This window comes from Nerophis lumbriciformis, linkage group LG20 (genome assembly GCF_033978685.3).
Source record: "Nerophis lumbriciformis linkage group LG20, RoL_Nlum_v2.1, whole genome shotgun sequence".
NCBI lineage: Eukaryota > Metazoa > Chordata > Actinopteri > Syngnathiformes > Syngnathidae > Nerophis > Nerophis lumbriciformis.
In genome coordinates this window covers 13,375,034-13,447,122 of record NC_084567.2, presented here as the reverse complement: position 1 = coordinate 13,447,122, position 72,089 = coordinate 13,375,034, and the positions used below count along the sequence as shown (strand labels likewise).

The 72,089-nt window shown below is 38.0% G+C and overlaps 2 protein-coding genes across 4 annotated transcripts; both read right to left on the bottom strand.

Annotated features, from left to right (window-relative positions):
• Positions 1-2,699: 2,699 nt before the first annotated feature.
• Positions 2,700-31,649, bottom strand: pias2 (protein inhibitor of activated STAT, 2). Of its 3 annotated transcripts, none has more exons than XM_061980472.1 (15): positions 31,581-31,642; positions 31,385-31,459; positions 28,257-28,420; positions 22,675-22,762; positions 21,650-21,700; positions 19,712-19,802; positions 13,329-13,463; positions 13,158-13,263; positions 11,586-11,659; positions 11,288-11,448; positions 8,969-9,102; positions 6,487-6,706; positions 6,299-6,429; positions 6,155-6,225; positions 2,700-2,991 (listed from the first exon to the last, which is right to left on the bottom strand). In XM_061980472.1, the coding sequence occupies exons 3-15, from the start codon at positions 28,366-28,368 to the stop codon at positions 2,773-2,775; spliced, it is 1,593 nt and encodes a 530-aa protein (XP_061836456.1). In that variant the 5' UTR covers positions 28,369-28,420; positions 31,385-31,459; positions 31,581-31,642; the 3' UTR covers positions 2,700-2,772. The 3 variants fall into 3 exon arrangements, with proteins under 3 accessions (XP_061836456.1, XP_061836458.1, XP_061836457.1); XM_061980474.1 differs by having other exon boundaries at positions 6,188-6,225; XM_061980473.1 differs by lacking the exon at positions 31,385-31,459 and having other exon boundaries at positions 31,581-31,649.
• A 5,412-nt stretch (positions 31,650-37,061) lies between these two features.
• On the bottom strand, positions 37,062-71,651 carry ube2l3b (ubiquitin-conjugating enzyme E2L 3b). Its single transcript, XM_061980471.2, has 4 exons — positions 71,580-71,651; positions 54,851-54,946; positions 50,495-50,681; positions 37,062-37,973 (listed from the first exon to the last, which is right to left on the bottom strand). Exons 1-4 carry the CDS (start codon positions 71,604-71,606, stop codon positions 37,819-37,821), a joined length of 465 nt encoding a protein of 154 aa, XP_061836455.1. The 5' UTR covers positions 71,607-71,651; the 3' UTR covers positions 37,062-37,818.
• Positions 71,652-72,089: the final 438 nt, after the last annotated feature.

The window sequence follows — 72,089 nt, the reverse complement described above, 5'->3', positions numbered from 1 at the left end:
AGCTCCATTTTTGTTTCATCTGACATCACATGGACAAAGAGAAGACCTTCTGGAGGAAAGTTCTGTGGTCAGATGAAACAAAAATGGAGATGTTTGGGCCACAATACCCAGCAATATGTTTGGAGTAAAAGGTGAGGCCTTTAATCCCAGGAACACCATGCCAACCATCAAGCATGGTGGTGGTAGTATTATGCTCTGGGCCTGTTTTGCTGCCAATGAAACTGGTGCTTTACAGAGAGTAAATGGGACAATGAAAAAGGAGGATTACCTCCAAATTCTTCAGGACAACGTAAAGTCATCAGCCCGGAGGTTGGGTCTTGAGCGCAGTTGGGTGTTCCAACAGGAAAATGACCCCAAACACACGTCAAAAAGTGGTAAAGGAATGGCTAAATCAGGCTAGAATTAAGGTTTAAGAATGGCATTCCCACGTGTGGACAATGCTGAAGAAACAAGTCCATGTCAGAAAACCAACAAATTTAGCTGAACTGCACCAATTTTGTCAAGAGGAGTGGTCAAAAATTCAAGCAGAAGCTTGTGGATGGCTACCAAAAGCGCCTTATTGCAGTGAAACTTGCCAAGGGACATGTAAACAAATATTAACAGTGCTGTATGTATACTTTTGACCCAGCAAATTCGCTCAAATTTTCAGTAGACCCATAATAAATTCATTAAAAAAAAAAACTTCACGAATGTTTTTTGTGACCAACATGTATGTGAACTCAAATCACTCCATCACAAAAAAATAAAAACTATTGGAAACTCAAGACAGCCATGACATTATGTTCTTTACAAGTGTATGTAAACTTTTGACCACGACTGTATGTCCTATTTATTATTGGATTGTACTGCTTTTATATGTATACATTTGTGTTTTTACTGAAATTGAATGACGTGTGAGAAAATAAGTAATACAATCGGGAAAAAAGTCTGAATAATTGACACTAAAAGTAAAATGTTTATTTCAAAATATGCATATGCTCATGGTTTTTGCTTCATTTAAAAAAGCATTAAAGACTAAAAGTATATTTAGTTGTATCACTGTACCCAAAATGTCCACCTTAAATTACTGCAATATCTTCTATAACATACATTAAAAAGCATGAATATATTACAGCTTTTATTTTGAAAGAGAAGTTAGTGTTTGCAGCAGATATGAATGTAGGACAATTTCCAGTACTAATACAAAAAAAAAAAAAATCATAACTATTATATTGTTGACCCAAATATAAGAACAATATTTTTCATGACAAAATAATTGTGTTTACAACTACAGTGCAATATTTCATTATCACTTTTACAGCTGTGTCCAAGTGTGTGAGTGACCGGAAGAAAAGCTCAGACTCCTGCAGGAATAATCTACATTGGCATTTGAAATTTCACGAGGACATTGTAAGTCATTTAGGACTTTCATTATGTACATAAAATGAAGGATTATTGCCGTCCCTAAAGTGTGTTATTATACTCCTATTTCAGAGGAGGTACATTCATAATGGAGGATGTCAAACACGTAAGCATGACATATAAAAGCTATTTTCTATGTGGAGAAAATCAAACGGTAGATGCATTTATGCATGCAGACGTGAGTATTCATCAATACAATCCATCATCATTCATAAGGAATATGGCCGAGAGCAAGGATTGACTGTTTTATGCTGAGACCAGGAAGAACAAGTTGACATAATAATGTATCAAAATCCCTTGTACAGTATTTGTTCAAAGTACACTTGGCAGTAGTACAAATGTTGCAATACAACATTCAAAATAACTTTTAGCACTATTTAGCAAATATTTGAGTTTGTCCAAAAATATTGGGACGGTGAGTTTACCTTTTTATTTTTTTAACTGTACACTGAAAACATTTGTCATCAAAATATGATTTTATTTCCAGAAATGTGGATGTGATACACATGACTTGTAAGATCATGTCTGATATGATTCATTATGAACTCATTAAAACCAACTCGACATGAATCAGAACTACTGTCAAGTTATTAAAACTACTCCCATTAAAAATGATAGGAAGTTATTTTTATTCTCATTAAAATTGACAGGAAGTTATTTTTATTCTCATTAAAATTGACAGGAAGTTATTTTTATTCTCATTAAGATTGACAGGAAGTTATATATTCGTATATATGTTATATTTTATATTGCTATATTTAGTCTATTTATTAAAATTGACAGGAAGTTATTTTTATTCTCATTAAAATTGACAGGAAGTTTTAATTATTCTCATTAAAATTGACAGGAAGTTTTAATTATTCTCATTAAAATTGATAGGAAGTTATTTTTATTCCCATTAAAATTGATAGGAAGTTATTTTTATTCTCATTCAAATTGATAGAAAGTTATAATAATTCTCATTAGAATTGACAGGAAGTTTTAATTATTCTCATTAAAATTGATAGGAAGTTATTACAATTATTTTCATTATAATTTATAGGAAGTTCTATTAACTTCCGTCATCCAAACTTTACGCTATTATTTTGTTGGGGTTGTACTTCCTGCGCCTTCAACAAATGCTAATTTTGCACAGCGTGTGCTCAAGAGAACTGAGGCAGTGCTGCAAGAGAGGTGGTTCAGACATGATTTAGTGATTGAAGCTGTACACGGACTACTCTACGTGTGTCTTTAGTAAATGATGGCATCAAAGATTAAAAAATATATCTTCTCACTGTTGCTCCGATAAGATGATGGAAAAAAAAAAAAAAAAGCTTTAGAAAAAGTTTGGTTTCAAAAAGAGTCCCCAGAAAAGAACGTTTGAGTAAAAAGTCAGTCTAGTGAAATAATGTCAGATATGCTGTTGTCAGCACTTTGTGTCACCGTGACAACGTGGGAGGAGTCATGGGAGGAGTCATGAATGGAGGCGGGGGTGCGAGCGCTGGCGTCGTAACGACTGCTGGAGGCCACCAGAGCGGCGCTGGTGCTGGGAGAAGACACGCTCTGCAAACTGCTGCTCAGGTTTTCTAGAAACATCTGTGGCCTGTAATGCTAACAACACATTTATTCATATTATTATTAATAGTATTCATAATATATTCATCACTGTCATTCTAATCTGTGGTCTGTAATGCTAACAACACATTTATTTATATTATTATTAATAGTATTCATAATATATTCATCACTGTCATTCCAATTTGTTAAGTTCAACCTTAAACATGAATAATGAGTACGATGTCAAGAGATGAGAAGGTCTGGTACAGGATGTGTCATGTGACCAAGACTCGCCTGTACAGGATGTGTCATGTGACCAAGACTCGCCTGTACAGGATGAGGTCATGTGACCAAGACTCGCCTGTACAGGGTGTGTCATGTGACCAAGACTCGCCTGTACAAGGTGTGTCAAGTGACCAAGACTCACCAGTCAAGGATGTGTCATGTGACCTGTACAGGGTGCGTCATGCGACCAAGACTCACCCGTACAGGGCGAGTCATGTGACCAAGACTCACCCGTACAGGGCGAGTCATGTGACCAAGACTCACCCGTACAGGGCGTGTCATGTGACCAAGAGTCACCTGTACAGGGCGTGTCATGTGACCAAGAGTCACCCGTACAGGGCGAGTCATGTGACCAAGACTCACCCGTACAGGGCGAGTCATGTGACCAAGACTCACCCGTACAGGGCGTGTCATGTGACCAAGAGTCACCCGTACAAGGCGAGTCATGTGACCAAAAGTCACCCGTACAGGGCGTGTCATGTGACCAAAAGTCTCCCGTCCAGAGCGAGTCATATGACCAAGAGTCACCCGTACAGGGCGAGTCATGTGACCAAGACTCACCCGTACAGGGCGAGTCATGTGACCAAGACTCACCCGTACAGGGCGTGTCATGTGACCAAGAGTCACCTGTACAGGGCGTGTCATGTGACCAAGAGTCACCCGTAAGGGCGTGTCATGTGACCAAGAGTCACCCGTACAGGGCGAGTCATGTGACCAAGAGTCACCCGTACAGGGTGTGTCATGTGACCAAGACTCACCCGTACAGGGCGAGTCACGTGAACAAGACTCGCCTGTACAAGATGTGTCATGTGACCAAGACTCACCTGTACAGGGTGTGTCATGTGACCAAGACTCACCTGTACAGGGTATGTCATGTGACCAAGACTCACCCGTACAGGGCGAGTCATGTGACCAAGACTCACCCGTACTGGGCGAGTCATGTGACCAAGACTCACCCGTACAGGGCGTGTCATGTGACCAAGAGTCACCCGCACAGGGCGAGTCATGTGACCAAGAGTAACCCGTCCAGGGCGTGTCATGTGACCAAGAGTCACCCGTATAGGGCGAGTCATGTGATCAAAAGTCACCCGTACAGGGCGAGTCATGTGACCATAAGTCACCCGTAAGGGCGTGTCGTGTGACCAAGAGTCACCCGTACAGGGCGAGTCATGTGACCAAGAGTCACCCGTACAGGGTGTGTCATGTGACCAAGACTCACCCGTACAGGGCGAGTCACGTGACCAAGACTCACCCGAACAAGATGTGTCATGGGACCAAGACTCACCTGTACAGGGTGTGTCATGTGACCAAGACTCACCTGTACAGGATGTGTCACGTGACCAAGAGTCACCCGTCCAGGGCGTGTCATGTGACCAAGAGTCACCCGTACAGGGCGAGTCATGTGATCAAAAGGCACCCGTACAGGGCGAGTCATGTGATCAAAAGTCACCCGTAAGGGCGTGTCATGTGACCAAGAGTCACCCGTACAGGGCGAGTCATGTGACCAAGAGTCACCCGTACAGGGCGAGTCATGTGACCAAGAGTCACCCGTACAGGGTGTGTCATGTGACCAAGACTCACCCGTACAGGGCGAGTCACGTGACCAAGACTCACCCGTACAGGGCGAGTCACGTGACCAAGACTCACCCGTACAAGATGTGTCATGTGACCAAGACTCACCCGTACAGGGCGAGTCACGTGACCAAGACTCACCCGAACAAGATGTGTCATGGGACCAAGACTCACCTGTACAGGGTGTGTCATGTGACCAAGACTCACCTGTACAGGATGTGTCACGTGACCAAGAGTCACCCGTCCAGGGCGTGTCATGTGACCAAGAGTCACCCGTACAGGGCGAGTCATGTGATCAAAAGGCACCCGTACAGGGCGAGTCATGTGATCAAAAGTCACCCGTAAGGGCGTGTCATGTGACCAAGAGTCACCCGTACAGGGCGAGTCATGTGACCAAGAGTCACCCGTACAGGGCGAGTCATGTGACCAAGAGTCACCCGTACAGGGTGTGTCATGTGACCAAGACTCACCCGTACAGGGCGAGTCACGTGACCAAGACTCACCCGTACAGGGCGAGTCACGTGACCAAGACTCACCCGTACAAGATGTGTCATGTGACCAAGACTCACCTGTACAGGGTGTGTCATGTGACCAAGACTCACCTGTACAGGATGTGTCATGTGACCAAGACTCACCAGTCAAGGATGTGTTATGTGACCAAGACTCACCCGTACAGGGCGAGTCATGTGACCAAGAGTCACTCGTACAGGGAGAGTCATGTGACCAAAAGTCACCCGTAAGGGCGTGTCATGTGACCAAGACTCACCCGTACAAGATGTGTCATGTGACCAAGACTCACCCGTACAAGATGTGTCATGTGACCAAAACTCACCCGTACAGGGCGAGTCACGTGATCAAGACTCACCCGTACAAGATGTGTCATGTGACCAAGACTCACTCGTATAAGATGTGTCATGTGACCAAGACTCACCTGTACAAGATGTGTCATGTGACCAAGACTCACCCGTACAAGATGTGTGATGTGACCAAGACTCACCCGTACAAGATGTGTCATGTGACCAAGACTCACCTGTACAAGATGTGTCATGTGACCAAAACTCACCCGTACAGGGCGAGTCACGTGATCAAGACTCACCCGTACAAGATGTGTCATGTGACCAAGACTCACTCGTATAAGATGTGTCATGTGACCAAGACTCAACTGTACAAGATGTGTCATGTGACCAAGACTCACCCGTACAAGATGTGTGATGTGACCAAGACTCACCCGTACAAGATGTGTGATGTGACCAAGACTCACCCGTACAAGGTGTGTCATGTGACCAAGACTCACCCGTACAGGGTGAGTCATGTGACCAAGACTCACCCGTACAAGATGTGTCATGTGACCAAGACTCACCTGTACAGGGTGAGTCATGTGACCAAGACTCACCTGGGGATCAGCTTGAAGTAGAGAAAATAAATCCAGACCTAGAAGAGAGAAGTGTGAGATGATGATCAGTATAAGGGAGAAAAAAGGAGTAGTTGGAGTGTGATGACTGACTCTGCATGTCAGTGGGTATGGTGGCCATGGTGGATGGGTGGAAGGGGACTGCATAGTCAGCCAGAGTGGGGGGCAGGTAGGAGGTGTCCAGGTTGTGAAGACGCATGGTGGAAGGTTGGTACGTCAGCACTCTGGTGAGAGAGGACAACATCACTAACTACAAACATCATGGTCTACTCCTCACTCACCCCTTGGTATGCATGTCCTCGTGTTTAGAGATGTACACACAGCGTTTCTTCAAAGGAGGATCTAAGCTTTTCTCCTCCTCCTCTTCCTCCTCATCGTCGTCGTCGTCGTCGTCGTCCGAGGAGGAGGAGGAGCTATCCAGAGTCAGATCGATGACATCGGCCTTCTTGCTGGGAACGGACTCAGCACCGTGTGGGGGCGGCAAAGACTGGCGACAAGGAGCTGAAGACATAACCAACACCATCATGCTCATCCAACAAGTGCTTGGTGTGCCACACATCTTATTGTTGCTATTGTTGATGTCAACTGGAGATATAAACATGTCTACTAGAGATATAAACAATAACTTCATGTCACAGTAAACCCATAAAATCCACCAAAACATTTAGTCTTGCTTAAGAACTTTAGCTTCTTGCTACCATCGGCTTCTTGCTACCATTGGCTTCTTGCTAGCATTGTTTTTTTGCTAGCATTGGCTTGTTGCTAGCATCGGCCTGTTGCTAGCATCGGCCTGTTGCTAGCATCGGCCTGTTGCTAGCATCGGCCTGTTGCTAGCATCGGCCTGTTGCTAGCATCGGCCTGTTGCTAGCATCGGCTTGTTGCGAGCATCGGCTTGTTGCGAGCATCAGCTTATTGCTAGCATCAGCTTATTGCGAGCATCAGCTTATTGCTAGCATCAGCTTATTGCGAGCATCAGCTTATTGCTAGCATCAGCTTATTTTGCGAGCATCAGCTTATTGCGAGCATTAACTTGTTGCTAGCATTGACGTGTTGCTAGCATTGACGTGTTGTTAGCATTGCATTGTTGCTAGCATTGCATTGTTGCTAGCATTGGCTTGCTGCTAGCTCTGGCTTCTTGCTAGTATCGGCTTCTTGCTAGCATCGGCTTCTTGTTAGCATCGGCTTCTTGTTAGCATCGGCTTGTTGCTAGCATCGGCTTGTTGCTAGCATCGGCTTGTTGCTAGCATCGGCTTGTTGCTAGCATTGGCTTGCTGCTAGCTCTGGCTTGTTGCTAGTATCGGCTTCTTGCTAGCATCGGCTTCTTGTTAGCATCGGCTTGTTGCTAGCATTGGCTTGTTGCTAGCATTGGCTTGTTGCTAGCATTGGCTTATTACGAGCATTAACTTATTGCGAGCATTAACTTATTGCGAGCATTAACTTGTTGCTAGCATCGGCTTGTTGCTAGCATCAGCTTATTGCTAGCATCAGCTTATTGCGAGCATTAACTTATTGCGAGCATTAACTTGTTGCTAGCATTGACGTGTTGCTAGCATTGCATTGTTGCTAGCATTGGCTTGCTGCTAGCTCTGGCTTGTTGCTAGTATCGGCTTCTTGCTAGCATCGGCTTCTTGTTAGCATCGTTTTTTTGCTAGCATTGGCTTGTTGTTAGCATTGGCTTGTTGCTAGCATTGGCTTATTGCGAGCATTAACTTATTGAGAGCATTAACTTATTGCTAGCATTGGCTTTTTGCTAGCATTGGCTTGTTGCTAGCATCGGCTTATTGCTAGCATCGGCTTATTGCAAGCATTAGCTTATCGCCAACATTAGTTTATTGCAAGCATTAGCTTATCGCTAACATTAGTTTATTGCAAGCATCACTTATGGTTAGAGACCGACATAACTTTGTTTTCCATGCATGGGAAATAATTAAGTGAGTGTGAAGGACAGTGCTGAAAAGAAGAAGTGGATGATATTGAATGAAGTACATTATCACACGGTACCACACCGTATCACATCACGCTTCAAATATCTCAGCTTCAAAATATTGCAGATTTTTATTTATCTAATTCCAAAGGCATGCTTTGTTGTCAAATGTTAAGGTGGTATTATTAAATAAGTGTATTATTGTTTTGTTGTCAAATGTTAAGGTGGTATTATTAAATAAGTGTATTATTGTTTTGTTGTCAAATGTTAAGGTGGTATTATTAAATAAGTGTATTATTGTTTTGTTGTCAAATGTTAAGGTGGTATTATTAAATAGGTGTATAATAGTTTGGTTGTCAAATGTTAAGGTGGTATATTAAATAGGTGTATAATTGTTTGGTTGTCAAATGTTAAGGTGGTATTATTAAATAGGTGTATAATTGTGTTGTTTTGTTGGTTCCCCCCTATAATGTGTAGAAACTCCAGTTCCTACAGTTTGTGGTCACAGGATTGCTGTGTTGGTGTGTTGGCTCTAGGAACCAACACAAGTCTGGGAAAAAAAGCCTTCATTTGCTGCTCCATGTTCATGGAATGAAATACAAAAGGATCTGCGGTTACCTGAACTCATCCCTTTGGGAGAATTTCAGGCCATGTAAAAAGATGTAGAAGCTATTGGGCATTGTAATTGTTTGAATTGTTTACCTTTTTAACCGCTCCGGTTTTAGGTTGTTCTAGGTATTATGAAACCTGTTTTTGCTGCCCTCTTGTAAAAGAGTTTCATCTCAATGAGTTTTGACCTTGTCAAATCAAGGAAGAGGGCAATGAAATCATGTACTCACATTCCACTTTGGCAAGTGACTGAGAGGAGACTTTCACCGCCTCCTTCTTCGGCCTCATGGGACACCAGGTACCGTCTTCTTGGAACTTGATTTCATCCACATCAGAACAGTCATTCAGGATCTCCAGGAATAAACTACACAAACACAACCCCCACTTTATTACTTCAAAACAACTTAGGCGTTTGCTCTTTTGTCACCTGAATGTTGAATAATGGAGTTAAAAGCCACCAATGCATCAAATTATATGCTTGAAAGCATCTGAATGATGTTTTTTTTTTTTTTTTTTTTACAGGGGGCCATTTGTGACATCACAGATTGACGGTCGTACTTTCTAAGCTATCTGCCGGCCTCCTCGCCCTGTGCTGGCTGCAATATTCGCCTCTAAACTCCGACAAATAAGAGGGCACCATTGCAACATTCCTACCATGAATCTCAGACCATAAGCCGCTACTTACCTTCTTCTAAAGACGGCTAATTTACGGATTTGTTTCCGCTGCCGGCCATAATTCAAATACCGGTAGTTAAAAAAACAAACAAACAAAAAAAACAAGCAAATATTGTTTATGTAATGCCGCCATCTTTTGAACGATTTCGCTAACGGCAGGTGCCGCAATGTCCTTCCATTTAGTGCTTTTAACCGGAAGTCGAAGTGCCGTTGAGTCTTCTTGTCGCCCATAACGTTTCTACTCGTATGGACTTGAAACATTTGTGTGATGTCTGCAGGAGTGTTTTTGCACATGCTATCGTAATGTAATGAAGTTAGCGTCATTAGCATGAGCTAATATAATAACCGGTTTACGAGTGTCTGTGTTAGTATTATTAACTTAGAACGGCATTCTTTTTGTATTGTTTCACTTTCACAAATTCCACTGTAAAATCACCAAAACGTCACCGTGGAGTTATTGCGTCTGTTGAGCTGATTGGAGAGCTAGCTTGCGCAGCTGGTGGGTCCATGACCATGACTTCTCTTTTGTTTGATCAGCCGTTTTACTGCCGTGTTACAGACACCGTTTGGAAACAATTAATGTTAATAAACATTTACAGAATATTAATGCGTAAACTTATTTCACAATGTATGGATCTGTGATTTATAGTCCGGTGCGGCTAATCCATGGATTTTTTTTCTTCTTCTAAAATGTAGTGGGTGTGGCTTATATACCGGTCCGCTCTTTAGTCCGGACAATACGGTAATTGGTTTGATGAAACAAAAAAAGAAGGTAGGATAAAGTATTATTTTCATATAATTGTGGCATAAAGGTGCATCGCAATCATCATGAAGATGTTTGATGAAGGTGCATCACAATCATGAAGATGTTTGATGAAGGTGCATCACAATCATGAAGATAGGTACAGAACAATCAAATTCCGGAGGGCCCGCCTCAGGAAAAGCCTGATCCCTGCAGCTATAGCCACCCTTAACAGCAGGCCCGTCAGCCTGTCTGACAAGCCTGTAAATGTGTGTTAGTCATGTATGATGTCTTTTTGTTATTTTTTTGTGTGTGATGTGTAATGTCTAGTGTTTAAATGTACGACAGTGACAATGAATTTCCCCAAGGGGACCAATAAATCTAATCTAAGATGTTTGATGAAGGTGCATCACAATCATGAAGATGTTTGATGAAGGTGCATCACAATCATCATGAAGATGTTTGATGAAGGTGCATCACAATCATGAAGATGTTTGATGAAGGTGCATCACAATCATGAAGATGTTTGATGAAGGTGCATCACAATCATGAAGATGTTATATGAAGGTGCATCACAATCATGAAGATGTTTGATGAAGGTGCATCACAATCATGAAGATGTTTGATGAAGGTGCATCACAATCATGAAGATGTTTGATGAAGGTGCATCACAATCATGAAGATGTTTGATGAAGGTGCATCACAATCATGAAGATGTTTGATGAAGGTGCATCACAATCATGAAGATGTTTGATGAAGGTGCATCACAATCATGAAGATGTTTGATGAAGGTGCATCACAAACATGAAGATGTTATATGAAGGTGCATCACAATCATGAAGATGTTTGTTGAAGGTGCATCACAATCATGAAGATGTTTGATGAAGGTGCATCACAATCATGAAGATGTTTGATGAAGGTGCATCACAATCATGAAGATGTTTGATGAAGGTGCATCACAAACATGAAGATGTTATATGAAGGTGCATCACAATCATGAAGATGTTTGTTGAAGGTGCATCACAATCATGAAGATGTTTGATGAAGGTGCATCACAATCATGAAGATGTTTGATGAAGGTGCATCACAATCATGTAGATGTTGCTTCTGGAGGGCAGGCAGGTCCACTCACCCGTCAATGATGAGACTCTCATATGCGGCCTTCTTGTCACACACAGGACAGATCCAGGTAGGTTTCTTTTCATTCATCTGCAGGTAGAGGGCAGCGTCGAAGCACTGAAGGTGCGAGCAAGTCACTGCCCGGCATGGAACCGTCAGTCGCATCTTCCCCAACTGAAGAGAAGTCACATGTGACCAAGACAGAAAAGACAACATGCAGACTCACAAGGAGGACAACTGGTAGAAACTAACATTGGAGTGACAGCTGCTCTTTCCTTGCATTTCAGCAAAATGTACATCAAAGTAATTACCGGGCACATGAGGGACACTCTCAGACTTGTTGTTGCCACCTCACTGTCTGGGTCTGCAGTCAGCTTCTCCTTAACTGCAACACACACATCATCATGTATCACACATCATGTATCACACATCATCATGTATCACACATGTATCACACGTGTCACACATCATCGTGTGTCACACATGTATCATACATGTATCACACATCATCATGTATCACACATGCATCACACATCATCGTGTATCACACATTATCGTGTATCACACATTATCATGTATCACACATCATCATGTATCACACTTGTATCACACTTGTATCACACGTGTCACACATGTATCACACATCATCGTGTATCACACAGCATCATGTATCACACATCATCGTGTATCACACATTATCATGTATCACACAATCATGTATCACACATCATCATGTATCACACGTGTCACACATCATCGTGTATCACACATGTATCACACAGCATCATGTATCACACATCATCGTGTATCACACGTTATCATGTAACACACATTATCATGTATCACAAATCATCATGTATCACACATCATCACACAATATATTGTATCACGCATTATCATGTATCACACATTATCATGTATCACACATCATCATGTATCACATGTATCACACATCATCATGTATCACACGTGTCACACATCATCGTGTGTCACACATGTATCATACATGTATCACACATCATCATGTATCACACATGCATCACACATCGTGTATCACACATTATCATGTATCACACATCATGTATCACACATCATCATGTATCACACTTGTATCACACGTGTCACACATGTATCACACATCATCGTGTATCACACATGTATCACACAGCATCATGTATCACACATCATCTTGTATCACACATTATCATGTATCACACAATCATGTATCACACATCATCATGTATCACACTTGCATCACACGTGTCACACATCATCATGTATCACACATCATCGTGTATCACACATGTATCACACAGCATCATGTATCACACATCATTGTGTATCACACATTATCATGTATCACACATTATCATGTATCACAAATCATCATGTATCACACATCATCATGTATCACACATTATCATGTATCACACATTATCATGTATCACACATGTATCACACATCATCACGTATCACACATCATCATGTATCACATGTATCACACATCATCATGTATCAGAAGAGTGTGCTTAACTGATAGGAGAGCTAGTTTGACTTCTGTTTTGTTTGATCAGCTGTTTGGAAAGAATGGAGGTATGTAAATAAACATTTACAGAATATTTCTGTGTAAATAACTCATTTCACAACGTACATATCTGCGACTTATAAATGGAAAATATTTTGTCTTTAAAAATTGAGTGGGTGTGGCTTGCATAGTCCATAAAATGGGGTATTTCCAACTTAGAATGCACTAAAAGTGTTCTGACTGTGAATGGCACATGCAAGTCCAAAGAAGTGCAGTTCCTCTGAAGTCCCAAAGAAAGACCATCAATCGCTGCTCTGTCAACCTCCTCTTTTCTTTGACTTTGTGTGAATGTTCTTACTCAGTGCTCTGGAGTGGTCCGGGTTTCTGATGCCCTTCATCCTCAGCCTCTGCAGGAGCAGCGGGGACGTGAGCTGCCTCACCAGGTAGACGGACATGGAGTAGGTCTGCAAACAGCAGGGGGTGATGATTATTAGCGATCATCAATCACTGGCCGGGGAGACCTCGTTACCTTTCCAATTTCAGGCGCCCATGTCACTGCGATCTGATTGGGTACCGCAGAGGACAGTCGCACCAATGAGGTAATGTTTAGCGGCCTGCCGGGTCTCTTCTGTTCCACTCCATTCTTGGGGGGCGGGGCAAAACCCTAACAAACAAATCGATAAATGTTCAGTGCATGCTGTCATCATGTATCGGCTTCTTTGTATCATTCTTTTTCCTTCTTCAACTGCATCAGCAGATACAGTGTATGCACATATGATACCAGTAGGGATGCCAAAACATTCATCGCAATTCTTATTTGTAACGAATCTTAATTTATTCAAAAAATTGTTTTTTATTTTTTACATGTACTGTCCGGCCACTCAGAAAATCATATTGTTGATGTTGATCAGACCTGGGCAAGATTTTCAATCCGGCCCACCATACGTTCTACATAATTTTTTTAGACCTTTAACATCAAAAGTGTATTTGCCATTATGATGTGCAGTGCTGTTTTAAAATGAACTATAGAAAGTATTTCGATTGTTGAAATCTGCGCTTTTGAGTGTTATAGGAGTTATTACGGTAATCTACGTCAGTGGTTCTCAACCTTTTTTCAGTGATGTACCCCCTGTGAATTTTTTTAAAATTCAAGTACCCCCTAATCAGAGCAAAGCATTTTTGGTTGAAAAAAAGAGATAACGAAGTAAAATACAGCACTATGTCATCAGTTAAACTGTATAACAGTGCAACATATTGCTCATTTGTAGTGGTCTTTCTTGAACTATTTGGGAAAAAAGATAGGTTTTTATTTACTTTTATAAAGGATTTTTGAATTGTTGCTATTTTTAGAATATTTAGAAAAAAATCTCACGTACCCCTTGGCATACCTTCAAGTACCCCCAGGGGAACGCGTACCCCCATTTGAGAACCACTGATCTACGTCACAGCAGCTCAGACGTGGAACAAAGCAGAGTGGGTGACGTTTGTTTTCAGAGCAGCCAGCCGCCAAACGCGTGTGTCAGAAACAGATGCGGAAGCAGATTTTTACAACAGAGTTCTGCGTAAAAGTGATAATTTATCATATTGTAGGTGTTTATTACCCTTTGCATTCATATTTTGCTGTTTTGTTACATTTTTGTTGTGTTTTGCTTGATTGTAAAAGATGTCTATGGAGGAGCTGGTCTGACAAGTAAAAGATGTTCATATGTTGTTAATATTCAGTGTTTTATTGTTCATAGTTAATATTGTAAATCCCACTTTCTTTATTTTCATGTACATTTTGGGTGTCCCATTAGGTAAAAAAACTTTAAAATTCCATTCGGTTTTTTGAGGTGGTCTGTCATAACTTTTTTAGAAATGTTAGAATAATTATGTATATATTATCACACAACTCTTATGCTTAAGGGCCATTGCTATAGTTATTATCAATTGTGCTGAAGTTCTACTTTTCTATTTGTGCAAAAGGACAGCTGGCAATCCAAAAGATTGCCAGTCGTCTCGTATCAGTGTTGTGTCCAGACTCGGCCTGCTGACTGCCAAGGGTGAACATCGAGTACCGTGACGCAGACAAAGCAGAGACAGGGCGATATCACGAGTGTCAGCACATTTGCATTTCATTAATAGTCATATGTTGTGTCTAACTGGGGCTGTTGAGATTAACCCCTTCCCTCAGCGACAGCCTCAGTGATGTAACCAGGGACCTCCCAAATAAATAGAGGAAGCACGTGGGCAGGATTTTAGAGCGTAGTTTGGATCTATAACTAGAGTACAGCCCAATAACGTCTCTCCTCATTGAGCAAAATTTAACTCTGTCTCTGCATGATTCCTTGCTTCTTGTCTGTTTAATAGATGTCATCTGTGTTTGAACCTGACAAGAACTCTATCGATCATTGTCACTTTTGGTTTGGTGTTCCTGAAAATAAAAGCAGATTTTTACAGCTAAATCATTTATACACACATAGGCCCCCCAGACACATTTTTTCTCTCAATGTGGCCCCCGAGTCACAATATTTGCCCAGCTCTGATGTAGATAATCTATATCTGCTGTACACATTTAGTTTGCCTTATTTGTTTTTGACTTTATTAAATGGTTTGGGAAGCATTTTATGAAACCAAACCACTTTTCTTTCAAGTAAAATAGACATTTATGAGCACTGTTTGTTTATTTTATGGAGGAATGTAGTTCATCATGGAACTGGCACCCAGTGTTAATAAAAAAGTGTAGATTTTAAATCCAAAATTGATTTCAATCGAGAATAGATTATGAATCGAATCGTTAGCCCTAAGAATCGAATCAAATCGTGTGGTGCCCAAAGATTAACAGCCCTACTACTTAGTGTTGAATAATGAATAGTGAAGTAGATCGTGTATCACACATCATCGTTTATCACACATGTATCACACATCATCATGTATCACACATGTATCACACACCATCATGTATCACACACCGTCATGTATCACACACCATTATGTATCACACACCGTTATGTATCACGCATCATGTATCACACACCGTCATGTATCACACATCGTCATGTGTAACATATGTATCACACATGTATCACCCATCATGAATTACACATCATGTATCCCACATCATGTATCACACATCATCGTTTATCACACATGTATCACACATCATCATGTATCACACACCATCATGTATCACACACCGTCATGTATCGCACATCATCATGAATCACACATCATCATGTATCACACATCATCATGTATAACATATGTATCACACATCATGTATCACACATCATGTATTACACATGTATCACACATCATCATGTATCACACATCATGTGTCACACATTTATGTATCACACATCTATCATGTATCACACATCATCATGTATCACACACCGTCATGCATCACACATCATCATGAATCACACATCATCATGTATCACACACCGTCATGTATCACACATCATGTATAACATATGTATCACACATCATCATGTATCATACATGTAGCACACACCATCATGTATCACACACCATCATGTATCACACACCGTTATGTATCACACATCATCATGAATCACACATCATGTATCACACACCATCATGTATCACACATCATCATGTATAACATATGTATCACACATCATGTATCACCCATCATGTATTACACATCATGTATCACATATCATGAATTACACATCATCATGTATCACACATCATCATGTACAACATATGTATCACACATCATCATGTATCACACATCATGTATTACACATGTATCACACATCATCATGTATCACACACGTATCACACGTGTCACACATTTATGTATCACAGATCTATCATGTATCACACATCATCAGTGTTGGGTTAGTTACTGAAAAACAGTAACTAGTTACAGTTACTAGTTACTTTATTTCAAAAGTAACTCAGTTACTAACTCAGTTACTTACACCAAAAAGTAATGCGTTACTGTGAAAAGTAACTATTTAGTTACTTCTTCTACTTTTCTTTTTTTAAAGCTCCCATTAATGCCCTTTTAGCCTTCATTTTAGTACTGTTATTGCACTGGAGAATAATACAATCTGTTGATCAACTTGACATACATTTGCATCACTGAACTCTGCTAAGCAATGTGCTCTACATACAACACACAAAGACAAAGATATGTTTCAAAGGGCCAATTTATTTCAGGCCAGAACAAATTGACAAAACTATTTTAAATAGCTGCAACATAACATACATAAGTAACAAACAGCATAATAACACTAACACTAACACTAACCACGTTAAACCCAGATTCCGAACTAATAAAGGTCTTAACTCGTTCTCTTTCTATGCCACTTCAATATGGAATGCACTCCCAACAGGTGTAAAAGAAAGGGCATCTCTATCCTCCTTCAAAACCGCACTAAAAGAACATCTCCAGGCAACTACAACCCTAAACTAACACCCTCCCTTCCACATAATACCTCTTCGGATTGTAAATAATCAAATGTAGACACTTTTTCTTATACTTTCTGATCTCTCTCTCTATGTCCACTACTTGCTGTACATATCCTACCAAGTCAGTCCAATGTCCATTTCTCTGATGATGCAATTGTTGATGACTGAAGTGTTGATACCAACCAAACCTAACCCCCCCCCCTCCATATCCCACACCCCGGATTGTAAATAATGTAAATAATTCAATGTATATACCCTGATGATTATCTTGTGTGATGACTGTATTATGATGTTAGTATATATTTGATAGTATATATCTGTATCTGGACCCCGACTTAAACAAGTTAAAAAACTTATTTGGGTGTTACCATTTAGTGGTCAATTGTACGGAATATGTACTGTACTGTGCAATCTACTAATAAAAGTTTCAATCAATCAATCAATCAATCAATCAACAACATAGCTGTAAAGCTGGCTTCACCTAAGGAAGGCACACGTGACATACACAGAGCCTAACCAGGCAGATTTGAATTGTTGTTTTGGGCAGTAGACGGGATCTTTGATCCAAGACACAACTTACATTTAACTAAAATGTTCTTTTCTTTGTGCTCGACAAAAGAAAAGAAGTGAGAATATCTCATACTTGCCAACCCTCCCGAATTTCACTGCCTCTCCCTGGGACAACCATTCTCCAAATTTCTGCCGATTTCCAGCCGGACTTAAGGCACGCCCCTCCCGGTCTGTGCGGATCTGAGTGGGGACAGCCTGTCGTCACGTCCGCTTGGCCAACCAAAAAGTAACCACAGAACACTATACCGTATAGGCGTATAGTGTTCTGTGGTTACTTTTTTGTTGGCCAACGGTTGTATCATCATGTATCACACACCATCATGTATCACACACCGTCATGTATCACACATCATCATGAATCACACATCATCATGTATCACACATCATGTATAACATATGTATCACACATCATGTATTACACATGTATCACACATCATCATGTATCATGTGTCACACATTTATGTATCACACATCGTTTATCACACATGTATCACACACCATCATGTATCACACACCGTCATGTATCACACATCATCATGTATCACACACCGTCATGTATCACACATCATCATGTATAACATATGTATCACACATCATGTATCACACATCTATCATGTATCACACATCTGTCATGTATCACACACGTATCACACATTTATGTATCACACATCTATCATGTATCACACATGTATCATACATAATCATGTACATGTACACTATACATCTCTTCTGACGAACTTTCTAAACTTCCATTTTCTGCCAGGAAATCCAGTTTGTGTCCTTCTTTCCTGGCGTCTTACTGATCCTGTTTTGTTTCGTGTCACTACTCCGTATGCAACACTCGCAGTGTGGGCTCATCGAAGGAGCGCCACGAGTTTGATGTTCCGTCATTCAGTCAAATGACAACGTGACAGAGATGGACGGACACGAAGGCAACAGAAAAGATATCTCTGACAAACATGTAAACTTTGTGTAAATATCGCCACAAACAGATGATGATAGAAGTGAAGAAGGTGAGGCAGCACCTCACACATTCTCATACTTTCTGTAACATCCAAGAAGAAATTATGTCAGCCATATTGAAAAATGTCTCAACTATAATATGTGAAGGAGCCCACAATTGTTTTATTTAAATGTTGACAATATTTCAGGAGGAAACCTTATGATGTATTAAATCCATAAAGTGTTATAAAATGGAGTAGATGAGTTATTGTGATGTAAAAAAATTTTCCCAGATAAAATGTTGATGGTCCTCTTAGACCAGGGGTCGGCAACCTTTACCAGTCAAAGAGCCATTTTGACCAGTTTCACAAATTATAGAAAACAACGGGAGACGCAATTTTTTTTTGAAATTTTAAATGAAATAACACTGCATTCAATTTTTTTTTTGCTTTGTGCTATGTATAAACCAGGGGTCTCAGACACGCTGCACACACCTTTAAGTGGAATTTGAAAGCTGGTGCGGCACGCAGGTTTTAAATGAATGGCGCTTGTCAACGTCATACGTGCCGTGATGGTACCGCATATAGCACCCACTACAGCCAGCGTGCCTGATCAGCCACACGTTGTATGGGGCTTCCGCTTGCTCACGAAGGTGACAGCAAGGCATACTTGCTCAACAACCACACAGGTCACACTGACGGTGGCGGTATAAAAAAAACAAACTTTAACACTCTTACTAATAATGCGCCACACTGTGAACCCACACCAAACAAGAATGACAAACAAATTTCGGGAGAACATCTGCACCGTAACACAACATAAACACAACAGGACAAATACCCAGAATCCCATGCAGCCCTAACTCTTCCGGGATACATTATACACCCCACCCCCACCAAACCTCGCCCACCTCAACCGACGCACATTTATAAAGTTCACTAAATATAACAAAATATTGCACTTGTATAATCTTACCGGCAGGGGAAACAGTTTGCCATTGACTTTTATACAAAGAGCGTTTGGATAGTTGTCTTCTTGAGGGCAGCTGGTTTCTGACAAACAAAACCTACCAAGACACAAACCACACATTATTAATAATAATATTATTAAGCATGGCCATAAATGTAAGAAACAAACCACACATTATATTATTAATAATAATATTATTATGAATGGCCACAAATATAAGAAACAAACCACACATTACATTTTTAATAATGTGGTAATATGTAATAACTATTTTACAGTTATGGTTGTGTTATGATGTAATAATAACTACTGTACAATCAATCAATCAAGCTTTATTACAGACTCCCACGTCCAAGTAGACATACAATCACATACAGTACATAAAACAAACAAAATACAGTAAAAAAAAAAAAAAAAAAAAGGCATTATCACATAATATTAAAAAAAAACAGTGCTTGTGCATATTCAGTAAAAGGCATCTCATAAATAAATAAAAGCAGCAAAAAATAAATAAAATAAAATAAATATATATATCTATATATACTTTAAAAAATGTGTCTACACATTCTATAAAAGGCACAGATACCAGCGTTTCCATATATACGATTGGTACCTAATAGAACTACCGTACACCTAGGATTGGTTATCCATATAATAAGATTATTCTTGGACCCCTGCAGTCTACATATACAATTAAACATCCGTTTTCTCAGGGTGGCGTGGAAGGTGTTTATCCCTGAATTACAAAAAAGCTTGCTGGCACTTCTGTACAGTTATTGTTGTACTATGAGGATATAATAATAACTACTGTACAGGTATGGTTGTGTTATGATTATGTAATAACTACTGTACAGTTATTGTTGTACTATAATGATGTAATAACTACTGTACAGTTATTGTTGTACTATGATGATGTAATCATAACTACTCTACAGTTGTTATGATAATGTAATAACTACTGTACAGTTATTGTTGTACTATGATGATGTAATAATAACTACTGTAGTTATTGCTCTGTTATGATGTAATAACTACTGTACAGCTATGGTTGTACTATGATGATATAATAACTACTGTACAGTTAATATTGTACTATGATGATGTAATAACTACTGTACAGTTATTTTTGTACTATGATGATGTAATAACTACTGTGCACTTATGGTTTTACTATGATGATGTAATAACTACTGTACAGTTATGGTTTTACTATGATGATGTAATAACTACTGTACAGTTATGGTTTTACTATGATGATGTAATAATAACTACTGTTCAGTTATGGCTGTACAGTTAGTGTTAAGATGTAATAACTACTGTACAAGTATTGTTGTATTATGATGTAATAACTACTGCAGTTATGTTGTACTATGATGTAATAACTACTGTACAGTTATTGTTGTACTATGATGATGTAATAATAACTACTGTACAGTTATGCTTGTGCTATGATGATGTAATAACTACTGTACAGTTAATGTGTTATGATGATGTAATAACTACTGTACAGTTATGTTGTGCTATGATGATGTAATAACTACTGTACAGTTAATGTGTTATGATGATGTAATAACTACTGAACAGTTATTGTTGTATTATGATGTAATAACTACAGTAGTTATCTTGTACTATGATGTAATAACTACTGTACAGGTATTGTACTATGATGAAGTAATAACTACTGTACAGTTATTATGTTATGATGTAATAACTACTTTACAGTTATTGTTGTGTTATGATGATGTAATAACTACTGTACAGTTATGGTTAAACTATGATATAATAACTTTAGTTATTGTTGTGTTATGATGATGTAATAACTACTGTACAGTTATTGTTGTACTACGACGATGTAATGACAACTTTAGTTTTTGTTGTCTTATGATGATGTAATAACTACTGTACAGTTATTGTGCAGACAATGCAAATGTTGAATATCCTCACCTCAGTTGAATTTGAACCATATAATCTCTTCTGCCACCTGGAAGGAAGTCCCTGCAAACACAAATCAATATTTTCTTTCTTTGAGCTTGTATTACACTTGTCATATTATTAATTCATATAACTGCCATACAGTCATCATGTAACACCTGGCATATTCATTCATATAACATGTCATTATTCATAACGTGTGTCTAAGAGGAGCATCCACATCTGCATTTCAAAATATAGAAAATCTCCTTGGAAAATTGGTATTTCTCTACATCACAATAACTCACCATCAACTCAATTTTACACCATTTTATTACACTTTATGGATTTAATATATTTCCTCCTGAGGAACCTTGAAATATTGTGAAAAAAATAATAAGTATATATATATATATATATATATATATATATATAGCCTATAAATATATATGTATACACATTATATTATTATAATGGACATATAATTAATACAATTGGATATTAAGAGTGTGTTTAAGTTCGACTTCTACCTTGTTTACTTCTGTGCAACCTCCTTAAGGTTTTGTTAACAATTACAAATATCAAGCAGCTAAATGCTAAAGTGTGGAGAGTGTTTTGCATTTTCCCATCATTCTTTGTAATGTACTGTGTGTAATTTAGAATTGTGTATGGTGTTTGGACATTTCTATAATATCCAGGTTCAGTGACCATTTCTGTTGACATTTTGTGTTGTTTGGATTTTTTTTTTTGCACCATGACTAGGGAAGGTTGTTTGCAATGGGTCATATAAGGAAATTATCCGCATGGTCCCAATCAAGACATAATTAGAGTTAATTGACCTGAAAAAATCATGTTTTCCACGAGATGGCAACAGAAGAGCAGCTTCTCAGACATCAGACTTTTAAAATGAATGCAATCTCCCAGCGGGTAAGATTCCTTATTAATGTCATGACATCTTGCGGGACAATTCGAAGTTGGGCCGTAGTTTGGACACCCCTGATCTTGGCGAAAATGTCAAATCTTAGTGGATGTGTAGGTGGGAGAAAACATACTCTCACCTCGATATGCAGACTTCTCGGACTTGCTGTGGCGTCAAAGCAAAGATGAAATACTTTTCCTGGTGGTATCTCTGTGCAGTACTTGCTCCTAAACAACACATGTAGGAGAATAAAAAACACTTGTTTTGAAAAGTGATTGTTGATCATTTCATCTTTGCACAAACACATGGCAGGCAATATTAGTCATTTGAGTTGGAATGTTGGCACACAAGAATAAGAGTATTGACAGTCGTTGTTCAATACTTGGTCGATAGAATGTGTACCTGAGTATTGACAGTCTTTGTTCAACACTTGGTCGATAGAATGTGTACCAGAGTATTGACAGCTTTTGTTCAATACTTAGTTGAGTTGATGGAATGTGTACCTGAGTATTGACAGTCTTTGTTCAATACCGAGTCGATAAGAGTGTGTACCTAAATATTGACAGCCTTTGTTCAATACTTGGTCGATAGAATGTGTACCGGAGTATTGACAGTCTTTGTTCAATACTTGGTCGATATAATGTGTACCGGAGTATTGACAGTCTTTGTTCAATACTTGGTCGATATAATGTGTACCGGAGTATTGACAGTCTTTGTTTAATACTTGGTCGACAGAACGAGTATCTGAGTATTGAGAGTCTTTGTTCAATACTTGGTCGATAGAATGTGTACCGGAGTTTTGACAGTCTTTGTTCAATACTTAGTTGAGTTGATGGAATGTGTACCAGAGTATTGACAGTCTTTGTTCAATACTTAGTTGAGTTGATGGAATGTGTACCAGAGTATTGACAGTCTTTGTTCAATACTTAGTCGATGCACCTTTGGCAGCAAGTCCAGAACTTAAGTTTTTTAACATGCCACAAGCTTGGCACACCTATCTTTGGACACTTTCAAATAGATTGTACGGTAAACCGGTACTAATATAGTATCGCAATACCAATGAATCATATTCAATACTATACCGCCTCTAAAAAGTACAGGTTCCCCTCCCCCGCCCTTTTTTAACGGGCATGACGGCGCGTCGTCACGTCATGACATGATATTGCTGGTTTTAAGGCTGAAACGACGACGTCGACGTCATCGGTTACGTAAATACGTCGACGCCGTTTTTGTGCGTCGGCGCGTCGCATATTTACGTCACACTACTTTACTGTCATGGCGGAGCGCAAAGCAGACGATGCGAGCGAGGGGAAAAAAGCACGCCAAAAGTCGTCAAAAGTGTGGGAGTATTTCAATAAACGGCCTAATAATGTTGTTGTATGCACACTGTGTCGAGCGGAAATGGCCTATCATAGCAGCACAACGGCTATGAACGAACATTTGAAAAGAAAACCCCCGACAGCGTTCTTGCCATCACCATCAACAAGTCAATCGTCCGCGTGCGTATACGTTGTCATTATTACACAAAAACATGAATGTGTCATTTGTATCTGCGTTGTAAATTCATAAACTAAAGCACCATTTCGCTCTGAGAGGCGCGTTTGGCGTGCCTGTTCAGTGTTTACAAAGACGCGCTCCTCTTTAACGCTGTGGAGAGGCGGCGGCGGCGAGCGAGCGGCGAGGCAGGGCGCGCCGGGAGCGACGCCGCAATCGTGCCCAGGTGCGCGATCCGCGCAGTTGGAAGAGAAAAGACTTTGTGTAAAATTAAAAGATTGTAAACCTGGCAAAGCCGTCTGGCGTTCAGTCTGTCGGTCCTGAAAGAACCCCACGGCACAAGACGTGTCACAAACGCTAACGTTAATTAGTTGTGCAAATACCTTTTACAACATTAACAGTTACATATACTATGTACAAACGAACAATTAACTTTCACTTTAATCATACTATCATTGTTGTGTTATTAAGCAAAATAAGCAATACTTTTACTTTTGTTGAAATGTTTACACTGTACACTTTTTTGTATTGGATGTTTAGCTTTATTTTTGCACATTTTAGCAAATAAGCAATACTTTTACTTTTGTTGAAATGTTTACACTTGTTACAGAATATTTCCGTTTTGCACTTTTTTGTATTGGATGTTTATCTTTATTTTTGCACATTTTAAAGCAAAATAAGCAATACTTTTACTTTTGAAATGCTTATACTATTCCAGAATATTAAGATTTGCACTGGATGTTTACTTTTATATTTGCACATTAAAAAGCAAATAAGCTACTTTTAATTTTGTTAAATGTTAAAAGTTTTAAATGTTTACATTGTTACAGAATATTTTGTCATGTTGTTGTCAATGTTGACTGAGTGGCCATACTTTTTTTTTTGTAAATAAAAGCCATGCCTTTTGAAAAAACTGGCCTACATTTATTTTTTCCTCTTCATTTTAAATTAAAAAAAAAAATCGGTAAAAGGAAAAATAATCTATAGATTAATCGAAAAAATAATCTATAGATTAACCGAAAAAATAATCTATAGATTAATCGATAGAAAAATAATCGTTAGCTGCAGCCCTAGCTGGTTTTACGAGCAGAGGAGCATGTTCGGTAGCACACACACGGAGTACTTACAAGCAGACACAGTGTGTAGACAGAAAAGGGAAAATGGACGCATTTTGGTCTAAAAACTAAAGACAAAGGTGAAGTTATAACACAAACGCCCTCAGGAAGAGGTGCTTTAAGACATGGCTAGCTAGCTAGCGGCTAACATCCATCATCCGCAGTCTGCAATGTTTTAGCTACTTCTAAATCACTGATCCTCGCCTCCATGGCGACAAATAAAGTAAGTTTCTTACGAGGAATGGAGGACGAGGAATGGCTAAACATGCTTCACTACACACCGTAGCTCACCGGCGTCACAATTTAAACAAATGCCATGGGTGTTTCTACACCTGACATCCACTGTAATGATACCAAGAACAATTGCGTATCTACTCGATACTATGATTACATCGATATTTTTTTATCATCTTAAAATCTTTTTTCCTTTTTTTAAAATTCATATTATGTTTACAAACTCAGGAAGTACGTACGTCCCTGGACACATGAAGACTTTGAATATGACCAATGTATGATCCTGTAACTACTTGGTATCCGATCGATACCTAAATTTGTGGTATCATTCAAAACTAATGTAAAGTATCAAACAACAGAAGAATAAGTGATTATTACACTTTTACAGAAGTGTAGATAGTACCGTATTTTACGCACTATAAGGCGCACCTAAAAACCTCAAATTTTGTCAAAAGCTGACAGTGCGCCTTATAATCCGGTGCGCTTTATATATGGACCAATATTGAGCCACAACAGGTTTCGCAACTACGGGGTGCATAATGTAACCCCAGCCTCTACTGTAGCGTCTATTCTATGCGCCTTATGATGCGGTGCGCCTTGTATATGAACAAAGTTTTAAAATAGGCCATTCATTGAAGGTGCGCCTTATAGTGCGGAAAATACGGTAATCAGATATTAACAGTAAATGAACACGTGGATGAATAATCCATTTTCTACCACTTGTCCTCAATAATGTTGACAAAATAAAACAATGATAAATGACACAATATGTTACTGCATACGTCAGCAGACTAATTAGGAGCCCTTGTTTGTTTACTTACTACTAAAAGACAAGTTGTCCAGTATGTTCACTATTTTATTTAAGGACAGAATTGCAATGAAAAACACATGTTGAATGTACCATAATTTTTTTTGTTAAAATAAAGCCAATAATGACATTTTTTGTGGTCCTTTTTATTTAGAAAAGTATCTAAAAGTATTGAAATACATTTTAGTACCGATACTAATATATTGGTATTGGGACAACCCTACTTTCAACCATTCCTCTTTGCAGCACCTCTGCAGCTCCATCTGGTTGGATGGGAAGCCTTGATTTAAAAAAAAAACAACAAAAAAAACCAATGATAGCTGTATCATTTGTCCTAAATTATAACAACGTTCCTGTAACGCCTCGATTAGGAAGTGGTAATAATATTAGAGGTATTATTGTTACTTTGTGACAAATGTTCACTCCCTAATCGACACTTTTTTAGATACTTATTGCATCTGCAGTTTTGTCCCTAATACTTTCCCCAGGTTTCCAAATTTACCAACTGACAATTTCAGATGTGCTTCTGACATCACTTCCCACTTTCAAAAGAATCGACGACACGTATTTAACATCACATTGTTACTTACGCCCTGGGTCTCTGAAGTCAATGAAGTCACTTTGAGAGGAGGATTTAGGGGAGACCCTGTCTGAGGAGAGCTGGACAGAGATTTGAGGTAGAGTCCGTAAGTCCTCCTACATGGTACTTATTGTACTACGGTGCGGCTGGCTAAGATGTATGACGGAATATCACCGCTAACTTCAAACATATGTTTTGTGCAGACTGAAATGTTTCATGTTTTGTCTTTGGTACCCGACAAAAAGATTGAACCTAATTCTCTAAGCCCCTCAGTTATCTTTTCTTCGCAAATCGAAAGAGAATATTGTAGCATTCTATACTTTGTTGGCTGGGAGGCTCGTTGTGCTAAATTGGAAGACAACACCCACACCCGTTGGGTTAGAGATAGAGATGTCCGATAATGGCTTTTTTGCCGATATCCGCTATTCCGATATTGTCCAACTCTTAATTACCGATTCCGATATCAACCGATACCAATATATACAGTCGTGGAATTAACACATTATTATGCCTAATTTTGTTGTGATGCCCCGCTGGATGCTTTAAACAATGTAACAAGGTTTTCCAAAATAAATCAACTCAAGTTATGGAAAAAAATGCCAACATGGCATCTGTTGTGTTTATGTTGTGTTATGATGCGGATGTTCTCCCGAAATGTGTTTGTCATTCTTGTTTGGTGTGGGTTCACAGTGTGGCGCATATTTGTAACAGTGTTAAAGTTGTTTATACGACCACCCTCGGTGTGACCTGTATGGCTGTTGACCAAGTATGCGTGCATTCACTTGTGTGTGAGAAAAGCCGTAGATATTATGTGATTGGGCCGGCACGCCCCCAATATTGTTGTCTGGGTGGAAATCGGGAGTAATTAGGGAGAATGGTTGCCCCGGGAGATTTTTGGGGCGGGGCACTGAAATTCGGGAGTCTCCCGGGAAAATCGGGAGGGTTGGCAAGTATGACTGGGAGACGCAACTGCTCTGTACTTCTCCCTACGTCCGTGTACCACTCCGTACAGCGGCGTTTTAAAAAGTCATAAATTTTACTTTTTGAAACCGGCACCGATAATTTCCGATATTACATTTTAAAGCATTTATCCGCCGATAATATCGACAGTCCGATATTATCGGACATCTCTAGTTAGAGATGTTCTTTATTTCCTCAAATTGAAGAAAATTAGGCGGACGTTGAACGGCTGTTCTTTAAAATTTCAAGAACATGTAGAAGAGAATGATCTCCAACGTAACCCTGATTGAAACGTAATTGAAATGCGGATAATTGATGAGCCTTTTGTTAGCTTTTGGGTATTACTTCAGTGTGTTGGGGACATTCAGGAGTGTATGTCAATATTTGCCTGGACTTATTTGACTTTATTTGAATTGTTTTCTTTCTTTTGGGACGGGAAAAGACCATTTGATATGTACAAGATATTATTTCTGGAAACTGTATATGTCTATCAACTTGTTGGTCACAAATGAGAGGATGTTTGGACAGACCTAAGCTGGAGGGCTTGATGAGGATGTCCAGCACATCGTAGAAAGGCAGAGACTTCATCAGCACATCTGGATGGACAGGAGGGATTGGAGTGGCAGGGTGCGGGAGATTCATGCTGCTTTTCAAGGTGCTTCACCACCAAAACCGCTTCCTACAGTCCAGACTCCTGCAAACAAACACGTCGGTGTCACACAAACATCAACTAGTAATCTGATACTTTCACATATGGCAGCACACTGGGAGTCGGGTCCACATCACAGTCCTGCAGAAACCACAAACTCAGCATGACAAAAATAAATAGCAAGGATGTTTGTTTAAGGTTAACAGCAGCAAGGTTTGACATTCACCAGTTTTGGCATTCATTTATTACACTTTTAAATAATATTTATTTACATGCTTTGTCAGTAATAGTGATTCTACGTGCAGGTTTTAAATATTATATTGTAAAGTAATATTTATTTATATGCTTTGTCAATAAAAGTGATTCTACATACAGATTTTAAACATTACATTTTAAAATAATATTAATTTACATGCTTTGTCATTAATAGTGATTTTACATGCAGGTTTGAATCAAAATCAAAATAATATGTATTTACATGATTTGTAATTAATAGTGATTCTACATGCAAGTTTTAAATATTACATTTTAAAATGATATTTATTAACATGCTTTGTCATTAATAGTGATTCTACGTGCAAGTTTAAAACATTACATTTTAAAATAATATTTATTTACATGTTTGTCGATAGCGATTCTACATGTAGGTTTTAAATTTTACATTTTAAAATATTTATTCACATGCTTTTTCATTAATAGTGATTATACATGTTGGCTTTAAATATTACATTTTAAAAATATAATTAATTTACATGCTTTGTCATTAACAGTGATTCTACAAGCAGGTTTTAAATATTACATTTTAAAAAAATATTTATTTACATACTTTCTCATTAATAGTGATTCTACATGCAGGTTTTAAATATTCCATTCATCCAATTTTCTACCGCTTGTCCCGTAAATATTACATTTTAAAATAATACGTATTTACATGTTTGGTCATTAAATGTTAAATGTCACTACATGCAGGTTTTAAATATAACATTTTAAAATTATATTTATCTGCTTTCTTATTAATAGTGATTCAACATGCTGGTTTAAAATATTACATTTTAAAACAATATTTATTTACCTTCTTTGTCAATAATAGTGATTCTACATGCAGGCTTAAAATATTACATTTTAAAATATTTATTTACATACTTTGTCAATAATAGTGATGCTACATGCAGGTTTTAAATATTACATTTTGAAACAATATTTATTTACCTGCTTTGTCATTAATAGTGATTTTACATGCAGGTTTTAAATATTACATTTTAAAATACTATTTATTTACATGCTTTGTCATTAATAGTGATTTTACATGCAGGTTATACATACTACATTTTAAAATAATATTTATTCACATGCTTTCTCATTAACAGTGATTCTACATATTGGCTTTAAATATTACATTGTAAAAATATAATTAATTGACATGCTTTGTCATTAACAGTGATTCTACAAGCAGGTTATAAATATTACATTTTTAAATAATATTTATTTACATACAGTACTTTGTCATTAATAGTGATTTTACATGCAGGTTTTAAATATTACATTTTAAAATACTATTTATTTACATGCTTTGTCATTAATAGTGATTTTACATGCAGGTTATACATATTACTTTTTAAAATAATATTTATTCACATGCTTACTCATTAATAGTGATTCTACATGTTGGCTTTAAATATTACATTTTAAAAATATAATTAATTTACATGCTTTGTCATTAACAGTGATTCTACAAGCAGGTTTTAAATATTACATTTTAAAATAATATTTATTTACATGTTTTGTCATTAAAGGTGATTCTACATGCAGGTTTTAAATATTAAATTTTAAAATAATATGTATTTACATGTTTTGTCATTAATGGTGATTCTACATGCAGGTTTTAAATATTAAATTTTAAAATAATATGTATTTACATGTTTTGTCATTAAAGGTGATTCTACATGCAGGTTTTCAATATAACATTTTAAAATAACATTTACCTGCTTTCTCATTAATAGTGATTCTACATGCTTGTTTAAAATATTACATTTTAAAACAATATTTATTTAACTTCTTTGTCATTAATAGTGATTCTACATGCAGGTTTTAAATATTACATTTTAAAATACTATTTATTTACCTGCTATGTCATTAATAGTGATTTTACATGCAGGTTTTTTAAATATTACATTTTAAAATACTATTTATTTACATGCTTTGTCAATAATAGTGATTTTACATGCATATTTTAAATATTACATTTTAAAATAATATTTGTTTACATGCTTTGACATTACTAGTGCAATTTTAGAATATTTCGTTTTTAAAATAATATTTATTTACGTGTTTTTTTCATTTATAGTGATTCTACATGCAGGTTTTAAATATTACTTTTTAAAATAATATTTATTTACCTGCTTTGTCATTAATAGTGATTTTACATGCAGGTTTTAAATATTAAATTTTAAAATAATATTTATTTACATGCTTTGACATTACTAGTGCAAGTTTAGAATATTTCGTTTTTAAAATATTTATTTACGTGTTTTTTTTTTCATTTATAGTGATTCTACATGCAGCTTTTAAATATTACATTTTAAAATAATATTTATTTACATGCTTTGTCATTACTAGTGAGTGTACATGCAGGTTTTAAATATTACATTTTTAAATAATATGTATTTACATGCTTTGTCATGCATAAATAAATATTATACACGTTTAAAATATTACGTTTTTTAAAACAGTGTTAGTTTAGCAACCTCTGTGAACCTACATGCAGGTTTAAAATGTAACTTTCTAAATAAGATGATATTTATTTCCCTGCCTTGGAATGGACGGTGATTGCATATGCAGGTGTTGAAAATAAATAGTATTTGTTCAGCAGCCTCGGTGAATGTAAGTAGAAGTACAATGTTAATGATAGCTGCTGTCATGTTGTTGCAAACGTCTGACTTGTGAAATCTTCATCATCTAGAAAAATGAAAGCAATTGTTATCAAAGCTGAGAAGAATTGACAATAGTTACCAGCGAGGCGTGTTGCTAACAGCTAGCATTGAGGCTCACACTTGTGTTTAAATGCGCTTTGTGAGCCTCAGCCTCCTTGGAAGTGGCGTGAAAAGAAAAAGAAGATTGTCGTCACCAATAATAATAATGATAATGATAATAATAACAACGTAGAGTCCATAGGGAGGTCAATAGGAGTCTTGTTGTTTTTGCCTACCGGATGCTGCTCGTCCTGCGCCATCTTCTTCTTCCTGTTCAGCGGCGCTTCGTCCCGCCCAGAATGGTCACTTCCGGTTATTAAGAGTACAAAAGCCCTTAAATTGATATCCTTGTTAAAACTTTTAAAGTGATTTAGGTAGCCCTTTTTGTCTTTTTTTCATATGTTTTAGTATTATTACTCTATCTGTATTTGCTTTTGTTTTCTTTCCTTGATGTTGAAAGTGCCTTGACTTTTGTGTGAATTAAAAATGTATGTTTGTTGTTCAATAAAAAAAATAAAAAAAATAAAAAAGGTTACTTCCGGGTGACAACATCAAGCATCGATATTTATAGACTTGATACGCCAATAACTTTTTTTTCCAACTATTTTATTGTCAACCTCAAATCATGTACGCTATTGATACACGTTTGATTTTAAATACAGTTTATCTGTTCAAATGTTTTCAGTTTCCTTGCTTGGAGCATAAGAACATGAGAACATAATTTTAACAATATATGAACAAAACTATATTTTGTGAAAAGGCGTATATGTTATATTTCTTCTCCTATTGTTCAAAGTTTTTTTTCAGGTATGCTTTTTATTGCTCCCACGATTGTTAAGAATTATCCGTGTTGTGTGCGTTTAGCAGACTTTTATTTTGAAGCATTTCTGACAACGTCACTTCCGCTTCTTTCCTCAATTATGCTCCTTGCCGCGACTTGTTTCTCTCTGCTGCCTTTCGATTTCTGACTGTTTGAGAGACATTTCAAGTACTAATTGACATTACTGTGTTTGTAACGTTTTAGTGCTCTTCTAAGAACATTATTGGTGCTGAGTTTCCTTGTTTGGAGCATAAGACTGTTTTTAAAGAATGTAATTTTAACAATATAAGAACAAAACTCTATCTTTTGTGAAAAGGCGTATGTGTTATATTTGTTCACCTATTGTTCAATAGCAGACATTCTATGCTTTTTTCCAGGTATCCTTTTTATTGCTCCCACGGTTAAGAATTATCCATGTTGTGTGCATTTAGCAGACTTTTATTTGAAGAATTTTTGACAACGTCACTTCCGCTTTCGTCCTTAATTGTGCTCTTGTCGCGACTTGTCTCTCTGCTACTTCCGGGTGACAACATCAAGCATCGATATTTACTTGATACGCCGATAACTTCTTTTTCAACTATTTTATTGTCAACCACATATCAAGTACGCTATTGATGTACGTTTGAGTTTAAATATGGTTTATCTGTTAAAATGTTTCAGTTTCCTTGTGTGGAGCATAAGACTGTTTTTAAACAACTTCATTTTAACAATATATGAACAAAACTCAATCTTTTGTGAAAAGGTTTATATGTTATATTTTTTTCTCCTATTGTTCAATAGCAGACATTCTCTGTTTTTTTTCTGGTATACTTTTTATTGCTCCCACGATTGTTAAGAATGATCCATGTTGAGTGCGTTTTTGCAGACTTTTATTTGAAGCATTTCTGACGTCACTTCCGCTTCCTTCCTTAATTGTGCTCATTACCGCGACTTGTTTCTCTCTACTGCCTTTCTGTTCAAATGTTTTCAGTTTCCTTGTTTGGAGCATAAGACTGTTTTTAAACAATTTCATTTTAACAATATATGAACAAAACTCAATCTTTTGTGAAAATGCGTATATGTTATATTTGTTCTCCTATAGGTCAATAGCAGACATTCTATTTTTTATTGCTCCCACGATTGTTAAGAATTACCCATGTTGTGTGCGTTTAGCAGACTTTTATTTTGAAGCACTTTTGACAACGTCAATGGAGATGTCCCCATTCTCTACAGAAGAGATCAAATTTGGTGTTCTTATAAACGACTGTAACATAGAAACATTATTATGCTCCAGGCAAAATGTTTTCTACATAAATGTCGATTTATGAAAGTAAGGCCTACATTTTCTAATTGGCTTAATGGTTTACAATTATCAATCGAATGTTGGAGGATGATTAAGAGTACAAAGGCCCTTAAATTGATATTTGTTCAAAACATTTAAAGTGATTTAGGTAGCCCTTTTTGTTTGTTTTTCTTGTATTTGCTTTTGTTTTCTTTCTTTGACATGTTTTGCTGATGACGTGATTTGCTCAACCTGATGTGTAGATTCTTGGTTATGTTGAAAGTGTCTTGACTTTTGTGTGCATTATAAATGTATGTTTGTTGTTAAAAAAAAAAAATTAAAAATTAAATAAAATTATTTTTTGACGTCACTTTCGCTTCCTTCCTCAATTGTGCTCCTTCCCGCGACTTGTTTCTCTCTGCTGCCTTACGTCGGTATTTATAGACTTGATACGCCAATAACTTTTTTTTTCAACTATTTTATTGTCAGCCTCAAATCATGAACGCTATCGATACACGTTTGATTTTAAATATGGTTTATCTGTTCAAATGTTTTCAGTTTCCTTGCTTGGAGCATAAGAACATAAGAACTTCATTTTAGCAATATATGAATAAAACTATATTTTGTGAAAAGGCGTATATGTTATATTTGTTCACCTATTGTTCAATGTTTTTTTTCAGGTATGCTTTTTATTGCTCCCACGATTGTTAAGAATTATCCATGTTGTGTGCGTTTAGCAGACTTTTATTTTGAAGCATTTCTGACAACGTCACTACCGCTTCCTTCCTCAATTATGCTCCTTTCCGCGACTTGTTTCTCTCTGCTGCCTTTCGTCGGTCATTGCTGACTGTTTGAGAGACATTTCAAGTCCTAATGGACATTACTGTGTTTGTAACGTTTTAGTGCTTTTCTAAGAACATTATTGGTGCGGTGTTCTTTAGGAGCTACGAGCCAGCACCTCATTGCTAAGGAAACTGTTACCTTTATTGTGGCTCGTTGACAATTTTCATGTATCAACAGCTTGGTTTGTGCTGGTATGTTTTGACATTATATATACGGTATATATATATATATATATATATATATATATATATATGAACTGAGCCTTTGAGATTGTTTCATCCAATACCATTTTAACAAGTTTCCTTACTTGTGTATTACAGATACTAACCTAAAGTACTGCATTGTGTGTGCACTTCAATGTACACGATTAAAGTTGGAAAGTCCAGCTGTTGAATTTGGTGTTCTCAGACCGGAACCCCAATAGTCCCATAAACCGGTGTCAGAGTAAAATACTCAACAATGTCATGATTGCACAGGCGTATCGCAAATTATTAATGCCATGTTGGTCTTGCTCAGATCTGGGCAAATGAAGGCCCGGGGGCCACATGCGGCCCGTTAAGCTTTTCAATCTGGCCCGCCGGTCATTCCCAAATATATTTTTTTTAGATCTTTAAGATAGAAACTAGCTGCCATTATGATATGCAGTGATGTTTTCAAATGACCGTAAGTCTTGAACTACACAAAGTATTTCAATGGTTGGAATCCGCGCTTTTGCATGATGTACTAGTTACTATGGTAATGTAATTAGTTGCTATGGCAATCTAATTTGTTACTATGGTAATCTAAGTCACAGCAGCTCAGACGAGGCACCAACGAGTGTGGGTGGGGAGCGTTTCCAGAGCATCCAGCCTGAAATGTGGGTGTCAGGGACAGACGCGGAAGGTTTTTCCAACAAATATATCAGATTGTAGGTGGGTTTGTTTTTCCGCGTTCATATTGTGCTGCGGTTTTTGCATTTTTGTTGCGTTTCGCTTGATTGTAAAATATTTTAAATTTAAGTCCCATCTTAAAACTCATTTGTATACTCTAGCCTTTAAATAGACCGCCCTTTTAGACCAGTTGATCTGCCGTCTTTTTTCTTCTCCTTCGTGGAGAGGGGCACAGATTAGGTGACCACTCATCTGTGCATCAGTTGGGCACGTCTCTGCGCTGCTGACTTGTCTCCACTCAAGATGATCTCCTGCTGGCCCCACTGTGGACTGGACTCCCACATTATTAACTAGATCCACTCGACGTCCATTGCACCGGTCGCACAGGGGGGGGGGGATCCACACATCTGCGGTCCCCTCCAAGGTTTCTCATTGTAGCCCATTGGGTTGAGTTTTTTTCTTGCCCTGATGTGGGATCCGAGGATGTCGTTGTGGCTTGTGCAGCCCATTGAGACACCCGTGATTTAGGGCTATATAAATAAACTTTGATTGATATGTTGTCAATATTCAGTGTTTTATCGTTCATAATATTGTAAAACCCACATTTTTATTTTCATGTAAAACATTTTAAAATTCTATTCGTTTTTTTAAGGCGGTCTATCATAACCTTTTTAGCATTCAATCGGATGTTATTGTGAAGTTTTATATTAGTGTTCCTAAAAATCAGATACGGCGGCCCCAAAACAATTTTTTTTCTCTAAATTTGCCAACCCCCGTCAAAATAAATGCTTGATAATAATCTAAGGTACACTTATTACACAGAAATTACTTATACCAGTGTTGTTCAACAGTAGTGTACCGTGAGATATTGTTTGGTGTGCCGTGGGAGTTTATGTAATTTCACCTAATTGGGTTAAAAATATTTTTTGCAAATCCGGAAATTATAATCCGCAAATCTGCCGTTGTTGAGTGTCTGTGCTATCGAGAGCTCAGCAGAGTAACAGTGTAATACTCTTCCATATCAGTAGGTGGCAGCAGGTAGCTGATTGCTTTGTAGATGTCGGAAACGACGACGATGATTTGCAGGTAAAAAGGTATGTAACGCCTAAACCAAAAATAAACAAAAGGTAAGTGCCAAAACAAAGCTAAAACTGAACTGGCTGCATAGTCAACAAAAACAGAATGCTGGACGACAGCAAAGACTTACAGCGCGTTGACCAGATGGCGTCCACAAAGTGAAGTGAATTATATTTATATAGCGCTTTTCTCTAGTGACTCAAAGCGCTTTACATAGTGAAACGCAATATCTAAGTTACATTTAAACCAGTGTGGGTGGCACTGGGAGCAGGTGGGTAAAGTGTCTTGCCCAAGGACACAACGGCAGCGACTAGGATGGCGGAAGCGGGAATCGAACCTGCAACCCTCAAGTTGCTGGCACGGCCACTCTACCAACCGAGCTATGCCGCCCCAAAGGTAAGAAAAAAAGTGCATCCGTACAGGACATGACAACACCAAAATAGGAGCGCAAGACAAGAACTAAAACACTACACACTGGAAAACAGCAAACAACTCAAAATAAGTCAGGGTGTGATGTGACAGGTGGTGACAGTACACCTACTTTGAGACAAGAGCTGTAGCTATGCATGTTGGTTATGGTTTCAATTCATATCCAACGACTTTTTACTGTCAATAGGGCTGCTGAGTTTAATTTTTTAAAGTTTTCTGCTGGTGGTGTGCCTCGGGATTTTTTCAATGAAAAAAATGTGCTTTGGCTCAGAAAAGGTTGACAAACACTGACTTATAGTTACGAGTAATCTAGTGATGAAATGTTGGAGTGGTCTAATGAAAAGGAGTATTTGTACACATTATAGTCTTGTGGTCATCACGAGCTGAAGTGCGTGGCGGGAGTGAACTAGCAAGCAGACAGTTTTGCCATCTTTATTCGGATCGGTTACACGCTGCCCTCTCTCTCCGGTCGGAGGTTCCGAGGCCATCTCCCGGTGAGTCAACGGGCCAGACCGTCCTAACGTGGTCCGTGTTTGTCAAAGAGAGCACTCCCAATTAAACAAGCAGGCAGCTCCTACTTTGTCACTTTTATATATCCAAATGCAAATTAAAAGAGCTCAAGTCTTTCTGAGCAACGTTTGGGTACAACTACTCAAAAGGCATAAAAACAGGGCTCCCCTGCCCTGGAGACTTGGTCTGTGACGAGTACAGAAGAAGGGTTCTATTCACACACGTGTGGTTACAAAGTGGCCGAGGAGCCGTGAGGGAGCGTTCTAAGAGTACAGTGCAGGTCTACAAGCAGGAGGGGGGACATCTTCAGTCTGCAAAAAACAAACAGCACGATCGCTTCTTTGCCGAGGTGGCAAAGAAAACCAATAATCCACATTAAAAAAAATGCATTTACTTTATGGAGGGGGAAAAGCGAAGAGAAAGGACGACTTCTATCCGACTCTTCATGTGAGCATCTTGTTACCCTAACTTTATTTTCCATTTGGACTGACAGCAGAAAGAAAGTGAGGCTGTGAAGACGGAGGAGGAGGACCACCAGCGCGTGTCAGCCATGGGAATTAGGAGAGCGAGACGGGAGGTGAGACCTTGGGAGGTGAGACAGGAGAGGAGGTAGGAGAGGAAGTAAGGGGGAGAAAGAGACGGAGGGCTAAACGCTCGTCAGGTGATCAGTCCATTGGCCGCTTTTCACCGTGTTTCTTTGTAAACTCTTCAGCATTCTTCAAGAATTTTTTACGGTCCTTTGAGTATTCTTCTGCTAGGTCTGCCCTCAGAGGATGTTCTGGCTGAGGATCATTGACCAGTGCGATGAGGGATTGAATAACTGCAAGACAAAACACACACACTCAGTCATTGACCTTCTGGAAGACCACTTTTCTTTCAATATAACTACACTCATTTATTTGATGTCAATATACTCTCTACTTTAATACAACTACACTCATTTATTTTATGTCAATATATTCTCTACTTCAATGCAACTACACTCATTTATTTTATGTCAACATATTCTCTACTTCAATATAAATACACTCATTTTATGTCAATATATTCTATACTTCAATATAATTACACTAATTTATTTTATGTCAATATATTCTCTACTTCAATATAACTACACTTGTTTATTTTATGTCAATACATTCTCTACTTCAATATAACTACACTCATTTTTTGTCAACATATTCTCTACTTCAGGGGTCACCAACCTTTTTGCTCAATTTACCTTTAACTCTATGTTGTTATTAATAATTAATGATATTTATCTTTGTGGAAACACTGATCATCTTAATGATTTCTCACAATAAATATATATAGAAACAGATAAATATCAATATGCAACACTTTATTTTTATTTTCTCTAAGTGCACATTTTTCAAATTGAACATTTTCAAATCATCACTTCTAAGACAGTCTTGTGAAATAACAATATCCCATTTTAACTAGCTAGCCACTAACATTTTTTAACAAATCATAAATTACTTTGCACCATGTTTGTACAAATAATAACTCATGTAAAATACAAAAGTCAACTCTCAAATTTTTAAATAAATCATGTCACACTTTGAACTGGACACCAAATCTGGTATCTGTTTCTTTGTCAATTAGTGGGAAGCCTGGCATTGCAAGCTGTTAACTAGTGTGTTGTACTCTGGTGTGTAACTTGACACTGCAACTCTGAGTGAGTCTTGCAGATGTGCATCAGTGAGGTGTGTTCTGTGTTTGTTCTTGATGAAGTTCATGTCAGAAAAGGCTGATTCACAAAGATAAGGTGAACCAAACAGGCTTGCAACCTTCATAGCTGCTGCGCATACACCACTGTACTTTTCTGTGTCAACAAGGCACCAAAAGTTTGGTGCAGCCTGGTGGGCTTTGAGGTGGAGGGCATTTTGCATTGTTACAATTTCAATCTCCACCTGTTCAGCATCCAGGCTGAATGTTGCACTTAACTGCTCAGCAATGCATGATATGTCCACGTTCATGAAAGGATTAGAAATGAACGACACACATGGCTCAAGCTGATCCAGGTCACAAAACCTGTTCTCAAACTCTTGCCCAACTCTGTTTATGACATGAGAGTACTTTTCTGCAACTTTGTCAAAAGCCTCAGATTCTACAGATTTTCTAGATTTGCCAGAATCATTTTTTTGAATTTTAATCATAAGTTTGAAGAAATATTTCACAAATATTCTTTGTCGAAAAAAAAGAAGCTAAAATGAAGAATTAAATTAAAATGTATTTATTATTCTTTACAATAAAAAAAATAAATTGACTTGAACATTGATTTAAATTGTCAGGAAAGAAGAGGAAGGAATTTAAAAGGTAAAAAGGTATACTGGTATGTGTTTAAAAACCCTAAAATCATTTTTAAGGTTGTAGTTTTTGTCTAAAATTGTCTTTCTGAAAGCTATAAGAAGCAAAGTAAAAAAAATAAATGAATTTATTTAAACAAGTGAAGACCAAGTCTTTAAAATATTTTCTTGGATTTTCAAATTCTATTTGAGTTTTGTCTCTCTTAGAATAAAAAATTTCGAGCAAAGCGAGACCAGCTTGCTAGTAAATAAAAACGTTTTAAAAAATAGAGGCAGCTATTTTTAGAACAGGCCAGCGGGCTACTCATCTGGTCCTTACGGGCTACCTGGTGCCCGTGGGCACCGCGTTGGTGACCCCTGCTCTACTTCAATACAACTACACTCATTTATTTTATGTCAATATATTCTCTACCTCAATATAATTACACTCATTTATTTTATGTCAATATATGCTCTACTTCAATAGAACTACACATTTATTTTATGTTAATATATTCTCTACTTCAATATAATTACTCATTTATTTTATGTCAATATATTCTCTACTTTAATATAATTACACTCATTTATTTTATGTCAATATATGCTCTACTTCAATAGAACTACACATTTATTTTATGTTAATATATTCTCTACTTCAATATAATTACTCATTTATTTTATGTCAATATATTCTCTACTTTAATATAATTACACTCATTTATTTTATGTCAATATATGCTCTACTTCAATAGAACTACACATTTATTTTATGTCAATATATTCTCTACTTCAATATAATTACTCATTTATTTTATGTCAATATATTCCCTACTTCAATATAACTACACTTGTTTATTTCATGTCAATATATATAGAGCATAATATATATGCTCTACTTCAATAGAACTACACATTTATTTTATGTTAATATATTCTCTACTTCAATATAATTACACTCATTTGTTTAATTTATGTCAATATATGCTCTACTTCAATAGAACTACACATTTATTTTATGTTAATATATTCTCTACCTCAATACCACTACACTCATTTATTTTATGAATCAAAGTTGACTTATCTAGCCCTTAATCACAAATGTCTCAAAGGGCTGCACAAGCCACCTGTTTTATGTTCATTATATATGTTATGTAATTTATCCTCTGCTTCAACAGGACTGAAGGTGGAAAAGTGTTATACAAGTATAATCTATTTGTATGTATTTGACCTCAGTGTCAGTATATTTAAGATGCAGATGATAGGGGGCGCTAACACTCATTTATTGTAAGCTGAGACCACTTTAATATTTTTGCATGTAATTGCGTCTAAATACTTACATGTATTAGCTTCATGTGTGGTCAGGTAATGATGGCACTTTAGCTATCCGTGACAGTAAATTTCTATCACAACAACGTGACTAACAATTGGACCGGTCGTGTATGTGCATGCGCTCCGTGTGTGTACGGACAGAGGTGAGTGACAAGTCTGAACGCCAGACAAACTCCTCAGACCAAGGAACAATTTTCATCCCATCTAATTGGTGATTGTGAAAAATACACATGATAAATATATGTTGTGTTAAAGCAATAATGGTAAGTAAGAGAAGCTAGCTGGTTGTGCTCTGTTGTAGTTTGTCTTAAAAAAATGTAACTTTGAGAAAACATATATATACAGGACTGTCTCAGAAAATTAGAATATTGTGATAAAGTTCTTTATTTTCTGTAATGCAATTAAAAAAACAAAAATGTCATACATTCTGGATTCATTACACATCAACTGAAATATTGCAAGCCTTTTATTATTTTAATGTTTCTGATTATGGCATACAGCTTAAGAAAACTCAAAAATCGTATCTCAAAAAATTAGAATATTTCCTCAGACCAAGTAAAAAAAAAAGATTTATAACAGCAAAACCAAATCAAACATTTGAAAATGTCAATTAATGCACTCAGTACTTGGTTGGGAATCCTTTTGCACGGATTACTGCATCAATCTATGGAGATGATGATTTCATTTTCCAGCATGATCTGGCACCTGCCCACAGTGCCAAAACCACCAGTAACTGGTGTACTGACCATGGCATGACTGTCCTCGATTGGCCTGCCAACTCCCCTGACCTGAACCCCATAGAGAATTTGTGGGGTATTGTGAAGAAGAAGCTGAGAGACACCAGACCCAATAATGCAAATGAGCTAAAGGCCGCTATTGAAGTATCCTGGGCATCCATAACACCTCAGCAATGCCACAGGCTGATTGCCTCCATGCCACGCCGCATTGATGCAGTAATCCGTGCAAAAGGATTCCCAACCAAGTACCGAGTGCATTAATTGACATTTTCAAATGTTGGATTTTGTTTGGCTGTTATAAATCTTTTTTTTTTTTTTACTTGGTCTGAGAAAATATTCGAATTTTTTGAGATACGATTTTTGAGTTTTCTTAAGCTGTATGCCATAATCAGCAATATTAAAATAATAAAAGGCTTGCAATATTTCAGTTGATGTGTAATGAATACAGAATGTATGACTTTTTTTTTTTTTTTTTTTTTAAATTGCATTACAGAAAATAAAGAACTTTATCACAATATTCTAATTTTCTGAGACAGTCCTGTATATATATATACACACACACACAGTATATATTTATGTATGTATATTTATTTGTATATGTAAGACTAAAAATCTGTGAGAACTGTAGTAGCCTGCCAAGTGATCAAATAACTGTCCCAACTTGTTGCCGTACTTTAAAAATATCATCGTCTCTCCTGATTTATTCCTCTACTTGCTCATTTCCTCTTCTTGGCTGGTTACTCTCTGTTGTAACTCGGCTCCTGTTAGCCTTCTGTTGGAATGTACAAAGTGTACATTTTTTACCTGTTTCACTACTTCATGTTTAGCGAGCATAGCTCGTCCTGTTCTCCTTCCTTCTGTGTGTGTGTCCGCACTAACCCAGCTAACACGTAACATTCAAAGAATGTGAGCTAACAGTTCTCTCATGGTTGGTTGGAACCAGACCTACAACTTAGGTTTTTCCATAAAATTTTTCATTGAAAAAATAAATCCCAAGGCCAAATGTTAAAAATGAAACTCGGTAGCCTATACTGACAATATGAAGTAGTTCTCATTAAATACCTGACAATTCTTCGATATGAATTTAAACCATAACCATTCTCTCGTCTCAAAGTAGACCTACAAAGAGTATTGCATGGTCACTCGGTCAATCTCCAGACCGCAGACACTCAACAACGGCACATTGTTTGCGGATTATAGTTATTGGTTAGCAAAAAAATATTTTTTTGACTACCGTAATTAGGTGAAATTGCATACATTTTGTTTTTAGAATTTAGAGCAGGGGTTCTAAACTATTTGACTTCGGGGCCCAACTTTTTCACATCAGAGGGACCCGGGGCCCACTCAAATATTAACACTGAATTAGTCTTCTTACTCTTGATTTGAATCATGTTCAATAATTATATCAAACCTAGTTTACATCCTTGTCAAAGGATATGGAAGCATGTGGGTAATCACTAGGGGTGTAACGGTACACAAACATTTCGGTTCGGTACATACCTCGGTTTAGAGGTCACGGTTCGGTTCATTTTCGGTACAGTAAGAAAACAACAAAATATAAATTTTTTGGTTATTTATTTACCAAATTTGTAAACAACGGCTTTATCCTTTGAACATTGGAACACTATAATAATTCTGCCCACGTCAACATTAAACTGCCTAAGATGTTGCTCAGATTAAATACAATGACAAAACTTTTCTTCTACATATAAAAAGTGCAACATTAAACAGTTTCAAGTCAACTCATCATGCTTAATTTATTACAGCATTTGGGAAGCCTGTAGTTGATTTTTATTATGTAAATGTTATATTTTTATCAACATGTGATAGCAGGGACCCTGCCATTCAAAACTAGGCTGCTCCATTACTAATGATTAATGTAACTATAGCTGAAAAAATGGTACAATAGCATTAGGAGAGACTAGTCATCCCTGAACACCATGGAGTTCATGTAGGCTTAATGATGCAGTTACATTATTATATCAACTATCAGAGACAGAAACTCTTCATTTAACATACCGTATTTTCCGCACTATAAGGCGCACCGGATTATTAGCCGCACCTTCAATGAATTACATATTTCATAACTTTGTCCACCAATAAGCCGCCCCGGACTATAAGCCGCGCCTACGCTGCGCTAAAGGGAATGTCAAAAAAACAGTCAGATAGGTCAGTCAAACTTTAATAATATATTAAAAACCAGCGTTCTAACAACTCTGTTCACTCCCAAAATGTACGCAAATGTGCAATCACAAACATAGTAAAATTCAAAATAGTGCAGAGCAATAGCAACATAATGTTGCTCGAACGTTAATGTCACAACACACAAAATAAACATAGCGCTCACTTTCTGAAGTTATTCTTCATTCGTAAATCCTTCGTCTTCGGTGTCCGAAGTGAAAAGTTGGGCAAATTTACGATCCACTGGCAGATGTTGGCGTCGTCTGGCGCTGCCTCCTCGTCTTAGTGAAGGTGTGTTCGCCTTCTGTCTTCCATTGTTCCCACGCAGTTAGCAGTCTAGCTTCGAATGCCCTGTTGACACCAATATCTAGCGGCTGGAGGTCTTTTGTCAATCCACCCGGAATGACGGCGAGTATTGAATTAAGCGCGTAAGCGTGTCTCTCAATGTGCTGTTATGAGCTAGCAAATATAACAACTACACTACCCAGCATGCAACGATAGTTACGAGCATGCGCGGTAGCCCTGAGAAGTTCCCACGCAGTTAGCAGTCTAGCTTCGAATGCCCTGTTGACACCAATATCTAGCGGCTGGAGGTCTTTTGTCAATCCACCCGGAATGACGGCGAGTATTGAATTAAGCGCGTAAGCGTGTCTCTCAATGTGCTGTTATGAGCTAGCAAATATAACAACTACACTACCCAGCATGCAACGATAGTTACGAGCATGCGCGGTAGCCCTGAGAAGTTCCCAAGCAGTTAGCAGTCTAGCTTCGAATGCCCTGTTGACACCAATATCTAGCGGCTGGAGGTCTTTTGTCAATCCACCCGGAATGACGGCGAGTATTGAATTAAGCGCGTAAGCGTGTCTCTCAATGTGCTGTTATGAGCTAGCAAATATAACAACTACACTACCCAGCATGCAACGATAGTTACGAGCATGCGCGGTAGCCCTGAGAAGCGTTGTTGTATGCTGGGAGTTCGAATGTGGTTATGAGCACGCTGTGAGAAAACGTTGAGAACTCAGTTAACACGCCTCGTCTGCATTATTTATAATTAGACAGACAACACACTTAATAGGAGCCATTTTGGGGTCTTTACATAAACACACAAATGGAAATGAAACGTCACATATCCCAGCATGCACCGCGCGCTTCTTCTACGGGGAAAAAAGATGGCGGCTGTTTACCGTAGTTGCGAGACCTAAACTTTATGAAAATGAATCTTAATATTTATCCATATATAAAGCGCACCGGGTTATAAGGCGCACTGTCAGCTTTTGAGAAAGTTTGTGGTTTTTAGGTGCGCCTTATAGTGCGGAAAATACGGTATTGTCCTTTTTTGCTGCTTCAACACAGCTGAATCAACACAGAAAAAGGCCAAGTGAAATAACAGACAGACAGGGCTTTGCTGTCCGTAACACACACACACACACCGCAAAATGAGCTAACGTTATGCTAAAAGCTAATTAGCCTTCACCTCAAGCCAGGACTGCGAGCGAGCTGAGCTGCAGTTTATATTTCTAGAAGGTCCACGGGCTTACCTGCTAAACGCTAAGCACTAACTACATGCGCTCTGAATACACACTGCTGATTGGCTGTTACCGCTCTGAATACGCACTGCTGATTGGCTGTTACCGCTCTGTTTGTAACCAATCAGATGGTTGTGTGGGTGGGACAATGCTGGGTGCTGTGTAGAGGACTGACAGAAACAGAGGCAGAAGGAAGCGGAGGCGGCTACTAAATATGTTCGTGTGGAAACTCGTTCGGTACACCTCCGAACCGAACTCCCGTACCGAAACGGTTCAATACAAATACACGTACCGTTACACCCCTAGTAATCACAAAGATTATTATCAAGGCTTAGGTCAGGCTGGTTACAGAAATAAATACTAATCAAATATAGAAGGGTTTCATTAAAACTGACGAAAAATACACGTACATACAATTACACAGATTACATAAACAATAATGTTTTTTAAATAAACCGTCAATAAGATTTAGGTGCAAATGAAAATACAGCTTCACCACTTTAGTCATAATTTTTGCGCTTAAGAAACTTCTCTATGACTTAATTAATATGACTAATCAAATATAGAAGGGTTTCATAAAAACTGACGGAAAATACATGTACATACAATTACACAAACAATAATGATACAGTCGTGGTCAAAAGTTTACATACACTTGTAAAGAACATAATGTCATGGCTGTCTTGAGTTTCCAATCATTTCTACAACTCTTATTTTTTTGTGATAGAGTGATTGCAGCACATACTTGTTGGTCACAAAAACATTCATGAAGTTTGGTTCTTTCATGAATTTATTATGAGTCTACTGAAAATGTGACCAAATCTGCTGGGTCAAAAGTATACATACAGCAATGTTAATATTTGGTTACCGTATTTTCCGCACTATAAGGCGCACCTAAAAACCACAAATTTTCTCAAAAGCTGACAGTGCGCCTTATAACCCGGTGCGCTTTATATATGGATAAATATTAAGATTCATTTTCATAAAGTTTCGGTCTCGCAACTTCGGTAAACAGCCGCCATCTTTTTTCCCGGTAGAACAGGAAGCGCTTCTTCTTCTACGCAAGCAACCGCCAAGGTAAGCACCCGCCCCCATAGAACAGGAAGCGCTTCTTCTTCTACTGTAAGCAACCACCCGCCCGCGTAGAAGAAGAAAAAGCGCGCGGATATCACCGTACGTTTCATTTCCTTTGTGTGTTTACATCTGTAAAGACCACAAAATGGCTCCTACTAAGCGACAGGTATCCGGTTCATGAAAAGACGCAATCTCTCCATCCGCACACGGATTACTATTTCACAGCAACTGATATTCCTGTGAACCGCACTGTGGATACAACGGGAGCACATACGGTGAATATTCGCACCACAGGGAATGAGAAGTCATCCTTCACTGTGGTTCTAGCTTGCCATGCTAATGGCCAGAAACTTCCACCCATGGTGATATTCAAAAGGAAGACCTTGCCAAAAGAGACCTTTCCAGCCGGCGTCATCATAAAAGCTAACTCGAAGGGATGGATGAAGAAAAGATGAGCGAGTGGTTAAGGTAAGTTTAAGTTTACGCGAAGAGGCCGGGTGGCTTTTTTCACGCAGCTCTGTCCATGTTGATATACGTATGTTTGTGATTGCACATTTGCGTACATTTTGGGAGTGAACAGAGTTGTTAGAACGCTGGTTTTTAATATATTATCAAAGTTTGACTGACCTGACTGTTTTTTTGACATTCCTTTAGCGCAGTTAGATGCGGCTTACAACACGGGGCGGCTTATAGGTGGACAAAGTTTTGAAATATGCCGTTCATTGAAGGCGCGGCTTATAACCCAGGGCGCCTTATGGTGCGGAAAATACGGTACATGTCCCTTGGCAAGTTTCACTGCAATAAGGCACTTTTGGTAGCCATCCACAAGCTTCTGCTTGAATTTTTGATCACTCCTCTTGACAAAATTGGTGCAGTTCAGCTAAATGTGTTGGTTTTCTGACATGGACTTGTTTTATTCAGCATTGTCCACACGTTTAAGTTAGGACTTTAGGAAAGCCATTGTAAAACCTTCATTCTAGCCTGATTTAGCTTAATTTTTGTTTCATTCAAAAAATGCGAGTTGTAGAAATTATTGGAAACTCAAGACAGCCATGACATTATGTTCTTTACAAGTGTATGTAAACTTTTGACCATGACTGTACATGTTTCTTAAATAAACCATCAATAAGATTTAGGTGCAAATGAAAATACAGCGTCACCACTTTAGTCATCATTTTTGCGCTGAAGAAACTTCTCTATGACTTCAGCGCCAGCCTTCTTCTGTTTGCTTGATATTGGAAAAGTGTATTACAACGGAGAAAAACAGATATCTTTTGGCGGCTCTCTTGGGGGCGCTCGCGGCCCAACAATGGTTAAGAAACTCTGCTTTAGAGAATATTAGCATTTATGAACCATTACTTTTAACTTTAACTAATAATCAATGTTTTGTTTTTTGTTAAATCAACATAAACAACACAATATACACTTACAATTAGTGCAGCATCCCCAAAAAACCTCCCTCCCACATTTACACTCATTCACACAAAAGGGTTGTTTCTTTCTGTTATTAATATTTTGGTTCCTACATTATATATCTATATATATCAATACAATCTGCAAGGGATACAGTCCGTGAAGTACACATGATTGTGCGTGCTGCTGGTCCACTAATAGTACTAACCTTTAACAGTTAATTTTACTCATTTTCATTAATTACTAGTTTCTATGTAACTGTTTTTATATTGTTTTACTTTCTTTTTTATTCAAGAAAATGTTTTTTATTTATTTATCTTATTTTATTGTATACATTTTTTTTAAAAGGACCTTATCTTCACCAGACCAGGTTGTCAATGAAATTAGATTGTTTAAAGGGTTCTTAAAACCAGGTCCAGTCCAGATTATGTCCAGGTCGGGCTCAGCAACACACACCTTCATTTATGTACACTCAAAATTAGGGAACTCAACAACAGATTGCATATAATCTGTGAACAAAATTACATTTTCAAAATAAGCATTTATATACAGTCCAGATTATGTCCAGGTCGGGCTCAGCAACACACACCTTCATTATGTAAACTCAAATTAGGAAACAACAACAAATTGCATATAATCTATAAACAAAAATTACATTTTCAAAATAAGCATTTGAGGACTTCCCATCTTTTTTTATGTTTTTTGGCATCATTATCGGTTTCAACCATATAACTTTCTAAAGATAAAAAATATTGAATAATGTTTTAAAGAAAGTACATTATTTTTCGGACTATAAATCAGGTTTTTTTTCATAGTTTGGCCGGGGGTGCGACTTATACTCAGGAGCGATTTGTGTGTAAAATTAACACATTACCGTAAAATATCAAATAATATTATTTAGCTCATTCACATAAGAGACTAGACGTATAAGATTTCATGGGATTTAGCGATTAGGAGTGACAGATTGTTTGGTAAACGTATAGCATGTTCTATATGTTATAGTTACTTGAATGACTCTTACCATAATATGTTACGTTAACATACCAGGCACGTTCTCAGTTGGTTATTTATGCCCCATATAACGTGCACTTATTCAGCCTGTTGTTTACTATTCTTTATTTATTTTAAATTGCCTTTATCTCTGTTGTTTACTATTCTTTATTTATTTTAAATTGCCTTTATATCGGTTGGGAACATCTCTGCGCTGCTGACCCGTCTCCGCTCGGGATGGTTTCCTGCTGACCCCACTGTGGACTGGACTCTTACTGTTATGCTGGATCCACTATGGACTGGACTCTCACAATATTATGTTAGACCCACTCGACATCCATTGCATTCGGTCTCCCTAGAGGGGGGGGGTTACCCACATATGCGGTCCTCTCCAAGGTTTCTCATAGTCATTCACATCGACGTCCCACTGGGGTGAGTTTTTCCTTGCCCTTATGTGGGCTATACCGAGGATGTCGTTGTGGCTTGTGCAGCCCTTTGAGACACTTGTGATTTAGGGCTATATAAATAAACATTGATTGATTGATTGAAATGTCTATTCTTGGTGTTGGGTTTTATCAAATACATTTCCCCAAAAAATGCGACTTAATACTCCAGTGCGACTTATATATGTTTTTTTCCTTCTTTATTATGCATTTTCGGCCGGTGCGACTTATACCCCGGAGCGACTTATCCTCCGAAAAATACGGTAATGCTAAGTGAATATCTGTTTTTGGCCTTAAAAATAAACCTTTTACCAAGTACTATAATTAAATTGACTAAATCATGACTGTCAATGAACTCTCCTAAAATAACAGAAACCACATCAAGTTTCATAAACAAACCAATCCTTAAACACATTTTTTCAACTTCCACCCAAAACGAAGACACAATATGACAATACCAAAACAAATGCAGGGTGGATTCAGACTTCTGACAACAAAATCGGCAATCATCCGACTCTGTCACATTCCATAGTTTTAAATTTAATTTAATTTGAAAATAACGATTTTGCACATCGATAGTAGTTTTGTAGATTAATTTGAATATTGCATCCCACGGCAACGGGCAGTCAAAAAAAACCTCCCATTTTCCATATGTGTTATATGGGGCAGCCTTTAAAGATTTCTTTATTAAATACATTTTTTATATTTTTATATTTATTTTAGTTCCTTTTTGCAAACTAGAATTTCTTATTAGAGGTTTACAAACTAATAATTTAGTAGTTCCATAATTAATTATTTGTTTCCATCTTTTCCCAATTACTCCAGTTAGTTGATTAAATGAAAAGCTTGAACAAGCATCACCAGACATAGTTGTAAATTCATCATACTCTATAATCTTACCATTCTCATTGATAATGTCATTGACAAAAATGATTCCTCTTTCAAATGTATTTTTCCAAAAGAAAAGCTTTCCATCTACTACAATATTAGAGTTCATCCATATTGTCTGCTGCAAAATGTCATCTCTTTTTTCTGGCACATACAATTACAAACACCATCAAGAGTGGATTGTTTCCTTTATGAACCCCGCCATGTTTCCCAGCAGACTCTCTACATAAAGAAAATGGGAGGGGATCACTTGTAAAAACGGATACAATAATAATAATAATCGATGTTTGGACATTTGTCCATCAATCCACAAATCCATCACGTTGTAATCGTGATGCATCTGAGAATCAATCATTTTTCCCACCTCTAGTACTAAACTCACATGGGTAAATATGAAAATATTCTCAAGTTGTCAATAGTAATTCAATTTCTGTCCTCCAGGGGCTTGATGACAGAATCACATGCATACCTTGGTCAGTTTTGGTGGCTGGTTTCCAGTTCTCTGCACTGATCACGGGCAAACACACCTGGCCCTTCTCGTCGATGTTGGGGTGATAGATCTTTGTTTTAAATGTGATCTTGGGAGGCTTGAAAGGATACTCGGTGGGGAAAATGATCTCAATCCTGAATGCGCCTTTGTCGTAAGGAGGGTTGTCCTAGTTGCAGAAGGAGAGGATTAGCAGAAGGAAAGTGACGCCACGGGGATGTCAGAGCAGGAATAAAAGGGCTGTGTTTCATTCAGGGTCTGCATACTTCTCCACACTGTTTGTGTCACATGTTCACAGCTACAATAATGTTGCAACGTCGGCCGTCCAGGGCCGTGAGAGTACCATCCTGTAGAGGATCTACCGAATGACTAGAGATGAGGTTGCAGGTTTGAAAGCCATCAGTCATGCTACTATAGGAGATCCATTTCACTCATTCAAACATTCATCTGGATCATTTTGTGCTTTCCTGAAAATGTTCACGTACATGGTCCATCAGGCTGGGTGGAAAGTAGAGATCGTGTCCCTCCGATTCATTTCAAAGGTCTACATAAGCGCTAATAACGTTAGGCATAGACAGGTTACCGGTTTTTAAGTCGCCGTAGAATGGAAAAACCAGCTGACTTTACATGTTTAATTGTGTTTCATTTAGAGATGTCCGATAATGGCTTTTTTGCCGATATCCGATATTGTCAAACTCTTAATTACCGATTCCGATATCAACCGATACCGATATATACAGTCGTGGAATTAACATATTACTATGCCTGATTTTGTTGTGATGCCCCGCTGGATGCATTAAACAACGTAACAAGGTATTCCAAAATAAATCAACTCAAGTTTTGGGAAAAAAATGCCAACATGGCACTGCCATATTTATTATTGAAGTCACAAAGTGCATTATATTTTTTAGCATGCCTCAAAACAGCAGCTTGGAATTTGGGACATGCTCTCCCTGAGAGAGCATGAAGAGGTTGAGGTGGGCGGGGTTGAGGGGGGTATATTGTAGCGTCCTGCAAGGGGTTCTGGGTATTTGTTCTGTTGTGTTTATGTTGTGTTACAGTGCGGATGTTCTCCCGAAATGTGTTTGTCATTCTTGTTTGGTGTGGGTTCACAGTGTGGCGCATATTTGTAACAGTGTTAAAGTTGTTTATACGGCCACCCTCAGTGTGACCTGTATGACCAAGTATGCCTTGCATTCACTTGTGTGTGTGAAAAGCCTTAGGTATTATGTGATTGGGCCGGCACGCAAAGGCAGTGCCTTTAAGGTTTTAAACCTTAAAGGCACTGCCGATAAATGCTTTAAAATGTAATATCGGAAATTATCGGTATCTGTTTCAAAAAGTAAAATGTATGACTTTTTAAAACGCCGCTATACGGAGTGGTACACGGACGTAGGGAGAGCACAAATAAACTTTATTTGTGCTCTCCCTACGTCCGTGTACCATAATTTCCGATATTACATTTTAAAGCATTTATCGGCAGTCCGATATTATCGGACATCTCTAGTTTCATTGTCAGGCATGTGAGCAAAAGAGGGACATTCCTATCGGCAGGAAGTGCTGCCACGCAATATTTTTGAAGATCAAGACTACATTTTCCTGCTATTGGGTGAATTTCTACACTATATTTGACTTTAAATGTATTATCTACCAACCGTTTGGACAATGTAGCACACAATCTTTACTAGATCATTTTCTAACATTATTACCATTAAAAAATATCAAATTCTTGAACAGGCATGCCAAGAAGTCAGGAAATGTTTCCCATTTGGCAACTCTATCCTGTAGCCACGCCCCCTCGGGTAATACACTTCCTGTGTTATGGCCTCTGTTTACATAAAAAATATACCTTCTGGCTGGCAACTAACAAATACTCTACAACTACAGAAGTGTTGGGATTGTAATCATCCAAATATGACTAGCAGCAAAGTAGAGAGCCATCGACATAGTGGATTTTAGCGCCAACACAGGTGACAAAAAGTAAGCTAGCTAGATGATGCTCACTAGCGAGCCTGTTTTGGCGCCTATGTCGTCTCCCGGTCCTGCATTTAGGTAAGAGGAAAAGCGAGGACCTGCGGCTGAGGCCACCGTTCAACACATTTTGTTCAGATCTAATTTTTTAAAATATTTCATTAAAAAAACCTGGTATTTTGACAATGGTAAATGGGTTATACTTGTATAGCGCTTTTCTACCTTCAAGGTACTCAAAGCGCTTTGACAATATTTCCACAGTCACACACACATAGCGGGAGCTGCCATGCAAGGCCCTAACCACGACCCATCAGGAGCAAGGGTGAAGTGTCTTGCTCAAGGACACAACGGACGTGACTAGGTTGGTAGAGGCTGGGGATCAAACCAGGAACCCTCAGGTTGCTGGCACGGCCACTCTCCCAACTGCGCCACGCCGTCCCCGACAAGAAAATGAATTTCACATGCCTGCATTGTATCCATTAAACCGCATCCAACTGTATTTACAATCTGCAAAGTACGTATGTGAAAATACCGTCTAAACACCACAATTTCAGACGGCCATTTTGAATATTCCGCTCCGGATGACGTCACGATGGGAGCGCCTCTGCACCCTGACCATATCAGTCATTCTGTAAATGTGCAACCACTATAAAGGAGATGTGCTGCTTATCATTAACATCCCTTATGTAAGACATTAACATGTGTTTTTTTTGTATGCATTCTAACTCCTAAATAAATAAAAATGATGCTAACAATGGAGTCAATGAAGACGCTATCCTGCCCACAAAACTTGCCAACAATACTCTATTTACATATAGTGACCTGAATTTATACCAAAAATTAGTGATGTTATTTTTATAAGCGCTAACGCAGACGAACAATTTTAGCGGTGCATTGATAACAGACACCTAACTAGCCCTCTGCTGCTGTACTGAGAGCTAGCCGATGTCCTGCTGCATCGCATCAAGGTTATTCTAAACTGTAAATCAAGCCTCTCATTTGGATAATAGTAGAATTTAGCCATGAATCTAGAAGTTGTTCATCTGTGACATTCAGTTCTTACCTGGGGATGGAGACAAACAACCGAGGACCGTGTCTGAAGGCAGGAACTTTTCCCTTTAACCGTTCGCGTGGATTATGATTACTTCTTCATCTCAACAGGAAGATATAAACATCCCATCAGTCTTTATCCCAGTGAAAGCAGACATTGTACAGTACGAGATAGTTTTATTATGTTTGTATGTCGTTTAGAACTTAGCAATACTGCTACACGCCATATGGTCGCGAAAATACGGTATAGTGGCTTCGATAACGGGAACCGGTTCTCAAAAAGGGATTAGAATCCATGGAATCAGTTATTTTCTTATCGAAGCATCGGGAGAACCGGTTTTCGAACATCGCCCCTAATGCTTAGTGTTTAGCACACAGCTTCTAAAACTTGTAGATGCTCCTCATATTCAGGGTCAAAAATAGAAGTTTGTGGATCATCATTTTTCGCAAAGTACCGTATTTTTCGGACTACAAGTCGCAGTTTTTTTCATAGTTTGGCCGGGGGTGCGACTTATACCCAGGAGCGACTTATGTGTGAAATTATTAACACATTACCGTAAAATATCAAATAATATTATTTAGCTCATTCACGTAAGAGACTAGACGTATAAGCTTTCATGGGATTTAGCGATTAGGAGTGACAGATTGTTTGGTAAATGTATAGCATGTACTATATGTTATAGTTATTTGAATGACTCTTACCATAATATGTTAAGCTAACATACCAGGCACGTTCTCAGTTGGTTATTTATGCGTCATATAACGTGCACTTATTCAGCCTGTTTTTCACTAATCTTTATTTATTTTAAACTGCCTTTCAAATGTCTATTCTTGGTGTTGGGTTTTATCAAATACATTTCCCCAAAACATGCGACTTATACTCCAGTGCGACTTATATATGTTTTTTCCTTCTTTATTATGCATTTTCGGCCGGTGCGACTTATACTCCGGAGCGACTTATACTCCGAAAAATACGGTAATCGTCTTTCATGAAGTTTGCATGATTAGTACTATAGGTAAAAGGGAAGGCATCTGTGGTTTCTATCTCTACGTCATGTGACGGGCTTGCTCATTATCTCGCAAAATGGCCGGGATATCTCCGTGAGATTGATACAATTGTGATCACATGGGGTATGCAAGAACAACGTTGGGATGTGTAACCCTACGAACGAAGGTGTGAATGCAGCCGGGCATTCAATGGAGGAGGAGGAGACATAGATTTGAAGAACAATCAAAGGTGAGGACAGCGGCCGCCAAATGCAAAATGCGAAGGATGCAGACCTTGAATCTAGACACAGCCTAAGGATGGTTGCTTACAGGAACAATGAGACCTTGCCATGACAATAGGTTGGAGTCATCAACTTGAATGTTTCTGAAGTTTTTCATTCCAGATTTGCGAATCTCATCAAGTTCCTGCAAAACAAAGAATATTGTGAGTGCGCGCGCACGCATAGAAGAAGTCAAAGGTACATTGTAGACAAGCTACTAAGCCAGCCCCCCAACATTTGTCTGGTCACCTTCCACAACAGGTTATAGGTCAGAGTTCACATATCAGGACTAGAAGTAAGGGTTTCTCCAGATTGGTGGTGGGGAGCGTGGTCAATGTGACATCATCATAAATTAGCATAATAGACACTGGTGCATATACTTACTTTAAAAAAAGGAAAAACAAATGTACACCAAATCTGACTTTTTTTGCCCAAGAGCAGTGGTTCTTAACCAGGGTTCGATCGAACCCTAGGGGTTCGGTGAGTCGGCCTCAGGGGTTCGGTGGAGCCTCTGCCGCGGAGATCAAGACATACCCGACTCATCGTGTAAATAAAAACTTCTCCCTATCGTCGTATTATGGATACGGCAACAGCAGATGTCACACTGGTCTTCAGGTGTGTAATTTGTTGTGAGTTCATGCACTGTGTTGGTTTTGTTCTTTGAACAAGGTGATGTTCATGCATGGTTAATTTTGAACACCAGTAAAAAAACATTAACTTTGTCTTGAATTTGAAAAAAAAAAACATTTTATTTTTCACTAAAGAAGGGTTCGGTGAATGCGCATATGAAACCGGTGGGGTTCGGTACCTCCAACAAGGTTAAGAACCACTGCCCTAGAGTGACACAGATGGGATATTTTTGCCAGTGGAAACGCTCCAAAGTGCTTCAAATCGGATCTTTTTGTGTACGTACGACTTACACGCAAAACGATTTTTTTTAAATGTGTTTTTAAAATGTTATTCACAAAAATCACAGTCATTTTAACAAAAGCAACCCAGACTTCAACCCAATTCAAGCTTTACAATACTTTAAAAAATGCAATTGAAAATGCAATCCTAAAAAAAATGGACAAACAGTAATTATCAATGATAGTTGTTTGATGTTTATTAATCCTCTTAAAAGAATAATGACCGTAATTTTCAGACTATAAGGGTGCGACTTATACTCAGGAGCAACTTATGTGTGAAATTATTAACACATTACCGTAAAATATCAAATATTATTTAGTTAATTCACGTAAGAGACTAGACGTATAAGATTTCATGGGATTTAGCGATTAGGAGTGACAGATTGTTTGGTAAACGTATAGCATGTTCTATATGTTATAGTTATTTGAATGACTCTTACCATAATATGTTACGTAAACATACCAGGCACGTTCTCAGTTGGTTATTTATGCCTCATATAACGTACACTTATTCAGCCTGTTGTTCACTATTCTTTATTTATTTTAAATCGCCTTTCAAATGTCTATACTTGGTGTTGGGTTTGATCAAATAAATTTCCCCCAAAATTGCGACTTATACTCCAGTGCGACTTATATATGTTTTTTTCCTTCTTTTTATGCATTTTCGGCCGGTGCGACTTATACTCCGGAGCGACTTATAGTCCGAAAAATACGGTATGAATTATTTTACAATCAGAATAAATACAAATATAAATTAGGATGTGAATGGCATTCTTTGAGCACCCCGACAGATGAATGGATTCAATTTAGGACCTTGGTGTGTTATGTACCGTGATGGACGCACTGGCCTACTTGTCCCATCACATCTATATACTGTATAACTGCCATTTCTCTGACTCTGTGGATTACTTCCAGTCTATTTCAAGTTCTTCCCATTATTGCTAATGTGCAAATTGGAGGCTCCCGTTAATTAGTGATGAGGGGAGAGATCATTTAATATTTAGAGGACGAAGAATAGCCAAACATGCTACACTACACACCAGTGGTGGGGAAATCATCCATTTTTAGATGCATCGCAGTTCAGACATGGACTATTATAGAAAAGATGAGTAAACGTCAATAATCGATGTAAGTAAAGTAATGCCTCGCATTATGTTGCAGTTTTGCACCCATTCATTTAATACAAACCCCGTTTCCATATGAGTCGGGAAATTGTGTTAGATGTAAATATAAACGGAATACAATGATTTGCGAATCATTTTCAACCCATATTCAGTTGAATATGCTACAATGACAACATATTTGATGTTCAAACTGATAAACATTTTTTTTTGCAAATAATCATTAACTTTAGAATTTGATGCCAGCAACACGTGACAAAGAAGTTGGGAAAGGGGGCAATAAATACTGATAAAGTTGAGGAATGCTCATCAAACACTTATTTGGAACATCCCACGGGTGAACAGGCAAATTGGGAACAGGTGGGTGCCATGATTGGGTATAAAGGTAGATTCCATGAAATGCTCAGTCATTCACAAACAAGGATGGGGCGAGGGTCACCACTTTGTCAACAAAAGCGTGAGCAAATTGTTGAACAGTTTAAGAAAAACCTTTCTCAACCAGCTATTGCAAGGAATTGAGGGATTTCACCATCTACGGTCCTTAATATCATCAAAGGGTTCAGAGAATCTGGAGAAATCACTGCACGTAAGCAGCTAAGCCCGTGAACTTCGATCCCTCAGGCTGTACTGCATCAACAAGCGACATCAGTGTGTAAAGGATATCACCACATGGGCTCAGGAACACTTCAGAAACCCACTGTCAGTAACTACAGTTGGTCGCTACATCTGTAAGTGCAAGTTAAAACTCTCCTATGCAAGGCGAAGACCGTTTATCAACAACACCCAGAAACGCCGTCGGCTTCGCTGGGCTTGAGCTCATCTAAGATGAACTGATACAAAGTGGAAAAGTGTTCTGTGGTCTGACGAGTCCACATTTCAAATTGTTTTTGGAAACTGTGGACGTTGTGTCCTCCGGACCAAAGAGGAAAAGAACCATCCGGATTGTTATAGGCGCAAAGTGTAAAAGCCAGCATGTGTGATGGTATGGGGGTGTATTAGTGCCCAAGACATGGGTAACTTACACATCTGTGAGGGCGCCATTAATGCTGAAAGGTACATACAGGTTTTGGAGCAACATATGTTGCCATCCAAGCAACGTTACCATGGACGCCCCTGCTTATTTCAGCAAGACAATGCCAAGCCACATGTTACATCAACGTGGCTTCATAGTAAAAGAGTGCGGGTACTAGACTGGCCTGCCTGTAGTCCAGACCTGTCTCCCATTGAAAATGTGTGGCGCATTATGAAGCCTAAAATTCCACAATGGAGACCCTCAGACTGTTGAACAACTTAAAATGTACATCGAGCAAGAATGGGAAAGAATTCCACCTGAGAAGCTTAAAAAATGTGTCTCCTCAGTTCCCAAACGTTTACTGAGTGTTGTTAAAAGGAAAGGCTATGTAACACAATAGTGAACATGCCCTTTCCCAACTACTTTGGCACATGTTGCAGCCATGAAATTCTAAGTTAATTATTTGCAAAAAAAATAAAGTTTATGAGCTTGAACATCAAATATCTTGTCTTTGTAGTGCATTCAATTGAATATGGGTTGAAAAGGTTTTGCAAATCATTGTATTCCGTTTATATTTACATCTAACAGAATTTCCCAACTCATATGGAAACAGGGTTTGTAAATGTGACAGGAATAATTGTACTCTTTCTTATTACAAATGCATTGTTTTGAAAAGTTGTCTTGTGAAAAGTGCTTAGTGAAATGTAAAATTGCATGAATATGCATAAATTAAAGATGCATCAATAATGCATTTTTAATCGAATCGTAGGTCCTGGATCAAAATCGAATGGTACACCGTTGGAGGATATGCTAACCGCAAGATGGAGCTCTTGAATGTAAACAAAGGTAGACGGATCAATATATACTCTATATACAGTACAGGCCAAAAGTTTGGACACACCTTCTCATTTCAATACGTTTTCTTTATTTTCATGACTGTTTACATTGTAGATTGTCACTGAAGGCATCCAAACTATGACACATATGAAGTGAAAACCCTTTCAGATGACTACCTTTTGAAGCTCATCGAGCTTGCCAAGAATGTGCAAAACAGTAATCAGAGCAAAGGGTGGCTATTTTGAAGAAAGTAGAATATATTTTCAGTTATTTCACCTTTTTTTGTCAAGTACAAAACTCCACGTGTTCATTCATAGTTTTGATGCCTTCAGTGACAATCTACAATGTAAATAGTCATGAAAATAAAGGAAACCCATTGAAGGTGTGTCCAAACTTTAGGCCTGTACTGTTATCAATATTAACGATAGGTCAATTATAAGTATATGGTCGATACTACAGTGGGTAGTTACATCAACATTTTTTGTCATGAATTTTTTTTTTTTTTTTGGTTGACAAATTTAGGGATCAGGTCCCTGGACACAGGAGGACTTTAAAGCGCACCGATTATACAAAGCCTGGTTTTGTGTTTTGGGTATCTGTCCCAAAAGTGTGAAATCAAAGCCTGGAGGCATGGTGGAGATATTTATGAAACTATCTTGCCTCCCTTCACACTTTCTCCAAACGAGCCGATTGGAATTTGAGTAGCTGGTGACCTGTTTGTCACCAGTTACCCATATATGGTAGAAATGTACCCAAAGTGCCTTGCGCGAGTCCACCGTTGTAGTCAATACGCTCCTTCTTTGTCTCTATCCTCTTGTTGTGGGGCAGACTGGCTCGTGCATGGACATGCATCCTGCGCTGTTGCCATTTCTAATGCAAAGTAGCGTATAGTTTTCTAACTTATATCTGTCAGTTGCCTCCATATGGAAGATAACAACTACAGCTGTTGAAAGGGGTGTGGCCAGGAGGAGAACTTTGTTAAAGTTAAAAGTTAAAGTTAAAAAGTACCCCCACACACACACACACACACACACTAGGTGTGGCGAAATTATTCTCTGCATTTGACCCATCGCCCTTGATCACCCCCTGGGAGGTGAGGGGAGCAGTGGGCAGCAGCGGTGGCCGCGCCCGGGAATCATTTTTGGTGATTTAACCCCCAATTCCAACCCTTGATGCTGAGTGCCAAGCAGGGAGGTAATGGGTCCCATTTTTATAGTCTTTGGTATGACTCGGCCGGGGTTTGAACTCACAACCTACCGATCTCAGGGCGGACACTCTAACTACTAGGCCACTGAGTAGTTTAACTTTAACTTTAACTACTTGGTACTCGGTACACACATTTAAAGTATTGCCACACAACAATGTCAAGTATGAAAACAACAGAATAGGTGATTATTATATTTTATCCAAAGTGTAGATGGAACCATGTCACAACAGGAAGTAAGCGGATATTAACAAGTAGATTATTAATAGTTTTGATAAAATCATACAACAGGAAATTATGCAATATGTTACCTCATACATCACCATCTAAATTAGGAGCCGCTTTAACCCGTTTTGAAATAATTCTATAATCAGTTACAAACCAAATATATTGATATGCATCATTATTCCCACACCCACACACACACGTGTCATATATATATATATATATATATATATATATATATACTTACATATATATATATATATATATATATATATATATATATTTGCATTTTAACTTGTTCCAGGTGGCTAGCAATGATTCTTAAAGAAGTAATCCATTTTGACCCCAAATTACAAATAAAACGTCCAAAATGTATCATTTATATTTCATGACCTGCATATTAACAAGTATTAGTGATATTGTTATTATAAGCGCTAACGCAGAGGAACTACTTTTAGCGGTGCCGTGATCATAGAGAGCTAACTAGCTTATAATAATAATAATATAATTTATTTGTAAAAAGCACTTTACATTGAGCAAACAACCTCAAAGTGCTACAGTGTATTAAAAAAATAAAATTAAAAGATAATACAAATAAATAAAAATAAAAACTAGAACAGCCTAATAGCTAGAGCTAGTATGCATATATCTAAAAAAATACTTTTTTATGAAGGGTTTTTAAGCCTTTTTTAAATGCATCCACAGTCTGTGGTACCCTCAGGTGGTCAGGGAGAGCTTTCCACAGACTGGGGTGGCGGAGCAGAAAGCCTGTTCTCCCATTGTTCGTAGCTTTGTCCTCGGAGGTTGGAGGTTAGCCTGTCCGCTTATGCTTAAGATTATGCTGCAATATTGACATATTGAGCTGCTCCATCGCCTCTGAATTGGTGAAAATTAATTCTAGGTTACAAATCATGCCTCTCACCTGGATAGTAGAAGGTTGTGGTCATAAACCCACAAGTTGGTCAACTTTGACCCGGAGATGGCGAGAAAGACACAAAAAGACGCTTGTTTACAGCGTGAGGATTGTGATGAATTGTTGATGTAAAGGGGAAGATATAAACATCACATCAGTCTTTATCCCAGCGAGAGCAGACATTGTACAGTAAGTGATTGTTTTTATTGTTTTCTCATGAAGTTTGCCATGATTAGCAGTGTTGTTGTTAAAGGGAAAAGCGAATATTGTGATGCGTCTCGTACGCCTAAAAAGGGCAAAATATCTAAATATTACATGTTATTAATGTTACTACATGACATATATACTTACAGAATGTATACACAACGTCTGAGGTTTTTTAGAGCGCTTTATAGGCGAAATCGGGCGACTCCTGTAAGCTCTAGTGTTAGCTGACTTTTGCTAACCTTTATTTACGAGTTAGAATGCATAAAACATATATGTGTTCTCGTCTTACATAAAGATTGTGAATTATAGACAAAATTCAAAAAAGGGCAGATCCCCTTTAACAAGAAGTAACAACAATAAAGGTAACGCTTTGACAACATACTAAAGGTAAACATTAGTACGATTCCAGCATCAATCTTTGGACCTGCAATATTTGCGGGTAATAAATGGAGCTGAGACTATAGTTGCATTGATGTTTTCATGATAGCAAAGTGTGATGTGTGTGGAAAGAGCAATTCGACATATTCCGAGTCACTTTCCACACTTCGTTGCTGTGTCACGCGCCTTTGAGCTGTTGGTTTCGATGCTAACAAGTGATTATCGAGTAGAATAATAATTCTGATTGCGTTACATCAGTGCTTTTCAAACTTTTTTGAGCCAAGGCCCGAGGCACACCGCGAGCAGAAAATGTTTAAAAAATTAAAGTCGTTCTCGCAATTGTTGGATATGAATTCAAACCATAACCGAACATGCATCACTACAGCTCTTGTCTCAAAGTAAGTGTGCTGTCATCACGCCCTGACTTATTTTGAGTTTTTTGCTGTTTTCCTGTGTATAGTGTTTTAGTTCTTGTCTTGCGCTCCTATTTTGGTGGCTTTTCCTGTTTTGTTGGTATTTTCCTGTAGCAGTTTCATGTCTTCCTTTGAGCGCTATTCCCCGTTTGTTTTAGCTATCAAGGCTATTTCAGTTGTTTTTATCCTTTTTTGTGTGGACATTGTTGATTGTCATGTCATGTACGGATGTACTTTGTGGACGCCGTCTGCCCCACGCGCTGTAAGTCCTTGCTGTCGTCCAGCATTCTGTTTTTGTTTACTTTGTAGCCAGTTCAGTTTTAGTTTTGTTTTGCATGGCCTTCCTTAAGCTTCAATGCCTTTTCTTAGCGGCACTCGCCTTTTGTTAATTTTTTGTTTAAGCATTAGATACCTTTTTACCTACACGCTGCCTCCCGCTGTCAGACGGTCTGCATATTGTGATCACGACAAACCATGTTCCCGACAAAGCAATTAGTTACCTGCTGCCACCTACTGATATGGAAGAGTATAACTGCTGATCTCTAGACAGCACAGACACTCAACAACGACACATTATTTGCAAATTATAATTACTGGTTTGCAAAAAATGTTTTTAACCCATTTAGGTGAAATTACATAATCTCCCACGGCACACCAGACTGTATCTCACGGTACACTATGGGTACAAGAAGGGTAGAAGTATCGCTGCTGTTAGGAAATGTGCTACGTATGTAACACCTGCAATTCACAGACAGGTTGTACAAAAATTGGTGTTGTGTCATCTAGATTATTGTTCAGTTATTTGGGCTTTTGCACCCAAGGTTGAGCTTACAAAATTACAAACAGCTCAAAATAGGGCAGCTAGACTTAGTCTTGATTGTTCTTATAGATCGAGTGTAGACCGTATGCATTCTTGTCTTGGATGGCTGAAGGTTATTCATAGGTTATCCAGCAGTTTATTGTTATTTATTCGAAACATTATTCACAACAAGTACCCTACAGCTCTTTTTAAGCAGATTGGTTATAATGCTGATGTTCACCACTACAGTACCAGAGCTTCAACTCAAGGTCTACTTGCATTAACACAACCAAGAACTCATTCAATGAAAAGCACTGCTGTATACAGAGGCATTTCATTGTGTGAATGCTCCAAAGCAACCAAAATTCATCTATTTATTATTCAACTTCTTCTCCTCCAGATTTTGGCGCACTCTACCTTCCACATTTTTCATCCGATTCAAACCGTTCCAACTTTAAACTGTTCAGCCTATTCGGGAATTGCGGGCTTTCCCTTGACAAATTCCAAAAACTCCCAGATTTCCCAGAATTCCAAGTTTTCCGGGCCATTTTTCAAACTTCCACCATTTCCAAATTTATCAACCTATTCGAACCATTCCGCCCTCAACACATTCCACCATTCTGGAAATTCAAATGATCATTTTTCCAAGTTCAGAAAAATTCCAGGATTTTCCAGAATTCTTGCTTTTCTAAAGCCCTATTTACACTCTTTTTTTCTAGCGACTACTCCTTCCACATTTTTCAACACATTTCAACCGTTCCACCGTCCAAACATTCCTCTTAATCTGAACTGGAAAATCTCCCGGTTTTCCCGGAATTCCCTAATACCATTTCTCAATTCAACATGTGGTTCTAGCGTTGTTTTATTTTTTTATTCACTGTAGCACTTTGAGGTTGTTTGTTCAATGTAAAGTGCTTTTACAAATAAAATCTATCATTAATATTACTATTATTATAGTACTTCAGCATTTCTCGACCAAGTTGAAAAAGTTCCACACCAACCATTTCAACTCATTCAAGTTTTTTTTTTTTTTACCATTTTCACAAGAATTCCCGCTTTACCCGAAATTCCCAATTTTTGGGGAAATTCCCATTGGGAATCCAATGGGATATTCTTCAAAGTTCCACATTTTTCAACTGATTCAAACGGTTCCAACTTCCAAAATATTCAGCCTGTTCAGGAATTGTGTGCTCTACTTCAACAATTCTAAAAAAAAATTCCAGGATTTTAGTTCACTTCAGCATTGGAGCATTCACATGCAATTCCTTTAGGAATTGCCTCATCTAGTTATGGAATACTCTTCATTTAAACATTAGGACAATACACAGTAAAAAAAAAAAAAAAAAAGCATTTAAGAAACATGTAAAGTCACATTTTAGACTTAAGAGTTAATCTTTCATGTTATCAGTTTGAGAACTTTTTTTTTCTATTTCCCTTTTTCCTTTCTTTTATTGTAACTGGATTTGCGTATGTTCTGTAACTGGACCCGTGAACTGTTATATTTTTTATTATTTTGAGAATTTTCCTTTTCTTTTTTATTTATTTGTAACTGGATCTGTGTACGTTTTGTAACTGGATCTGTGTATTATTATTTTACTTTGAACTTTTGAAAAGGACCTCAAGAAGACTAGCCTGACGTTCGTGCGTCTGTTAATAGAGATCTTCAATAAACAATAAACAAACAACACCAGTGTGCCGCGGCACAGCGGTTGAAAAACACCGCGTTACACACACGATGATCGTGTTGAAAGACCGGAAGTGATGATACACGCGCACATTCACATCATGGCTAGGGAAAACGAAACAGGAAGAGACACAATGGCTAATTTGATTGCTCCAACCAACCACGACAGTGGCGTTGTAATCCCAAATAAAAGAGACAAGACGTGTGTTGCCATGCTGGAATGTTTAGGATGAAGGCGGACATGAGGGTGATGTCAGGCTACATTGTCCGTCGAGCTAGCTTAGTTAGCAGTTAGCCTATTAGCACTTTGTGCCCTGGAAACTCGCCATCTTACGATAGCAACATTCAAACACAATCAATTATCGGGTTGAAGAATGTGGGAATTGTGGAAGTTTGAAAAATGGCCAATTAATTTTGAATGGGGAAAATGCAAGATAAAAAAAAGGAATTATGGGAAATCCGGGAATTTTTTTATAGAATTTTTGAAGTATAGCAGACTGAATATTTTGAAGTTGGAACAGTTTGAATCAGAAGAAAAATGTGGGAATTGTGGAACTTTGAAAAATGTCCTATTGATTTCAATGGGGATTTCAGAAAAAAATGGGAATTTCGGGAACAGCGGGAATTTCTTTGTAATTGGTAAAAAAAAAAACTTTAATGGTCTGAATGAGTTGAAATGGTTGGTGTTGGAATTTTTCAAATCGGTGGAGAAATGTTGAATAAGTAACATGTTGAATTGAGAAATGGTATTACGGAATTCCTGAAATTTCGGGAAAAACGGGAATTCTTCCAGTTCAAAAAACAACTTAGTTTTTTGTCCTGATTAAGAGGAATGTTTTGACGGTGGAAAGGGTGAAAAATGTGGAAGGAGTAGTCGCCAGAAAAACGGGTGGAAATAGGGCTATGGAAAAGCAGGAATTCTGGAAATTCCTGGAACTTTTTTTAACTTGGAAAAGGGCAAGTTTGAATTTCCAGAATGGTGGAATGTGTTGAAGGTGGAATGGTTTGAATAGGTAGCAAAATGTGGAAATGGTGGAAGTTTGAAAAATATCCAACTACCGTATTTTCCGCACTATAAGGCGCACCTAAAAACCACAATTTTTCTCAAAAGCTGACAGTGCGCCTAATAACCCGGTGCGCTTTATTACGATTCATTTTCATAAAGTTTCGGTCTCGCAACTTCGGTAAACAGCCGCCATCTTTTTTCCCGGTAGAACAGGAAGCGCTTCTTCTTCTACGCAAGCAACCGCCAAGGAAAGCACCCGCCCCCATAGAACAGGAAGCGCTTCACCCGCCCCCGGAAGAAGAAGAAAAAACGCGCGGATATCACCGTACGTTTCATTTCCTGTTTACATCTGTAAAGACCACAAAATGGCTCCTACTAAACGATCCGGGTCATAAAAAGACGCAATCTCTCCATCCGCACACGGATTACTACCGTATTTCACAGCAACTGAACCGCACTGTGGAACGGGAGCACGTACGGTGAATATTCGCTCCACAGGGAATGAGAAGTCATCCTTCACTGTGGTTCTAGCTTGCCATGCTAACTTCCACTCATGGTGATATTCAAAAGGAAGACCTTGCCAAAAGAGACCTTTCCAGCCGGCGTCATCATAAAAGCTAACTCGAAGGGATGGATGGATGAAGAAAAGATGAGCGAGTGGTTAAGGGAAGTTTACGCGAAGCGGCCGGGTGGCTTTTTTCACGCTGCTCCGTCCATGTTGATATATGACTCTATGCGCGCCCACATCACAGATGGTGTCAAAAAACAAGTGAAGCACACAAATACAACACTCGCCGTCATTCCGGGTGGATTAACCAAAGAACTCCAACCGCTGGATATTGGTGTCAACAGGGCATTCAAATCACGACTGCGAACTGCGTGGGAAAAATGGATGACCGAAGGCGAACACACCTTCACTAAGACGGGCAGACAACGCCGGACAACATACGCCAACATCTGCCAGTGGATTGTAAATGCCTGGGCAGATATTTCTGTCACAACTGTGGTCCGAGCTTTCCGGAAGGCAGGATTCACAGAACTGCTGCACAACAACAGCGACACTGAATCCGATGATTTCGAAGAGACGGAGCCCGCCATTTTGGAAGCCACGCTAGCGCAACTTTTCAATTCGGACACCGAAGACGAAGAATTCGAAGGATTTACCGGTACGAATGAAGAATAACTTCAGAAAGTGAGCGCTATGTTTATTTTGTGTGTTGTGTGTTGTGACATTAACGTTCGAGCAACATTACCGGTATGTTGCTATTGCTCTACACCATTTTGAATTTTACTATGTTTGTGATTGCACATTTGTACATTTTGGGACAGAGTTGTTAGAACGCTGGTTTTCAATATATTATTAAAGTTTGACTGAACTATCTGACTGTTTTTTTGACATTCACTTTAGCGCAGCGTTTTTTTGACATTCACTTTAGCGCAGCGTAGGCGCGGCTTTTAGTCCGGGGCGGCTTATTGGTGGACAAAATTATGAAATATGTAATTCATAGAAGGTGCGGCTAATAATCCGGTGCGCCTTATAGTGCGGAAAATACGGTAATTTTTAATGGGAAAAAATGTCCCGGAAAACCTGGAATTCTGGGAATTTGCAAAGGGAAAGCCCGCCATTCCCAAACAGTTTGAAGTTGGAACGGTCTGAATCGGGTGAAAAATGTGGAAGGTAGAGCGCGCCAAAATCTGAAGAAGAAGAAGAAGAAGTAGTAGAAGAATAAATAATGATTTTTAGTGTAGAAAACCATATGTGTGAATGCTATAATAATACGTTTATTAATAAATAGATGAATTTTAGTATACATAACACATCCATCCATCCATTTTCTACCGCTTGTCCCTGTTGTGTGAATACTATAATACGTTTATTAATAAATAGATGAATTTGTGTAGAAAACCATATGTGTGAATGCTATAATACGTTTATTAATAAATAGATGAATTTTAGTGTACAAAACCCATCCATCCATCCATTTTCTACCGCTTGTCCCTGTTGTGCGAATACTATAATAATAAGTTTATTAATAAATAGATGAATTTTGGTGTACAAAACCAAATGTGTGAATGCTATAATAATACGTTTATTAATAAATACATGAATTTTGGTGTACAAAACCCATCCATCCATCCATTTTCTACCGCTTGTCCCTTTAGGGGGAATACTATAATAATACGTTTATTAATAAATAGATGAATTTTGGTGTACAAAACCCATCCATCCATTTTCTACCGCTTATCCCTTTAGTGTGAATACTATAATAATACGTTTATTAATAAATAGATGAATTTTGGTGTACAAAACCCATCCATCCATCCATCTTCTACCGCTTGTCTCTTTTGTGTGAATACTATAATAATACGTTCATTAATAAATACATGAATTTTGGTGTACAAAACCCATCCATTTTCTACCGCTTGTCCTTTTAGTGTGAATACTATAATACGTTTATTAATAAATACATGAAATTTGGTGTACAAGACCCATCCATCCATCCATTTTCTACCCCTTGTCCCTTTTGTGTGAATACTATAACAATACGTTTATTAATAAATAGATTACTTTTGGTGTACAAAACATCCATTTCTACCGCTTGTCCCTGTTGTGTGAATACTATAATACGTTTATTAATAAATAGATGAAATTTGGTGTACAAAACCCATCCATCCATTTTTCTACCGCTTGTCCCTTTTGTGTGAATACTATAATAATGCATTTATTAATAAAAAGATTAATTTTTGTGTAGAAAACCCATCCATCGATTTTCTACTGCTTGTCCCTTTTGTATGAATACTATAGGTTTATTAATAAATAGATTAATTTTGGTGTACAAAACCCATCCATCCATCCATTTTTCTACCGCTTGTCCCTTTTGTGTGAATACTATAATAATACGTTTATTATTAAATAGCTGAATTTTGGTGTACAAAACCCATCCATCCATCTTCTACCGCTTGTCCCAGTTGTGTGAATACTATAATAATAACTAATAAATAGATGAATTTTGGTGTACAAAACCCATCCATCCATCCATTTTCTACCGCTTGTCCCTGTTGTGTGAATACTATAATACGTTTATTAATAAATAGATGAATTTTGGTGTACAAAACCCATCCATCCATCCATCTTCTACCGCTTGTCCCTTTTGTGTGAATACTATAATAATGCGTTTATAAATAAATAGATGAATTTTGGTGTACAAAACCCATCCATTTCTACCGCTTGTCCCTGTTGTGTGAATACTATAATAAGTTTATTAATAAATAGATGAAATTTGGTGTACAAAACCCATCCATCCATCCATCCATTTTCTACCGCTTGTCCCTTTAGTGTGAATACTATAATAAGCGTATTAATAAATAGATGAATTTTGGTGTAGAAAACCCATCCATCCATCAATTTTCTACCGCTTGTCCCTTTTGTGTGAATACTATAATACGTTTATTAATAGATGAAATTTGGTGTACAAAACCCATCCATCCATCCATTTCTACCGCTTGTCCCTTTAGTGTGAATACTATAATACGTTTATTATTAGATGAAATTTGGTGTACAAAACCCATCCATCCATCCATTTCTACCGCTTGTCCCTTTAGTGTGAATACTATAATACGTTTATTAATAAATAGATGAATTTTAGTGTACAAAAACCATCCATCCGTCCATCTTCTACCGCTAGTCTCTTTTGTGTGAATACTATAATAATACGTTTTGGTGTACAAAACCCATCCATCCATTTTCTACTGCTTGTCCCTTTTGTGTGAATACTATAATAATGCGTTTATTAATAAATACATGAAATTTGGTGTACAAAACCCTTCCATTTTCTAGCCGCTTGTCCCTTTTGTGTGAATACTATAATACGTTTATTAATAAATAGATTAATTTCGGTGTACAAAACCCATCCATCCATCCATTTTCTACAGTTTGTCCCTTTTGTGTGAATACTATAATACGTTTATTAATAAATAGATGAAATTTGGTGTACAAAACCCATCCATCCATCCATTTTCTACCGCTTGTCCCTTTTGTGTGAATACTATAATAATACGTTTATTAATAGATTACTTTTGGTGTACAAAACCCATCCATTTCTACCGCTTGTCCCTGTTGTGTGAATACTATAATAAGTTTATTAATAAATAGATGAAATTTGGTGTACAAAAACCATCCATCCGTCCATCTTCTACCGCTTGTCTCTTTTGTGTGAATACTATAATAATACGTTTTGGTGTACAAAACCCATCCATCCATTTTCTACTGCTTGTCCCTTTTGTGTGAATACTAAAATAATGCGTTTATTAATAAATACATGAAATTTGGTGTACAAAACCCATCCATTTTCTACCGCTTGTCCCTTTTGTGGGAATACTATAATACGTTTATTAATAAATAGATTAATTTCGGTGTACAAAACCCATCCATCCATCCATTTTCTACCGCTTGTCCCTTTAGTGTGAATACTATAATAATAAGCGTATTAATAAATAGATGAATTTTGGTGTACAAAAACCATCCATCCGTCCATCTTCTACCGCTTGTCTCTTTTGTGTGAATACTATAATACGTTTATTAATAGATGAAATTTGGTGTACAAAACCCATCCATCCATCCATTTCTACCGCTTGTCCCTTTAGTGTGAATACTATAATATGTTTATTATTAGATGAAATTTGGTGTACAAAACCCATCCATCCATCCATTTCTACCGCTTGTCCCTTTAGTGTGAATACTATAATACGTTTATTAATAAATAGATGAATTTTAGTGTACAAAAACCATCCATCCGTCCATCTTCCACCGCTAGTCTCTTTTGTGTGAATACTATAATAATACGTTTTGGTGTACAAAACCCATCCATCCATTTTCTACTGCTTGTCCCTTTTGTGTGAATACTATAATAATGCGTTTATTAATAAATACATGAAATTTGGTGTACAAACCCCATCCATTTTCTACCGCTTGTCCCTTTTGTGTGAATACTATAATACGTTTATTAATAAATAGATTAATTTCGGTGTACAAAACCCATCCATCCATCCATTTTCTACCGCTTGTCCCTTTAGTGTGAATACTATAATAATAAGCGTATTAATAAATAGATGAATTTTGGTGTACAAAACCCATCCATCCATCTGCTACCGCTTGTCTCTTTTGTGTGAATACTATAATAATGTGTTTATTAATAAATACATGAATTTTGGTGTACAAACCCCATCCATTTTGTACCGCTTGTCCCTTTAGTCTGAATACTATAATATGTTTATTAATAAATAGATTAATTTAGGTGTACCAAACCCATCCATCCATCCATCCACTACCGCTTGTCCCTTTTGTGTGAATACTATAATAATACGTTTATTAATAAACAGATGAATTTTGGTGTGAATGCTTCGGAGCATTAACACAGTTACCGAGTAGAATAATAATTCGGATTGCGTTACGTTACACGCACGATGATCGTGTTGAAAGACCGGAAGTGATGACGCACGCGCACATTCGCATCATGGCTGGGGAAAACGAAACAGGAAGAGACAACGGCTAATTTGACGGCTCCAACCACGACACTGGCGCTGTAATGCCACATAAAAGGGACACCAGACGTGTGTTGCCATGCTGGAATGTTCTGGATGAAGGCGGACATGAGGGCGATGTCAGGCTACATTGTCCGTCGAGCTAGCTTGGTTAGCAGTTAGCTTATTAGCACCTGGAAACTCGCCGTCTTTACGTTAGTAACGTTCGGACGCAATGACGTCATCAAACACCTCCATACCGCGCCGAAACACCGTTAAGGCGGAATAAAGCCGCCTTTTGTACCGCAGAGACTTGAAAGTGTCGGCGGATGCTGGCCTAGCTCGCCGGCTGCTTGCCTCCCAAACACAGCGTCTTCTTGACCTCCCCTTTTAAGACTAAACTGCACTTTCGAGCGGACGTCGTGTCCCGTAACGACCCACGCCGCGCGGGACGAGCGTCTTCTCGGCCGTCGACCGACGCCGCCGCGACTCGCCCACGCCAAGGAGCACATTACAGGTGACAAAGTCTAGCAGCAAGTGGGAAGATTTACCTTGCCCAGCCTCCTGCTCGCCGCCATCTTGAAATTTCTCTAAGACTTCCCACAATGCTCTGCGCGGGAATAAGCGAAGGGGGAGGGAGGAGGGGGGGTTAAGCGGAACACACTGGAACAGTGGTGTCGAACTCAAATACAGAGTGGGCCAAAATTTAAAATTGAACAAAGCCGCGGGCCAAGGTTGAACAAATTAACCTTTTAATAGACCCAAACAAGTTTTGCATTGAATATTGAACAAGCAAGGCTTATATAACTTTATAGTGACATGCAAAATCGAGTTTCAAATAATAATAATAATAATAATTAAAAAATATCAAGTGCATATCAAATACAATTTAAATAAAAATTGAATGCCTCTCTTCTATTTGCAGCCTTCTGAGGTAAACATCAAAATAAACTTTTTCCACCGGCTAATAATACATTTGAAAATAAAACATACTTGCCAACCTTGAGACCTCCGATTTCGGGTGGGGGGCGTGGTTGGGGCGGGGGCGTGGTTGGGGGCGT

What these genes read in the sequence shown, in the direction of transcription:
- pias2 (XM_061980473.1), bottom strand. Translation starts at nt 28,368, where the DNA reads ATGAATCTCCCGCACCCTGCCACTCCAATCCCTCCTGTCCATCCAGAT. An exon ending in GGACCACTCCAGAGCACTGA is followed by an intron (nt 11,660 to 13,157) that starts GTAAGAACATTC and finishes TGTGTGTTGCAG; the next exon opens with TTAAGGAGAAGCTGACTGCA. An exon ending in GTCACTTGCCAAAGTGGAAT is followed by an intron (nt 6,707 to 8,968) that starts GTGAGTACATGA and finishes TTATGTCTTCAG; the next exon opens with CTCCTTGTCGCCAGTCTTTG.
- ube2l3b (XM_061980471.2), bottom strand. Translation starts at nt 71,606, where the DNA reads ATGGCGGCGAGCAGGAGGCTGGGCAAG. An exon ending in GGCAAGGTCTCATTGTTCCT is followed by an intron (nt 50,682 to 54,850) that starts GTAAGCAACCAT and finishes TTCTGCAACTAG; the next exon opens with GACAACCCTCCTTACGACAA. An exon ending in AGCCACCAAAACTGACCAAG is followed by an intron (nt 37,974 to 50,494) that starts GTATGCATGTGA and finishes TTTGTCTTGCAG; the next exon opens with TTATTCAATCCCTCATCGCA.